The following is a 69,324-nucleotide window of genomic DNA, read 5'->3' as shown; positions in this document are numbered from 1 at the left end:
CACCCCAACCGGGGACTGAACCTGCAACCTGGGCATGTGCCCTGACTGGGAATCAAACTGGCAAGCTTTCGGTGCACAGGACTACGCTCAGCCATCTGAGTATTGATGGAGCCGTTTTGGCAGGTGCGAGGTGATATTTCATTGTAGTTTTAATTTGCATCTTTCTGATGATTAATGACCTTGAGCATTTTTTCATGTTTATTGGCCATCTGTATGTCCTCTTTGGAGAAGTGTATATTTAGGTCCTTTGCCCATTTTAAAAATTGGATTGTTTGTCTTCCTGGTGTTAAGTTGTATGAATTCTTTATATATTTTGGAAATTAACCCCTTATCAGATGTATCATTGTTGAATATGTTCTCCCATACAGTGGGTTCCCTTTTCATTTTGTTGATGGTTTCTTTTGCCGTACAGAAGGCCTTGAGTTTGATGTAGTCCCATTTATTTATTTTTTCCTTTGTTTCTTTTGCCCTAGGAGATGTATCAGTGAAAATACCGCTATATGAGGTGTCTGAGATTTTACTGCCTATGTTTTCTTCTAGGATTTTTATGGTTTTGTGACTTACATTTAAGTCTTTTATCCATTTTGAGTTTATTCTTGTGTATGGTGTGAGTTGGTGGTCTAGTTTCCTTTTTTTGCATGTACCTGTCCAATTTTCCCAGCACCATTTAAAAAAGTATATGTTTTGTTTGTTTGTTTTTAATATATTTTTATTGATTTCAGAGAGAGGAAGGGAGAGGGAGAGAGAGAGAGAAACATGGATGAATCGGCTGCCTCCTGCATGCCCCCTACTGGGGATCAAGCCTGAAACCTGGGCATGTGCCCTCACTGGGAATTGAACCATGACCTTTTGGTTCATGAGTCGATGCTCAACCACTGAGAAACACCAGCCAGGCTCCAACACCATTTTTTGAAAAGACTGTCTTTACTCCGTTGTGTGCTCTTGCCTCCTTTGTCAAATGTTAATTGAACATAATGGGTAGATTTCTGGGGGTTCTGTTCTGTTCCATCCTTCTATATGCCAGTTCTTGTGCCAGTACCAGGCTGTTTTGATTACAATGGCTTTGTAATACAGTTTGATAGCCAGTATTGTGATACCTCCAACTTTGTTCTTTTTTCTCAAGATTGCTGAAGCTATTTGGGGTCTTTTTGGTTCCATATAAATTTTTGGAACATTTCTTATAGATCTGTGAAATATGCTGTTGGTATTTTAATAGGGATTGCATTGAATCTGTAGATTGTTTTGGGTAGTATGAACATTTTAATGATGTTAATTCTTCCAATCCATGAACGTAGTATATGCTTGCACTTGTTTTGTGTCTTCCTCTATTTCTTTTTTCAATGTCTTATAGTTTTCTGAGTACAGGTCTTTTACCTCCTTGGTAAAGTTTATTCCTAGTTTTATACCATTGTGATCAAAGAAGATGCTTGATATGATTTCAGTCTTCTTGAATTTGTTAAGATTTATTTTGTATCCTAACATGTGGTCTATCTTTGAGAATGTTTCATGTGCACTTGAGAAGAATGTATATTCTGCTGCTTTGGGATAAAATGTTCTGAAAATATGAATTAAATCCATCTGATCTAGTATGTAGTTTAAGGTCGCTGTTTCCTTGTTGATTTTTGTCTGGAAGATCTATCCATGATAATAGTGGAATGTTAAAGTCCCTTTTTGCTGTCAATCTCCCCCTTAAAGTCCACCAAGAGTTTTTTCATATATTTAGGTGCTCCTATATTGGGTGCATATATGTTTACAATGGTTATATTTTCTTGTTGGATCAATCCCTTTAGTATTATGTGGTGACCTTATTTGTCTCTTTTATGGCCTTTGTTTTGAAGTCTATTTTGTCAGATATGAATATTGCTACTCCAACTTTTTTCCTTTCATTTGCATGGAATATTTTTTTCCATACCTTTACTTTTAGTCTCTGTAAATCTTTTGTTCTGAGGCGGGTCTCTTGTAGACAGCATATATGTGGGTCATGTTTTCTTATCCATTCAGCTACCCTATGTCTTTTGATTGAAGCACTTAATCCATTTACATTTAAGGTTATTATTGATAGGTACTTATTTATTGCCATTTTTTCTTTATATCTATGTTTCTCTCTATATATTTATTCTTCTTCTTAAAGCAGTCCCTTTGACATTTCTTGCAATGCTGGTTTGGTAGTAATGTACTCCTTTCCCATTCCCATTTTTATTGTGGAATGTTGCCCCCTATAAACTCCCTAGTCTGGTCTCCCTTAGCACACACATGTACTTACCCTGACATCACCACTGTGGGGACCGAGTGGGATTTTGGATGCCAGTTGGAGCTCAGATACAACCCTGAGGCTTTGGGAGGCAGGGGACAGCCTAGGGCTAGTGGGTCCAGAAGTTATCCCACTCTGCCCCTGAACCATGTCTCTGGCTGCTTTTCGCATATGGGTTCAAGGCACCAAGAGTCAAGAATCTGGCCCTGCACCTCCCCCCTTGCTCCCTACAACCCAACCACCTTGTTCTTTGAAACAAACCAATATTGTTCTTGCCTCAGGGCTTGTGCACAGGCCATTCCCTTCTCCCTTGACCAGCTAGGCAAAGAGCAGCACCCCCACCTGCTGCCCACTGTGATCTTGCATACCGTCCCCACCTGCTGACACACATTTGAAGAAATGAGGTGCTCCTTCTCCCAGGGGTGGGGGTCACAAGAGCTGGGAAAGTGGGCAGTGGGCTTGTCCCTGTTTTCCGGGTATGGAAACTTAGGCTCCTGGGATGAGATGTGAGTCAGGGCTCCAGTGAGTCCTGTCCTCAGCCACGTGAAGTGATGTTGGCCAGGCTCCTGATAACCAGACCCCACTGCCTGCCTGGCCTTCCTGCCCAGAGGCCCTTTCTGGTGGCTCAGAGGCTCTGCTGTTGCTTCTGGGCTGGCACAGAGTTGGCGAGGGTCATTGTCAGAGACCCTGAGACCTGCGGGAACACCACCAGCCTAATGAGGGTCCCCGGGGCCCCTGCCCAGCCTGAGCTGGGAATAAAAGCCACTTCTTCCATGAATGGTGGCATCTATGGAACATTGTCACAACAACAGAATTGTAGAAATGGCGACCAGATTCTGGTGCCCAGGTTTGAGGATGGCAGTCGGGTGGGTGAGGGTCACTGAATGGAGAGCTTTGTGGGGCTGGAAACCCCCTGTATCTAGATTGGGGTGGTGGGTACATGAATCAAGATCCGAGATACAGTGGCTCAGAAGTCTGTACACATATGTCAATATTGGGCTCCTGGTTTTGCTCTTATATTTTAGTTATGTAAGAGCCAACCATGGAGGGCCTCCCTATTCTGTCTTTGCCAGTTCCTGTGACTTTGTCATTATTTCCAAATGAAAAGTAAAAAAAAAAAAAAATGAAAGCAACATATAAAATATGATCCCATTCGGGGGGGTGTTCATAGGGTACCCACATTGGGGGATGCTGTCTTTCCCTTTCTCCTTTGTCCATTTTCTGAATTAAAATAATTTTTTTCTACAAAGATGTGTTTTTACAATACAAAAAAAGGAGGGTTTTTAAAAATTGATTTTTCTAGAGAGAGGAAGGAAAAGAAAGGGAGGGAGAGAGAAACATCGATTTGTTATTCCATTTATTTATGCATTTATTGGTTGATTCTTACATATGCCCTGACCAGGCATCGAAACTGAAACCCTGGCATATAGGGAAGATGCTTTAGCCAAATGAGCTACTCCGCCAGGGCAAAAAAAAGAAAGCAGTTTTTAATTTTGGGAAAATACATGCTTATATTTTGGAAGGCTGTGTGTGGTTTTTGTTTTGTTTAAGCATCCTAAAGGAATGAATGGTTGCCATTGTTATTTGTGGTCCCCCCAGACCCAACAGTGAGTGATATTACAGTTGTCACCGTTTCCCAGAGGAGAGTCACCAAAGACCAAGACCAAAGACCAGAGCTGGGCCTGGGCATGAAGCCACTGCTATTTGCCCTTTTGCCACCCTATGCCATCACCACCAGACCTCTGTACCTCTCTGCCCATGACAGATCACTCGTCTCTTCTTGCTGCTTATGAGAACAGGACACGGCATCATAGAAAATGTGAAAAACACAGAAAAGCACCCAAAGCAAATCCCCAAATCCTCACCCTGAATCCACTCTGGCACTGAGTGGGCACATCTCCAAGTCTCAATCACATGTGTGTGTCTTCTGGCACATGTGTGCGCTGATCCAGTGTTGCTTTGCATGTTGCTTTGTGACCTGTTATCATTTAACAGTGTATCATTACACAACCCTCTTCCTGCATAAATAAAATAACAATCATTTAGAAAAAAAAGAAGAGGGCGTGGGCAAAGACATACAGGTGGAGTTTGCATGACAATGGAGGCAGGGATGGGGCGATTCTTCTGCAAGCCAACGACTCCTTGTAACCAGAAGCCTCCCTAGTAAACGAATATTAGTATTTACTTTATTATTATTATTGTAGGAGTAAGATATGCTTGCTGGACACAAATGGACATCACGTGCCATTGAAAAGGCTGACACCCCTTGTAAGTGCCACGTGTTGCTTTGATGGGTTCCCCAAACCAAGAACTGCTCTGGGACCCCAGCCTGCCCTGGGGGTACTCAGGTCAAGCCCCCCGCTGTAGTCGCAGAGGTTGCCGAAGCAGCAGGACACACAGCAGCCTGCGCAGCCCCTAGTCCTCATGTTCATTTCCACTGGTCTCCCCTTTGGCTCCCTGTCCTCATGTCTCTAAGCTCATTTCTCAAAGCCAAATGCACTTCTCCTGTTGCTTTCTAACAAGTTTCTCATTTTAGAGTGGTTTTAGATTTATAGTAAAATTATGAAGATAGTACCAACAGTTCCCTTGCACCCTCCACTCAGCTTCCCTTGTTCCTGACATCTAGTGTTAGTACATTGTCACAGTTAATGAACCAATATTGATACATCATTTTTAACTAACATCCACGCTTTGTTCAGATTCAGTTTCCCCTACATCTTTCTCTGCCCCAGGATCCCACATGACAGTCAGGTGTCGCTTTTCCTTGGGCCCCTCAGGCTGTGACAGTTTCTGAGACATGCCTTGGGCAGTTGTGCAGAGGACAGATTAGGGTCAGGAGGATGCCCCTCAGCTGGGGTTTGTCTGGCGTGTTTGTCATGGTCAGACTGGGGTGGGGATTTGGGGGAGGAGTCCCTGGTCCACGCCATTTCCCGGGGTTCTTCCGTGAACTTGTGGGGTCACGCATCCTGCTTTTTTGAACTTAGGTCCTGGAGGAGATCTCTGCATACTTCCCATCACTGATAACTGGGCTGTTCCATTTTCTAAACTTATTTTGGAGTTTTGTGTGTTTTACTCATTTTATGACCTTTAAAAATTAAATGATACGACGTGTTCTGCAGTCCTACATTCAATATCTACTTTGTCTTGCTTTTAAACTTCAAGTAAAGGGAATCATACTCTGGAAAACAAGTAAAGAAAAACTCAGCTTTCAGAATCTAAAAACAAAAAGTAACAGTTTTGTGTTTTTTAAAAAAATACTCAACTTTTGGTTATTCATATTAAAAAATGTATGCCTTTTTCTGGATTTCAGGAGGAAATAATTCTTTTAATAGCTGGTGGCTTCTCTCTAGGACTATTTTTAAAAATTGTATGTTCTTGCCCTGGCCAGTGTGGCTCAGCTGGTTTGGCATCATCCAGTGAACTGAAAGGCTGCTGGTTCAGTTCCCAGTCAGAGCACAAGCCCAGGTTTCAGGTTTCAGGCTCGATCCCCGGTGGGGGGCGTGCAGGAGGCAGCTGATGTTTCTCTCACATCAATGTTTCTCTCTCTCTCCCTTTCTCTTCCTCTCTCTCTAAAAATGAATTTTTAAAAATTGTATGTTGTTTTATCTGAAAAAGGCAGCAGGTCAGCTGAGGCAACTTGAATAGAGATTTACACACAGCAGGGACTGGGGTGATTCTGCCCCCAGAGGACACTGGGCCATGCCTGGGGACTTCTGTGGTTGTTGATTGTCCTTGTCAGGACTGGGAGTGCTTCTGGCATCAAGTGGGTGGGCACCAAGGATGCTGCTTAACACCTTATGGTTCCCAGGATGGCCCCCACAGAGATGACTTTGCCCAATGACCCCAGTGTCCAGAAGGTCACCCTGAGCATTCCCTTGTGTTTGTGTCTATATTCAAATTTCCTTTTTTTTTTTTTTTTTTTTTAATAAGGACACTATAACATTGGATTAAGGGCCACCCTGCTCCAGTGTGACCTTATCTGAATAAACAGCATTCTGAGGTCCTGGGGGCTAGGACTCCAACATGTGAATTGGGGGGGGTCACAATTCAAGCCCTGAACCTACCTTCTCTTTGTGCACTGGAGTCCCTGCCACCAAGGTGGCATGTCGATAACTTGTCAAGATCATTTGGATTCTGGTCCTATCTTCCCATGTGTCTTTGTGTCAGGACCATTTGCCTCGGGATCCGTGGGTCTTTCATCTTTGGGGAATCAGCCTGGAGTGGCTGTCTGTCCCCCAGTTCTAAGGAGACAGTGTCATCAGATGGGACAGGCTCCTTTGGGGAACCACCGCAGTCCCCACTGTTTTGCAATTCCCAGGCCCGCCCAAAACGAGCAAGGTGTGTGGCAAGCCATGGGGCCAAATGGCTCCTGGGTTGCTGCAACTTGTCAGGGGACTTTATTTTAGGCAACTGCACTCCCTCAGGGGCACAGTGGTAACCTTCTTCCAATCTAGGGAGTCCTGTGGGTTCCACTGTACCCGTGTTTTCCTGATCCTTTGGAAACCTTTGCTTACACAGTGAAATATTAATACCCTCCATTTTAACAAAGACAGAGGAGGTCTATCTGTCACACAGGTGACAAGTTTGCAAAAACACAGTGTACTGTGGGGTTTTTAAATACAGTGCAAGGCTTCTGTCCCTGCTGAGCTGGGGCCCCATCAGTGAATACACACAGTTCTCATCCCCCTGCGCTCTCCACTCGTGTGCCTGGGAATGGTAAGGTCAGCAAGTCTCCTGGACAGATGGGAATTCATCCTGATCAAATGGAGTGTGTAGGGGGACACAGAATCCAGAAACAGGGCAGCTCTGATGTGGGGAGGACCTGCCCACATCCCCACAGCCTCACTCCACTCCCTGCCTCCTGAGGGGGCTCCGTGGTTGGTCTTCCACATGGTGTGAGGTCAGATAGGCACCACTTGTCTCTGTCCACAGTGCAGCCCCACCAGCTTGGGGAGAGAACATATTTCTAGAGCATTTCCTTTTTTTGTGTTTTTAAATGTACTTTTAAACTTTTTATTTTGAAATTAGAGTCACTGAAAGGTGCAACAAAATATGAAGGGAGGTCCAATGTACACTTCAGCCAGCCTCCTCCGGTGGTAACAGCTTGTAACTAGCGTGCCAAGATACCAGAATACTTGGATACTAGAGAACCTAGATACCAAAGTACCTGGATACCAGAGTACTTGGACACTAGAGTGCCTGGATTTAGAGTGTCTGAACACTTGAGTGCCTAGATTCTAGAGTACCTGTATTCTAAAGAGCCTAGAAACCAGAGTTTCTAGGCACCGGAATGCCCGGATTCTAGAACGCCTGGAGAGCAGAGCTCCTAGGTACTAGAGTGCGCAGCTAGCAGAGCGTCTGGATACCAGAGCGCCTAGGAACCGGGGTATCTAGGCACTGGAGTGTGCGAGCCCGAGCACTGGCATAATACCAGCCGCAGAGCCTGTTCGGATCACATCAGTCAGCGTTTCCATGCTGGTCGATCGCACAGGCAGATGCGGGTCACTGCTCCTGCAGTCACGTTAGAGAAGGGTGCTGCCCACCGCCAGGAAGGCTGTCCACCTGCAGAGACTCGGGAGCCATGAGGGTCCTGGGGACAAAGCGACTCGCTGAACTAGCAGACAGCATCAGCACAGCCGTGACTTGGGGAAATAGCAAACGTATGTTGTGTCACAAAAAAAGTTTCTTATTTTCTCTCCCATTTCCCTTGCTCCCATATATTCTGATGTATGATGCTGTTGAAAGCAGGTCTAGAATCCTCATACAACCAAGAGAAAAAAGGGTGTTTTCAGGTTCGTTTACAGCTGTATTGTACCCAAGAAACGATGACAAACACTGGTAAGCTGTGACACGCGGTGGCTCCAGCAGCCAGGCAGGTGTTTAATGTGCTGAAGTCCCTAACAAGGAGGAGGCGCCCTAATGATGGGACGATGTTCCACAGACGGACCCCACGCACCCCTGAGCGACCCCCACTGCACACGGGGCCCAACACGGGGAACAGCAGGCTTCTCTTCCTGACATCCTCCTCAGCCTCTTGGAAACCTTACTGTGTCTCCAGCTTTCTCTCGCTGACACAGACGTGTGGGTTTTAGACATTTCTTTAATTCATCAGTTTCACATGCAGAGAAAGCAATTCTGGAGGGTAGGGATGCCGACACTCCTGATGTCATGTTGTACCACGTCTTAGTGAGACGGTGAAGTGAATCCATCTGGTCCTCATGAAGAGAATTAAAAAGCCTAAGACACTATGGTTCATATCATGAGCTGATCTTGGAACTGCAGCACATATATAATACGAGTCTACTAAAAGGAACGCCTGCAGAGCCCTGGCCAGGTAGCTCAGGTGGTTAGAGCATCGTCCAGATACACCAAGGTTGCCGGTTCAACTCCCAGTCGGAGCACATACAAGAAGCAACCAATGAATGTATCAGTAAGTGGAGCAACAAATCAATGTTTCTCTCTCCCATCAATGTTTCTCTCTTTCTCTCCCTTCCTCTCTCTAACAAGTCAATAAAAACATATCCTCGGGTGATAATGAAAAGAAATGTTTAAAATGGTCAATTTTATAAGATGTGTATTTTACCACAATTTTTAAAAACTGCCCCTCTGTGAGAATGAGACATAGGAATAAACAAGTTTCCTTGGAATCCATTTCAAATCCAAACTACTGAGCTGAGGCACATCTTTCCCATGTGGGATGAAGGCGACAGTTAATATGATTAAGGTCCAGATGATTTGTCCTAGCCGGTGTCCAACCTGCAGGGAAAAGCTGGACTGTGTGCACATATCCTCAGTGCTCTGGTGTGGATGCCCAGGTTCTGCGGGACTGAACAAAGCAGAATCCTTACTTCCACTCAGCGTGTTTTAGGTGGAACTGGAACAGGGTTAGAGTGACCCTGAGAAATTTGAGTTCTGGATACCAGGTGGGGCTCTGGCTTGTATGCTGAGGGGGGGACTGGAAAGGGCGGTTGAGTGGGGGTTGCCAGCTGTGTCCGGGTGTAAGAGTTTCAAACCACCAAGAAAATTATTCCTGGTTACAATGTGAGGTGAGATGATAGAGGACCTTGAAAACAAATAAAAGATGGTGGTAGATTACCCACAGTGTGGGGGAAGAAAGGAAAGGAAAAAAGGAAGAAAAGAAATCCTTGTGAGGTGCTTTTTTGAAATGCAGATGACACTGTGCAGCTTTCCCTGCAAGGCCTAATAGTTCAAATGAAAGGCTTGCTTAAAAAAATCAAAGGCAAACAGGATGGAAATTCAGTGGGCCTAATCCTTGACCCTTTGTTGAAGAGACAGGGCAGCGCTCGCCTTTTCCCAGTGGGGAAGGACACAGAGCTAGGAGAACAATGCAGGTGAGGAGGACCGGGTGGGGTGGGGCTGTCCCTGGTGGGGTCAGTTCCTGGCAGGGTGTCTTTCACTCTGATCTGAACGGTGAACACCTCCGGGAACATCCCACGTGGTATGGGAAATGTTTGCTTGTAGGAATGGGGTATCAAACAATATTTAATGTGGCAGAAGAAGTACAACATGAAATTTTAACCACTTTAAACCAGCGTAACCATTTTTAAGTGTACAGTTCAGTGGTGTTAAGCACACTCACATTGTTATAAAACTGTCACTACCATCCATCTCCAGAATCCTCTCATCTTCCCAACTAAAACTCCATCCTCATTAAACACTAATCCCCTCGTCTTCTCCCTTAGACCCTGGCTCCTACCATCTACTTAATGTTTCTACGGATCTGACTCCTCTAGGGACCATGTAGAGTGGAATCGCACAGGATTTGTTCTTCTGTGTCTGGCTTATTTCACTCAGCATAATGTCCTCAAGGTTCATCCATGTTGCAGCAGGTGTTAGAAGGCCTTCCTTTTCATGGCTGAATAATATTCCATTATGTGGATGGGACCATGTTTCATTTGTCTTTTCATTTGTTGATGGACAATTGGGTTGTTTCCACCTTTTGGATGTTATAAATCATGCTGCTGTGAACATGGGTGTGCATGTATGTTAGAGTCCCTGCTTTCAATGCTCCTGTGTATGGACCTAGCGGTGAAATTGCTGGGTCATATGGTAATTCTGTGGTTACCTTTTTGGGGAACCACCACAGTTTTTCACAGTGGCTGTCTCATTTTACCTCTGTACCTGCAGCTCAGGCCCCTGCTGAGCCCGGCAGAGGGTGGCCTCCAGCACTGGTACATGTACACAGTGTCCCCTAGAGACCAGGGGCATGTTGTCTGGAGAGCTCACTGGGAATGGCCTGGGAATGAGGACTCTGGGCACAGAGAGGCCTGGTGGCAGCAGGGGCAAAAGAAAAAATCTGGTATTAGTTACCTAAGGCTCCTGTATTTGCCTGCTCTGGCTGCAGTAATGAAACACCACTGACAGGGCAACTTCAACAACAATTTCTGGTGCCCAGAGCTGGAGGCTAGAATTACAAGATCAAGTGTTGGTGGGGCTGGCTGCTCCTGAGGCCTCTCTCCTGGGTGTGTAGACAGCTGTTTTCTCCTGGTGTCCTCACATGGTTGTCCCTCTGTGTGTTTCTCTGTTGTGATCTTCTTTTAAGGGCACCAGTCTCCTTGAATTAGGGCCCACCCTAAAACCTCATTTTTACCTAATCTCCTCTTTAAAGACACTGTCCAAATAGTCAAATTTCCAAGTCCCGGGGGTTAGGACTCCAACATATGGATTTTAAAAATATATATATTTTTATTGATTTTTCGGAGAGAAGAAGGGAGGAGAGATAGAAACATCAATGATGAGAGTCATGATCAGCTGCCTCCTGCACGCCCCTACTGGGGATTGAGCCCCCAGCCTGGGCATGTGCCCTGACCAGGAATCGAACTGTGACCTCCTGGTTCATGGACAGATGCTCAACCACTGAGCCACACTGGCTGGGCAACATGGATTTTTTGAAGAGACTCAAGTCAGCCTTTAGCAGCTGCTGAAACAAATTACCACAAACTGGGTGGTTAAAACAACCTAATTTATTCTTTTTCAGTTCTGGGGCCAGATGTCTGAGATCAATGTGTTACAGGGCCCTGCTCCCACTGGAGGCTCCAGGAGAGGTCCTTCCTTTCTCTTCCAGCTTCATGGGGCTCCAGGTGTCCTTGGACTTGAGGCTGTATTACCCCAGTCTCTGCCTCTGTCTTCATGTCGCTTCTTCTCTTCTGTGCATGTCTTATCTTCCCGCCTCCCTCTTATAAGGACACTTGTGGCATTTAGGGCCCACCTAGACAATCCAGAGTCATCTTCCATCTCAAGATACTTAACTTAATCACATCTGTAATTCCCCTTTTTTTTTTTTTTTTTTTTTGCCAAATAAGAAAACACTCAAAGGTCCAGGGATTGGGATGTGGATATATGTTGGGGCCATTATTTAGCCTACCACCTCACATGGTGGAATATTACTCAGCCACGAAAAGGAGTGAAGCATTGACACTTTCTACAACATGGATGGACCTTGAATACATTATGCTCAGTGAGAGCAGCCAGACACAAAATGCCACATAGTGTGTGATTCCATTTATGTGAAATGTCCAGGACAGGCAAACCCACAGAGATAGGAAGTGTGTTAGTGGTTGTCAGGACTGGAGAGGGTGACTGCTGATGGGGATGAGGTTTTCTTTTCAGTGATGATAATGTCTTAAGTAAGGTTATAATGATAGTTGTAACTTTGTGAATATACTGGAAGCCAGTGAATTGCACACTTTAAATGGGTGAATTATATGGTATGTGAATTGTAACAGCAGAAGCCTACTTAGCATTTGTCCAAATTTCAATAAAATTAGTTTTAAGTGTTTGATAGAAAAAAAAGGGGGCAGCCAACATCTGTTTTTAAAAATATATCTTGTTACCATTTTTCCTCAGTTTCTGGAACACACACACATGCAAACACATACTCACGCACATATTGTTGAAAACTTCCCTATTTTTGACAAGACTCCAACTTTGGTGCCTGTCAAAGGTTCTTGCAGAAATAGAAGAATCAACGTTATGCCTCCAAGTTCCACTTGTACTTCCCCATACAAGGTCTCTTTGTAGAAAAAACTCTAGAAATTCAATTAATAAAACAGGGTTGTCAGTGACCATTATTTTTATTTTTTATTTTTTGTTAATACTCACCCGGGGATATTTTTTCCATTGATTTTTAGAAAGAGTGGAGGGGAGGGCGGACAGACAAAGAGAGAGGAGAGGGAGAAACATTGACTGGTTGCATGTGTGAGAGAGACACATCGATTGGTTGCCTCCCGCATACGCCCTGACAAGGGTTGGGGATTGAACCTGCAACCCAGCTACGTGCCCTTGACTGGGAATCAAACCCGTGACCCTTCAGTGTGTGGGCTGATGCTCTAACCACTGAGCAATGCCAGCAAAGGGCCAGTCACCTTTAAATTTCATGGACATAACACTAAATTATTAATTATGTACCTAATGTGTCAAATTTGTATACAATATATATCTAATAATTTATAGTGAATTTGTGTTCCTTATGTATCTAGTATGTATCTGATATTTTGTATATAATATGTAGCTAATAATTTAGTCCTGTATTTTATCTGGCAAAGCCTAATCTATGAGGCTGCTGCTAATGACGTTGGATTTGGGGTTGCTTGATGAGGAACTTCATAATTCATTGCGATATTGTTATAGGTTGAATGTGTTTCCCAAAAAGTTATGCTGACGTCCTAGCCCCAGGAATGTGTAAATGTGACCTTATTTGGATGTAAGATTTTTGTTGATGTAGTTAGTTAATATGAGGTCGCATCCTGGAGTGGGGTGGCCCTAATGCAATGACTGGTGTCCTCATAAGATATGGGAAATTTCCACACTGACACACAGGGAGAAGATAGCTATGCAAAGACAGAATCAGAGACTGGAGTGATGTGGCCACAAGCAAGGGACACCAAGGGACCTTGGATCCCCCAGAGACTGGAAGAGGCAGGAAGGACCCTCCCCTGGAGCCTGGGGATGGAGCAAGACCATGACACCTTGAGTTTGGACTTCTGACCCCAGAACTGGGGGCCAATAAATTTGTGGTGTTTTGTTACAGCAGCCCTAGGACAGTCACACAGTGGTTGTGTTCTGTGCAGAAACTTGGGCCAAGAACTCCAAGCTGTCACTCCAAGTTGTTAGCATCCCATCTGATATATGTTCACCCATGTCCGGACAGCCTCTGGTGACAGCACTAAGTTGTGAACTCCAGAGGAATTACCTCAGACACACCAAATACAAATGGCTGGTGACAGAAGTGTACGTCGGGTTCTCTAGAAGGAATGTTTTTGGTGAAAAGGAAACTAAGCTATGTTCGCCAAAATCAAATTGGGAATGCCAGGATCTGATGGAGGGAGAAAGGGCGGGCTGACAATGGGAACAGAAGTAGGTCCCCAAGGGGCTACCCAGTCCCTGGGCTGTCCGTTTCTCCCCCCGTGGCCCACCCCAGAGGGGAGTCTTAACAAACAGGTGGAGGTTCTGGAGGGAAATTCTTTCATTTGTTCATATCCCAGGTATATGGATGCTGGGCGCAGGACACCCCAGGAAGCAAGCTCACCCCATCACAGCCACATCCAGGAGTGAGGGCCTGAATGCAATTAGTCTATGGTTGTGGGCCTCACCCAGGGCAGTGCTGCCCCTCAGGAGACACTGCGCCATGTTTGGGGACACTAGGGGTGCTTCTGGCATCAAGTGGATGGGGGCCAGAGGTGCTGCTCAACACCCCAAAGTGCCCAGGAAGTCCCCCTACAGAGAGTGACCCAGACTCCGTGTCCTCCACTCTGAGGCATTAAAGTTGGTCAGTGACATGATGGGTCAGTGCAGAGAATGAGGTGCAGGGCCCTTTCAGAGCTGTCATCAGAGCCATTGGTGAGCCCTGAAGGCCAAACTAGGAGCCTGGGCTCCTGGGACAGCTGGTGGCAGGGTAGCTATGTGGACAGGGGTCATGTTGCATGGCAGTGGTCAGTTTAGTGGCGCTAGATGACTCCTCGAGGCCCAGAGGGAGGCAGTCCCAGATCAGAGAAGGGTTAGCATTACATAGATGGTTTTAAATTTAACTTTTTTGGTCTTTAAAAACAAAAAGAGAATACAGGTCCCAGGTAACCAAAGGAAGCTGAGGAACCTGAGAGAGTTCTGCCTAACCCCTCCTCCAAGAGAGCCCCATACCCACTGTCCAGCCAATGTCAACACAAAGTCGTTTGACTGGGCCAGGTCTACAGGCTTGGTTCCTTGGTGACCTGAGCACTTTAGGGTTTTGTTTTATTTAGCAGTTTGGTTCTCCTTGGGTTTCTTGTGAATTGCAGGTGTTTTCTGATAATCAAGTTAATTTTCATTCCTTTTGGCCAGCACTGTCCATCCACTGGGTGCTGGCTGGACACCTGGGTGCCTAGCTCCCCCTGGGTGGTAGGCTCAGGGTTGTGCAGGCTTGTTCTCTGCTTTGGCTGAGTGTATCCAGCTCAGAGAGGATCTGGAAGAGCCTGCTTCATGGCACAGAGGTACTGAATGGAATGTCGATAGTCTCTAACTCCCACCTGTCTGCCTTTGCCCCCCCATATTGTCTATCTCTTGATCTCCATGGCTCCCACCTCTCACAGCATCTCCCTCTTCTCTCAAACAGCAGCTACCTGTAATTAGGGCCTTTCTTACTGCCCCCTCAAAATGAGTTGTGGTACAAGCTGGTCAAATTACTTTTTCCTATCCTCTACGATATGATAATGAATGATACACCACCTCTCATCAGTAGGAGATCAGCATCTGGGGGAAGACAAGTGTGTAAACAAATAATTACATTACAGTGAAGTTAACCCCGCTTTCTGAGGCAAAGATGCAGTGACCAATGCCCTGCCCATCAGCATCACAACAGAAGGCAATGCATACTGGCCATGGCACTTTGGCCCAAGCAAGTGGAAGTAAATTCACCACATACCCCGCCCCCCAGGAGAGAGAACCAAACAAACAGGAACAGTGCCAGTGGCCACCATGATTTAGGTGCAGACTGGCTCAGAAGGAGGGGCTAAAACTTGAGCTTGGCCATGGAGTACTAAGGGGCAGGCAGAGCACAAAATGAAAACTGAGGAAGGCAGGGGAGGAAACTGGTAATCTCACCATGGTGGATAAAGGGGCTCCTGTGTATTTGTTTCCTACTGTTGGGCTGGGGTCTCTGCTCAGGGTCTCCAGGGTGGCAATCCATGTGTAGGTGGGATTGTGTCATCTCTGAGGCTAGGCTCGGGCCTCTCCTAAACTCACAGGTTGTTGGCATAATTCCCTGCCTGGCACCTGAATGACCCATGGCATCCTGCTTCTTTGTGGCCCACAGGAGAGCCTCCGTGACCTCAGTAGGACCTCATTCCCTCTTCTAAAGGGTCCCCCTGATTAGGCCAGGCCCACTTTTGATTAAAGGACAACTCATTAGGGACTTTAATTCCATCTGGAAAGTTCCTTTGCCTTTGCCATATAATATCATATAATCAGGGGTGCAGCCCCCATCACGTCACAGGTTCTATGCACACCCAAGGGGAGAAAAGTGAGCCGCTGGAGCCCTAACCTATTGTTGGATGTTCAGGTAGTTTCTGATTTTTACATGATATAAATCATGGTGCACAAAACTGTTGCACACACATTTTTGGGCATGGTTGTCTGTGCCCTTAATATAAATCACTGGAAGCGGAAAAGGCGGGGCTTGAGGGTCTGAAACATTTTCAAGGAATTTGATAGATAAGTTGCTTTTCAGAAAGGTACCAATTCACATTTCCCAGCTGCCCTTGTTACAAAGACCCACATAACCCCGCTATAGGGCCAGGAGTGATTTATTTCTTTCCTCTTTGCTAGTTTGATGACAGGTGAAAAATGTTTAAGCCTGTTATCGAACCATGAACTGAATCAAAGATTAAAACCTACTCATCCATACACACCTAGTAAGCCAGCCTGAATCAGAACTGAATCTATATTTTCTAAAGTGATTGAAATGTAACATCAAAATAGCCTCTGAACTGAAACTCACCCAGTGTTTCAGTCCATTCAAGTCCCTAATTAGGCCATAAGGGACCACACTGGAAACCTTGACCATGCCTTGACCTTGTTAACACCGACTACAATCCAATAGGCAGCCATGGCCCTACAGGAGCTTTACAGGTGTCAATGACAGTCCCCCTTAAACTAGCTTAACATAAGAAATTCAGAAAACAAAAGGCAGATGTGACACTGTAGGAGGTAGGTGGGCAGACAGAGGCCTCAGGGTTCATGCCCTGGGGTACTGCTCCTTCCCTCCTTCCCACCTCTCTCCCATCTGGAGCCCTGAGGCAACATTAGGACCTGAAAGGCCCTAAACCCTGAAAAGATGTAAACTGAACCCCCACTCACCAATTTTCATTTTCCACCTGACATGACACTTCCATGCTGGGCCCTTGTTAGCCCAGGATTAAAATATGTCAAGCAACAGAAAATATATACATACATCAAATTGCTACGTTGTACACCTTACACTAATTTATAGTAGACCCCCCCATGAGTGGTTTCAGTTATCCAAGACCAATTATGGTCTGAAAATATTAAATAGAAAATTCCAGAAATAAACAATTCATAAGTTTTAAATTGTGTGCCATTTGAGTATCAGGATGAATTTTCTCAATGCCTGCTCCATCCCCATCATTCCCTCCAGGTATATCATCACATTGTTCTGGACACACTCCTACCCTTAGTCATTTAGCAGCAATCTTGGTTGTCACAGGGACTCAAACTTTTTGTGTTCAAGTCACCCTTATTTTACTTAATAACAGCCCCAAAGTCTCTCACACAACTTTTGTTACAGCATATTGTTTATCATTGTTCCATTTTATTATTGCTGCTATTAGTCTCTTACTGTACCTAACTTATAATTTAAACTTCATGTACCATTGACCCTTGAACAACATCGGTTTGAACTGCACGGGTCCACTTATTTGTGGATTTTTTTCAATAAATACACTTGACCCTTCACAGGTTTCACATCAGAGAATTCAATCAACTGCAGATTGAAAACAGTATTTCCACATTCCTAACGATTTTTTATTTTCTTCTGGCCAGCTTGCCAAAACTGTGGGGACTAAAAAAAATAATACTTCTCCTCCCACCATGTAAGTTCTTCTAGCTGGTATAATAATCAAATTAACAGGGACAGGTTAACAGGAGAAAATAAAATTTTAATACATATGCATGGCGAATTCCCATAAGTATGAAAATTCTAAGGACAGTGAGGCAACATCGGGTATGTGACATTTTGGACAAAGGTGAAAAGGAGGAACAGGGTCTTACATTTTAGAAGTGAGAGCAATTTATAGTAATTGAGGAAGAGCAGAACCCAGGGCAGGTAAATTCTTATTAAACAACCTAGGAACAATGGGACAGGGGCTATCTAGCAAACAGGTCCCCCGTTTGACGCCCTCCCACCCACCATACTCAATGCAAATTAGGCTAAGGCAACATCCTAAGATTTCTCTCCTGGAGCAGATCTTTCCCTCTGAATTTCTCAGGCAGGAAGGGGTGAGGTGTTATAGAAATAGATTTGTGTGTGTATTAGAGTCAGGAGGATAAGTTTGATGTGTGTATTAGACTTGACATAAGTAACTCCATTTTGTGTGACTGAGTGTAACTGCGATGCCTGCGTGCCACGATAAGATTAACACTTTGTAGCCCCGGCCTCCAGCCAGGCCCCCGCGCTCTGTAGGACCCTGATAAGACACACTGAAGAAGCACCACACCCTTCAACTGAACTGTTAAAAGCAGGAGCTTTTCGGCCACATCCTTGGACGCTGGTCTGCCCTCCACAGACTTCGTCTCCAGCTCTGGGAAAGCTGACCCTGCCTTGCTCTGCCCTGCACCTCTCTGCGAGAACTTCCAGAGGGCTGCAGTGACGACGCCATCGCGGCCAAATCCCCGAACCTCGGGTGTGTCTTTCAGCGGATCCTCCGGGTGGCCCTGCTGGTGCTGAGAACCATCGGGAACTGGTAAATAAACCCTGTGTGATTTGTTTTATGTTCGTCTCTGTCTCCCTTTCTTGATCTTGAGTTATTGGCTTGGTCTCCTTGAACCAAAGTGTCTCTCGACCCTCACGGTGGTATATCCATGTATTGGGAGTTAGACCACCTGCGTATACATCTCCAGAGAAACTGGGACAATAGGTCAAAAGTTCCATCTGAGTCTTGTTTCTTACTAACCAGCTTCAAATCAATATTACAAAAGGCAGCTTCAGGATGGCAAAGTCTTGGTCCCCTTCAGTCCCAACCAACATTGGTTGAATCCACGGACGCAAAGGGCCAAAGGTGGAGTCAAAAGGTATGGAGTCAAAAGGAGCCCTGGCCCAGTGGTTCAGTGGTTAGAGCAGGGGAGGGTCCCAGGTTGGGTTCCCTATCAAGGGCACTACCTGTGTTGCAGGTCAGATCCCCCGCCCTGGGGTGTGTAGAAGGCCACCAATTGATATGTCTCTGTCACACTGATGTTTCTCTCTCCCTCTCTCTCCCCCTGCCCCCCTCCTACTCTCTCTAAAATCTATGGGGGGGAAAATATCCTCAATCCTCATAAAAACAAACAAAAAAGGTATAGGATTTTCGTTGGCACAGGGTCTGCACACCTCACCCCCACCTGGGTCAAGGACCAATGGAATGGGAAAAAAATGTGTGTGTAGAGAACTGGGCACTCCCCACGGTTTCAGACCTCAGTGGGGTCTATGGAAAGTCACGTATAAGGGGGGATGACTGTTCTAAGTCGATTTTACCGTAATTGAACATCACAGAGAGATTCCACTGCACAGCGCGCCGGGCTTCCAGGGTCCACGCAGGAGCCCTGCTTCCCCATGTAGCAGACTAAGTAGGTTATTTGCAACACGCACGGCTCCCTTTGGGGGTCGCTGCGCGGGCTCCCCGAACTTGAATGGTTTCAGCAGAGGCTCCTGAGGAACAAGAAGGCTCTGCAAGATTCTGGAAGGTTCCCTCAGGGTCCTCGCCAAATCGCGAGAGTCTTACTGCAGGCAGCGGGCTCCCCAGACGGGTTTACAAAGAGCCTTGGGCCAAAGCCCCTCACAAACTTGTGCGGGGAAGCGGCCGGGAAGATGGAGGCCGCTTGCCCGCCAGTCAGCCTACCGCGCGCCCTCACCTCACCCAACACCCATCACTGAGTTTGCGCCCGCCCCGCGCAGGTCTCTCAGCCTCACGCCCCAGTCAGTTTGTTCCTGCCCACCCGCGCCCGTCACTCAGCCTTGCGCCCGCCCACCTTGAGTCCACAGTCAGTCTGCGTTCTCCTCGCGCCCGTCAATCAGCCTTGCGTCCGCCCACCTCGCGCTCGTCACTCAGTCCGCGCCCGCCCGCCCCGCGCCCACCAGGCAGTCAGCCAGCCTCCCTTGACGCCCGGCGGAAGGGGCGGGGCAAAGGGGCGGTCGCACGCGCCCCATTGGTCGGCTGGTGAGAAACTCGGCGGCCCCGCAAGGCTAGCTCCGCCCCCGGCTCGGGGGAACGGCGGAGGCGGCTGTGGAGGTGGTGAGCGCAGGCGTGGGCGGCGGCGGCGGCGGCGGCTGCTGGGGTGGTGCGGGCGCTACCGCCGTTGGGCCGCCGCGGCCTCCTAGCTCTCCACGCCGCGCTTGGAGACGCCGCGCTGGGGAGGCCAGGCGTCCGGTGAGCCCGGCGCGCTGTACTCGGGTCGGCCGGGTCCGAGGCCTGAGGCGGTCGGGCCTGGGGGAAGGAGCGAGCCCCGAAAGAGACCTCTCAGGGCGTTCACCCGCGCTGCCGCGGGAAGCCCCTCCCCTGCTGCGTGAGCCGCTCCTCCGTTCTGACTAACCTCTACTGCCTGAGCCCCCCTGCTGCAACCCGAACCCCCTTGCTGCCTGAATCCCCCTTTGCTGCGTGAGTCCCTCTCTGCTGCCCGAACCCCCTCCTCTGCTGACTCAACCCCGCCTTTGCTGCCCAAACCCCTTCCTCTGTCGCCTGTATGGACCCTTCCTCTGCTGTTCCATTCCCTTGCTTTACTGCCTGAATCCCTTCTGCTGATTAAACTCCTCTGCTGCCTTAATCTCCATCTCTGCCTGAATCCCCACCTATGCTGACCCTCCTCCCTTCGCTGCTGTGGTGAACCCCTCCTTTACACAAACGACACCCCCCCCCCCTTTTCGTTTGTGCTGACAGCCCAACCAGCATTCCCATTGATGTAAGGACTGCCTGCAGCTGTCCCGTCCTTCAGGGACATGGCGGCCAAAAGAGCAGGCCTTTCCCTCCGATTTTATTTTTTTGCCCTGAGATCAACTGTTAGTTCCCCAAATGGGGGAGGATTGTGGATTTTGTCTGTTTAAAATGCTTCCGGTGCTGAAGTCCGGAGGTGGTCTACAACATAGAGGTGATTTAGTCAGGAGCCTTTAAAAAACAATCTAGACACAGCCTGTGGGGAGGGAATTTGGCTGTTTTATTTATTAAAAAAACCCAGGTGCCTCCTTGGGTACCAGGGTCAGTCATTCCCTATTTGATATCAAGCATCTGTGTGCAGGGATACAATGTGAGAATAAACCCCCATAACCGTGGACTTGAAGGGCTGTGTCTGCATTAAAATCGCCAGCAAACCACGTTAGAAAACACCCTGCAAATTTTGTTGCAGGGTCCTTCGCACCAGACCTTCAAGCACTTTGTGCCATATCTTTACCACTTGCCACATGAGTCCGAATCATGACGGATGCCAAGTATGTCCTCTGCAGATGGAAAGAGCGATTATGGCCAGCAAAGGTGACAGTGTTATTGTCTAATTTCAGGAATAGAAATGACTTTGGGTGACAAGTAAAATCTTTATCAAGAGAGATTTAGGAGTTGCTTCAGTGGAATAATTGAGCCTGAACAAGTTGGCTGCTGTTTTTGTTGGCATCAAATCTCATTCTGCGTTTAATGGGTTTTTGGTGGAGTGCTTACAAGGTTAAACTGCTGGGAATGTCTTTTTTTTTCACGCTAAAAAAAAAATTAACAGAGTCAGCTTTAAAAGGCATGTATGGCTGTAACTCAAGGAAGTTTTTGGCAGGGAGCCCCGTGATAGTAAATAATGAGAGGATCTGGGGAGACTTTCCAGCCAAGTGATAGGAAGAGAGTCAAACTGAAAGGCAGAGAAACCCATTCTTGTCAGGGTCTGCCAGTGACCTCTCGTGCCTCAGTTTCCCCACTTGCAAAATAAGGGAGATTAGATAGAATATCTCTGAAGTTCTGTGCTTTTATACTTTTAAGAATTATATGCTACATTTGTATCTGTTTGTTGTCACTACATCTTACTCTGTCAACTGTTGTGTCTTAATAACAAGGATTTTTTTTTTTGAAACATAGGTTTTGACCAGAACTGAGATGTCAACAACAACTAAGAGAAAAAAGAGATTTTTTCTAAATGTTCAAATACTCTCCGTAGACAAAAAGTTAAGTGTTATGGGTTTTTTAAGACTATTTATTTCCCTTTGAGATTTCTGATACCCTGCCCCCCACCAACAAGTGAAGTCCATCCCTAAATTAACTCTTCAGTTATTGTAACTGATTAGTGCTCATAATAACCTTAAGAGGAAAACAACTGATTTTAGTGTTATATCAGTTTGGAAATTGAAGATCTATAAAAGGCATTGTGTGTGATCTCCAGGGAGACCAGTACAAAAATGGAATAAATATAAAATTACAATAGGGTAAACTCTCATCATTGGTGTTCAAATAGGGGTATTTCCTTCCCACAGATTTATTTGTGTGTCTTTTTTTCAGAAACTTGTGTAATAGGCCCATCGGTTTTGAACTATTTGATGTTTGAGCCTGCCCCTCAAATAAACTATTATTTAGAATTCAGAAGGCAAACCCTTGACTCTGGCGGCTCATTGCTGTTTTGTTGATTATCTGGGATGGAAGGACATAAAATAATCTAGAATGATGAATAGATCATGTAAGACTGGCTTCGTGTGTCTGATGAAAGAATTCCTAATTCTAAACAGAGAATTAAAACCCAGTGGGCTCCTGGTGCAGATCTCTACCCCCCTTTTTCAGAGCCTCCTCCTAAACTTGCTTAGTCCCCAGCTCACACTTTTCCTGAGCCTGGAAAGGTAATTGAATACTCGAATTTGAAAGGAAAGCACATCCTTTTAAACTAAAACATACCTGCTGGGCTGTAAACACCTATTAGTGACATTATCTCTACTTAGACAATTTAACAAAGGGGTTATCCATGCAGTTGAAAGTAAGATTTGCCTTATAAAAGTCACAGTTTGAATTCATTTTTACTCTTAAATTCAGCCAACCTTTTCTGTCTTAAAAGGAGAAAAAAACCCACAAAACATTCACCAGGGTCCTTGCTGACTCTTAACTTTAGGCACACAGATTCCTAGTTGGCTGTAACTTGGCTTAAGTGGAAAGTTGAAAAGGAAGAAAAGAGGCCTAATTCCGTTGTCATCTGAAGAAAAACATGTTTGAAAATGTCTCCATGGCCTTGGCAGGTAGCGTATGACAGTCATTTCTGTCCCTGCAGAGTGAGAGTGAAAAGCACGGAAGCCAAGATTCTGAGGAAGTCCCACATCGAGGACATCGCTGCCTTATTGGGTAAGGAACTGTGAGGCCTTAACAAAGGAGAGTTTGGGACATGTAGGGACACAGCTCTCCAGGTCAAAATGACCTGACTCACCTGTTAGTCTTGTCACACAAGGAAATGTGAATTCTCTGAGCCTAAGGAGGGGAAGATAATAGGCGTACTTTCTAGAATTTGCCCCTAGAACTGATCTGTGCTTGACTCCCAGAGTGGCCGGCCACGAGTATCAGGATCTGCTGGTCACATCCCTGATCTCCTGGGTACACAGGATATGGAATGGGTTTACTTCCTTGAGAGGTAGAGAGAATTTTCTCCCCCCCCCATCCCAAAGTAAGACTGTAAAATGGTGATGTTGCTGGTCTGGTCTATGCCTGAGATTTCAGAAGCAGTAGGTTGTGTATTTAAATTCCGAAGCTGAGCCCGAGCGGCTGGCCTGCCATCAGCATTCCTGGCTACCTGTAGTCTGGGAAAGGGAACTTGGTGACCCCACCTCCTTTGCATATTGCATAGGTAGGAGACTTTGCCTGGGCGTGTAGCAGGTAGTAGGGTCCTGTTGGGCACTGCTGAGCCACCCCCACTCCCCAGGAAACTCCCACCGAAGGCAGCCCTGAGTTTTTTCTCCTCAAAGTGGGAGTGCTTGTCCCATGTGCAAGGGACTGTTTGTCTTGTAAAAAGGTCATCCAGAATTCCCTCCCATGGCGTTTATAAAATAGGGTCTATATTCCTGTCTTTGGAAAAGCAGCTGTTTATTTTTCAAAGCAGGTTTCACCCTTGCACACCCGTGGCATGTCAACCATCACCTCTCAGTCACCGCCATCTGTTTGCTCAGGTAGTGTTGGGGGCCAATTATTTGTGGGTGCCTTTATATGAAACACAGGAAGTCCTGTGTTGATGGAGGTTATACCTGCTGAGCTTTCAAGTTGCATCTGTCAGCTAGTTCCCATGAATAGCATCAGGTCTGTGTATTGGAATGAATAAATGACGCTGTTTCTGCAGAGAGGCCAGGCTGAACTCCACACCCAGGGTGCTCTTTCCTGCCTTTGAGATGCCCTTGCAGAGAAGTATGGAAAATTGACCGGCCCACAAGGAGTCCTTTCAGCCTGCTCTTTCCCACCCTACCCCCTATCCCAGAACACATTGCCTCCCAGTTCTTTATTTCCTTGGAGTGGGTTCTCATTGACTCTGATTGAACTGGAAGTTGTCAGGATACAAGAGGATTTGTGAAACATCTGAATGTGTTTCTCTGGCAGGATTGTTTTGTAATCCGGAGGAATTAATTTTTTTAACCCAATCAGGTTAGGGTCACTCAGTTTGTTTTTTAAAAAACCGAGCCCCACAGGCCTGAATGCAGACCCCAGCCAGCTACGGTTTTGTAGCCCTGTCCCCCTTGGAAGACAGGGGAGAAGTGTCAGTTCTCCCTTTAGTGGAAAACTAGCTACGGAGCCTGTAAAGTGATGCTTTTATGGCAGTGCCCGGGCATCTGGACGTCACTAGGCTTTGTTTATTTACCATCCTTCAGCCTCACAGAACAAGGTTTCGGCCAAACCCGTGGAAGAATTAACCTACAGACGGTCACTTCGAGTGGCTTTGGATGTTTTGAACGAGAGAACCAGTTTGCATCAAGAAAGCTCTACAAGGGAAGAAGGAACTGCCGTTTCTGCAGGAGAGAAGCACATGGAACTGGCGTCCTCACTCTGTGATCCCAACCCTTCATCTCTTTTCCATGAGGGGGTGTTGGGCAGGTCAGGACCTGAGAGGAGGGAACGTGTACACCAGAGGCTCTCAGGCTCGTCCACTAGTGAAAATGATCTCAAGTGCCAAGTGGACCACAAGAAGGGGATTGGGGAAAGTGAAAGCCCACTCACCCTGGTGGTCTCAGCTGAAGGTGGTTCTCAGGACTGGAGTAGATCAAAAATACACCTCAAAAATGGGACGACCCTGAGTAAAAGGGGGAGAAATTTGGCACAGGAGCCCAGCAGGTGTCAGAACGGCTCTTCACTTTCAGTGGGAGATCGGGAAAAAGAGATCAAGGAAGAGACAGGCAGCCCTGCAGCCCAGAGCTCACCTTCTGCAGTTAGGGAGCAGGGTCTGTGTGCCAAAGGTCATCACTCAGGTTTGTCATCAGGCAGCCCCACTATGCACCCAGCCTACCCGGATATTGGAAGCCCACCCACTGAGCAGCTGTGCGCTGGTGGCAGCCAGAGGTCTGGGCTAAGGGGATGCATGACTCTGCGAAGTGCCAGTAGGCTTGGCCCGCCCATCCTCCTCACTCCCTCCGAGGACACGAGTCTCCCTGTCTTGGAGGAAGGTAGGTCTGTCTCAGCCCTGGGACGGGGTGGGGCTCTCATCCTCCCTCAGCCAGATCCAGAGCCAGGCCCCTTGTATTTTTAACCAGATGTTAATGAGATCAGTACCAGAATAGATCCAGAACAGAGATCTCCCAGTTCCTTTTTGTCTGCCTGTTAATGACTCCACTTCTCCCCATATTCATGTTGTTATTTTTGTTTTGAAGGGGAGAAGATGGAGTGGGGCCTGGGACAGCTTGCCCACACAGCCCTGTGCAGCCCAGTTGTGGGAGGCACTGTGGCTGTGAAAATGCTCCCTTCCAGGATTAATTCAGTTCTTAAACTGTTGCAGAAATGAGAATACGGGAACCTCAAAGTAATGAACCCACTCCAGAGGCTCCTTCTGACTTCCCATGTAGATACATTTCTATGCGGCTTCAGTCAGACTGTGATTTTTTTTCCATTTTCACATTGTAGCATCCAACTTTTGAAACGTTAATTGAGAAGTCTTCATTTCTGCTTGCTTGGGGTATCTGGAGTTCTACTTGCTAGCCACCTACTTCCCAGGGTTCTGCCCTGAGTATAAACTTCCTCCATGAAGCCTACACCCTGGCATATTTGCAGGTTGCAGAGAACTGGTTCACACCTCCCTGTGTTCTGACTACAGCCCTGCCTTGTCCCCCAGTTGCATCCCTGTCCCTGCACATCCACTGAGTGATTCACACTAGAAAGGAATAAGCCCCACAAAAGGAATCTTGCCCAGAATCCAGTCAACCTCCCGTGACTTTTATTGCTTTTTGTGCTTTCCATCCTTGGCGTAAAAGGCGTCTGTGCCCTCTGTCTCACCCTTTGTCTTATTTGTCTTTTAAATGCCCTCTAATGGAAATGTACCCCACTTGAATCGGGCAGTGTGGAAGTCTGTAACATGGGATCTATTCTCCCTGATGGTCATGGATTACAGTGTTTTTCTTGGGATGAGTCACTGACCATGAAAGTCTAATCTGACATTATTGGCAGACCGTCAGTCTTCTGAAGAGTCAGTGGAGTTTGATCCCATTAATTCCATCCTGGAGGAGGAGGAGGAAGATGAGGAGCCCCCAAGAATCCTTTTATATCACGGTAAGGCTTGAGAATGATTCTGGGGTGGGGGTAGAGTAGGGGGAATATTCTCCGGTGTCTCGATCCTCTGGAAGGAAGTATGCATTCGTGGACCACTGTGACACCTTTGCCTGAAGGTCTGTTGCTCTTTCGTTTTTCTCCTGCTGAGCCAAGAGCTTGGAAAGTGTCATGTTTTTGGTTCCCTGCCTTAAGCTTAACCACACAAAGGAAGGAGGAACTCTTTGTCAGCACATGACTTTCTTCCCTTGTCCTGGTTTCCCGTCATGGGAACAGGACAACCAAATGGACAGGTGGGCTCTCTGGTCACCATTAGGGTGTGGCCTGGCACTTCTCACAGGCGTTTGGAAACAGCGCCTGTGTGTCTTTTAGAGGCAGGAGTTCTTGCCCTCCTACACACGCTGGTGCTCTGAGCAGACTGCCCTGAACATATCAGAGCTAGGGACCCATTTGCTTCATGAAATAAATGATCAAGAACTGGTTCCCTAGTTAGACTTGCCCATTAACCTCTCAGGTTAAGTCTAGTCTTTTTTTTTTTAACCTTTTGATACTGAAAGAATTACAGATTCACAGGATGTTGCATGCTGTCCCCCATCCTCCCAATGGCAACAGCTTGCAAGACCAGAAAGCCACATGAGTATAGCCCCATGGTGTCACCATGTCTCCCATGCTGCCTGCGTACCCTTGTCACACTGTTTTTCCCCCAAACCACCAAGTGCTTTTCTCTCACTCTGTCACTGTACTTAGAGGTTTGCATTTCCTTTTTTTAAAATTAATGATAATTCAGACATTTTTTACATTTCCACATGGTGGTCTGATTATTCTCAGTGGAAACTAGTTACTATTTGCTAGGAGTGACGCAATCACATACGGAGCTGTCCTCACCGTTGGGTGTCTGGATTGTCCCACAACTGTGGGGCCACAGTGCCTGTGATGCATGCTTCTAGGAAATAACTCTGTAGCATCAGCTCCTGGAGCAGGGCTTCCTGGACCAGAGACGGGAAACTGCCTTTTTCCAAAGGGGTATTTCTGTCCCCACTGCCACCAGCTGGACGTCAGGTTGCCTCAATCCCCAAACTTGGATGTTTGTTTTTTCTCCTGGTTTCTGCTTCCATTTGGTGTGGGTTTTCCCCTTCACCCTGACAGTTTGTGTTGGTCCTTGAATTGGCTGGCTGTCCCTGACCCATTGTCTTCTGAGAAAGGGAGGCTTCTCACGAGGTAACAGCCCCTCACAGACCTGTGGAAGGCAGTTTCCCAGTTTGCTTCTGTCCTCCCTAAGTCTCACTTCTCACTCTGTAAACTTTTAACTGTTAGGTAGTTTGACAGCATGGCTTCCCTTCTCCCACAGTAGTGTCAGATGGAGGATCCTGGCTCTGTGTCAAACACCAGCCTTTCTTCTCCAAGGTTTTGTAACCCAATTTATTTGCTCATTTGGGAGTTTTTGGTGGAAAAGAATTTAATTTTGTTCAGAAATAATTTTGTAGATCTCTGATCATTATTTAAATAATTCTTCTTTCCCCTTAAAAGCCTCCAGTTCCTCAGACAGATGAGCTTCTCAGAAACTGAGTTCTCACATTGGGTCTTCATTGTGTGCTATTGTCTCCTTTCTGTTTTCTACCAACACTTAAAAATATAAAGTTTATTGCCCTGGCTGGTTTGGCTCAGTGGTTAGAGCGTTGGCCCTCGGACTGAAGGGTTCTGGGTTTGATTCCGGCCAAGGGCACCTACCTCAGTTGCAGGCTTGATCTCTGGCCTTCGTTGAGGCAAGTGAAGGAGGCAACCAATCGATGTGTTTCTCTCACACTGATGTTTCTCTCACACTGTCTCCCTTCCTCTCCCTTCCACTCTCTGAAAAGCAATGTAAAAAAGATCCTCAGGTGAGGATTAAAAAATAATAATAATAAATAAAGCTTATTTTGGAGTAATTTGAGATTTATAGAGATGTTGCTAATGTGGTACAGAGTCCCTGCTACCAGCTTCCCTGTTTTACCACTTAAGTGACCGTGGTATTTTGTCATCTTTTGGAAACCAGCATGGTGCCTTGCTCTTAGCCGTTCAGCATGCTCCTAATCAGCCCGGAGATTCTAGTTCTAGGACAGAAGTTAGAGACCTTTCTAGTCCTTGTGATTTTTTTTTTTTTAATATGTCTTTATTGATTTCAGAGAGAGGAAGGGAAAATGAGTGAGAGATAGAAACATCAATGATGAGAGTCATTGATCAGCTGCCTTCTGCACACCCCCCACTGAGGATCAAGCCAGCAACCCAGGCATGTGCCCTGACCTGGTATTGAACCAGGACCTTTTGGATCATAGGTCAATGCTCAACTGCTGAGCCACGCCAGTCGGGCCTTGTGATCTTTTAAGTGAACTGTATTAACATCACATTTAAACATTGTCACAGTAACTGTTTTCTCAAGCTGATGCATTTGCTGCTTGACATGGATCTGACTTGTCTGTTCTGTAGTTTTATTTTTCTTTATTTTTAATTCTAGAACCACGTTCGTTTGAAGTAGGAATGCTGGTCTGGCTTAAATACCAAAAATACCCCTTCTGGCCTGCAGTGGTAAGAACAACACTTTTATATATATATATATATATATATATCTTTATTGATTTCAGAGAGAGGAAAGGAGAGGGGGAGAGAGAGATAGAAACATCAATGATGAGAGAGTCATTGATCAGCTGCCTAGCCCGCATGCCGGGCATGTGCCCTGACCGGGAATCGAACCCTGCTCGCCTGGATCCTCGGTCGATGCTCAACCATTGAGCCACGCCTGGCCGAGCAAGAACAACTCTTATCTCCTAAGTGCAGTTACTCAGCCCCCTTGACAGTTGGACGTGGACAAATGTTTTCTCCATTTCATTATTACTGGGAAAAGGGATGGGCTTATAAGCAGGATTTCTGGAAGCACATGTACCTAAACAAAGGGAATTTAGTCATCATGGCACCATTGGTAAGGTTTACAGGTCAAATTTTTACAATCCAGGCTTAGAAAAACCTGCTTGAGAAAAATATCCCGATTTGCTCATTTTAAATGTTGTGCATTTCAGTTTCTTCCCTGTAGGAGCTTTTTAATCTTTTAGATATTTGGGTAGGGACCCATCGTACATAAAAAACAGGTGTTTGAAGCCCTCGCTGGGTAGCTCATTTGGTTAGTGCATCAACCTCATACACCAAAGTTGCAGGTTTAATCCCCGGTCAGGGCACGTACAATTATCAACCAATGAATACATAAATAAGTGGAACAACAAATCAATGTTTGTTTGATTTCTCTCTCTCCCTTCTTCTCTCTGTCTAAAATCAATAAATAAAAAATAAAATAAAAACAGGCATTTGAGATCCTGCCCAGTGCCCCAGTGTGGTGAATAAGCTTAAATGTAGCGACGTTCTAGGCACAAGATGGCGTGACTTCAGGAAGGGCAGCACCAGACCCTGCAGTGTTTATGGGTAGAATTTGTAGCTTGAACACATGTCTGGTCAGCTGGGTGTTTCAATACAGCCCCTGGCACAGTTGTGGTGGCCTTTTCGGGGCCCCCCTCCTTCCTCCAGCATCCACTTCCCAACAGATGCCACAGCCTGCTTGCAGTAGACACCCTTTTCTCGGCCCTTGCAACCCTTTCGGCTCTGAAGGCACCACACCACTCCTCATTTCCACCAGTTCCCTGGGGGCCCTGCTGGTTAATGGGTCACCAACATGACAGATTCTTGGGGCATTGGTGTCCACACCCACCCTTGCCAGTGAACCCTGTGTGCAGCCTGTGAGGCACTGCAGAAAAGGGTTTCTTGGCCTTCACAGTCCAAGGATGCAGGTTTGAGTCAGGTCCTGCCTCTATCTCATGTGCCCTCAGGTAGTCCTGCTTAGCCACAGGACAATCAGCCATGATGATTATGTAGAGATGGCTGTCAGCAGCAGTAATGCTTTTATTTAAAAATTTAAGAAAACCCTGCCTGATTCTGCTCAGTTGTGAAATCTCTCCGAGCCATGCATGCAGCAAAACTCAGGCAGTTCCTAACCATGTTACCCTGTGGGCTTTACCTCAGTCCCCCAGCCGGCGGCATTCCTGTCACACGTGTCAGTTGGTCACCTCTCTCTCTCAGTGAGGTAGTGTCAGAAAAGTATTTAACACCCATAGCTTCTCCTGGGTTCTCAATGCTTTGTTTTCTTGGCTTTACTCATAGGTCAAGAGTGTGAAACGGAGAGACAAGAAAGCCAGTGTGCTTTTCATTGAAGGAGACATGGACCCAAAAGGGCGAGGGTGAGCCCATCATCCCTGCCTCTTTATGGACACTTCCCAGGACAGGAGCTGGGGAGCAGGCATCTCGGGCCTGCCTGGTCACACAGCTCAGTTTTCTAACCTTTATTTGCTGGCTTTGAAACGCCTCCTAGCCAGACATATATCAGACCCCCATTTCCCAGAAACTAGCAAAGGTGGCTCCCTCCATGTAGGGCATGAGCGGTGATCCTGACTCAGTCTGAGTTTTGTCTTTCTCTACTCACCCTTTGTCCTGGGGTAAGAATACATACAACATGTCACTCGCTCCCAACAGGCTCTGAAGGCACCACACCACTCATCACTCACGTGACTGTGTAGAGCTGGTCCTCTCTGACCCTCTGGCACTTTGGTGCTGCCACCTCTCCCTTGGTCACCAGCATTGTGGAGATTGTGCCCTGGCGTTTATCCTGTACAGCGGCCCCAGCTGTGTCCCCTTTAGGGACCCACTCAAGGGTACCCATCACTCCAGGACCTGGCTCCAAGGGGCTTCCTTGGGCAGCTGGGGACAACAGTCACTTTGGGTGACCTGGTCTGGCAGAGGTCCCAGTTTGGCCCCTACTTACTCTGTCAGAGAAAGAGAATGTTTTTTTACGGAGTGCCTTACATATGTGTAACCTTACCTCTGCTTTCTGCAGGATCACAGTGCCTCTGAAGAGGCTGAAGCACTTCGACTGTAAAGAAAAACAGGCGCTTCTGGTAGGTGGCTTGTTACCTGCTTTGCTAAATAGCTCCCTTATGACTGGTGACAGTGTCCTTCACGTAGCCTTTGAAACCACTATCGTGGGGTAGTACTAGGCACCTTCTGTGTCAGCTCTGCCCACTACTCTCAGGGGTTTCTGCATGGGACTCTCAACCACCCAGGAGTTTGCCACCTGTCTGCCCTGCTGTGCAGGGGTGGAAACTGAGGCTGTGGCATGGGGAACCGTTTGTTCTGGGCTGGGGGGTAAGGTGGAAGAGAGCCTGGACAGGAGGCCTGCTCCCTCCAGTTCCTTCTGAGGCTGCCCCTTGGGATGGGGCATCCAAGCCTCTTGGGGTAGGGACCCTGCCCACTTGGTGCCTGAGCACAACATAGATTGGGGTGAGGACACTCCCCAGTGTACCTGCTGTGCTTCCAGTGGCTGTGTCCCCACAGTTCTGTGATCAGTTTTTTTATATATGGGTCCATTAGCCATGAGGTGCTGCTCCATTCAACATGCTGTCTGTTTAGCTTTGAGACACCACTCTTTGTTATTCTAGCTTTTAAAAAAACAAACCAAAACTGGGCAGGGCAGGGCAGGGCAGGGCAGGGAGGCTCCTCCCTATACCCCACTGTAGGGGTTCCCATGGCAGTTGCCAGGGTTTCCAGGTTGGGAAGCAGCCTGTATCTGAGTTGTGTCCTCCGAGTGCTGGGATCTGGAAAGCTCACTGCCCACAAGTGTGCTGTTTTCTTGAGGACAGCAGGCCTTGGGCTGCAGGGACGGGTGGGTGTTTGGAAGATTGGCATCCACACTAGGCCCCATCCCTTCCTTTTTCCCCTGATTTGCCCATCTCCACAACATGAGCCTTGCTCCTTTTGTCTGAGTTTGTTCACTGCTACATCTAACTTACAACCAGTGCTGGGCACCCAGTCCCCATTAGAGTGCCTGTCGGTGGGGCCTGGTTCTGGAAGGGGCCTGGTTCTAGTCTTGCAAGGTTCCAGTCTTCCTGAATGCCAGTCCGTAAGTACAGGGAGCTGTTAACCTAGCCTTCCAGGCCAGGGTTAACTGCTCTAAGTGCTGAGTGCATTCTTAGGATCCTGGTAGCTTTCCCATGGTGGGGGTATGGTTCAGAAAGGAGAGCAGGAATCTTGCTTTAAGATCTGTTGTGAGAAGATGGCATGTGGGCCTCATGTGGCCTATATTCCTGGAGGGCATCTATGGCCAGCTTCCTGTTCCCCAAGTTCACTTGTGAGATTATGTAGGGGAGCACAAGGGGTTGGTTCCTTTGAGTAGCAGTGAGCAGCACATCCAAGGGTTAGATGTGTTGCCTGTTCTGGGTCGTTGACAGATTGGCTCTCATGGCCTCCACTGGCTTTTATGTGATTGTCACTGCTTTGCAGCATCTCTAGGGCCCTGTGTGTCTCCTTCCCTGAGGAGCCAGACCACCTGCCATCCCAGGTGCCAGTCAGTTTGGCCTTCTGGAGCTGCTTGCTGTGCTTGCATCCCTCACCTGCCTCATGTGACCATGAGAGGGTGGCCAGGCCAAGGCAGCAGTAACACAGGATGTGGGTTTCAGGTTCATCTTGAGCCTGTGAATGTTTCCTGGGAGCTCATTCCAGGTTAGGAAGCCTTGCCTGTTATATTGTTCTTGGCTTGGTGGTGGCCGAGTGTCACTTCCTCTAGGCTTATGCTGCCCCTGTCTTAAGTGCTGGGCACAGAGACATCTCTTAGAAAGATTTATTTCACACTTTTAAAGTCCTCTCCTTATGATGGTCATGGCAGCTGTAATTTGGGGTGTTTATTCACCTTCCTCCTTAGAGTCTTCAGGTCTCTGGTCCAGAGCCAGGCTCACAAGGGACCATGTTCTGAGCAGCCTGGCCCCACACCTGGGCCTTGCCAGGCATTCCCTCCCAGCCTTGGGAGCATGGCCTGGGGACATCTTCCAGGTGCCCTTCCTGGACAAGGGCGCTGAGATAGTAGGCAATAGGGAGGAGCCCAGCAGACTCCTGTTAACACCTGCTATCTCTCTCATTGCAGAATGAGGCCAAGGAGGACTTTGACCAGGCCATTGGCTGGTGCGTCTCCCTGATCACCGACTACAGGGTCCGGCTTGGTATGTGGGACCTCTACAGCCTCAGACAAAGGGAGCAGGCCGGGCAGCAGCATGGGGCCTCCTTTACAGACACTCTGGTGGTGAAGGCTGAGCACGGCCCATTCCCCATGATAGTCTAGCCCAGCCCCTGACGGTTGTGTCCCCAGCACAGGTGTATGAGCAGGTGACTAGGAAGAGGTGGTGATGTTGGGCATGGACAAAAGACGGGGCCTTGAACCAGAGCTGGTTTCTGTTCACCCCAAGTTGGGGGCTGTTGGGAATCTGAATCAGGTTTGTTAGTAGAAATGCCTGGCCTTTTTGTGGCCTCAGGCTCCATGCTGCACCAGCCCTCCCACTGGAAGGGGTTTGCTTGGGGCTGACGTTGGAGCAGCCTCACCCTGCAACCTAGAAGGAGTTTCCAGAGTGTATCTCATGTGTGCCTTTTCCCCTCCTCTCTCCTCTGCAGGGTGTGGTTCCTTCTCTGGCTCTTTTCTGGAATATTATGCAGCCAATATAAGTAAGTCCACCAGCTCCTCTTGAAATGCGTTGCCCACTTTTTAATCCAAAAGCAACAGGTCCCCAAGCCTTCTCCTGGATTGTGGGACCGTGCAGCCTGGCCTGGTGTCTGTGGGGTGTCCCCAGGTCTCCTCTCCCTGCCGTTGGGGCCTGGACAGCAGGTTCATATCCAAAACTGCCCTGTCAGTGATAAGCCCAAACATTAACACATTGCAGGTAGTTTTTATCGCGCGCTCTACTACCAGTTAATGTAAAACGTATAAATACGTTTCCCGCATACAATGTGTTAAAATACATGCACAGCACTTTCTGTCTGCCTTTTGTCTCTCTGCTTAGTGACAGCCACATACTGTCCCATTCCTTAAAGAGAGAAGTAGATGAATTAATGCTTCATTTGGGGGGCTGGAGGGCCTCTGCTGTTTGAGGTTAAACTTAGCTGAAGGGCCGAGTTGGGAGAGAGATGAGGGCTTCTGTCAGAGGAAGAACCCTTTAGGAATGGGGCTGCCCCAGGGTTGGGGTCTCCTCCACACCCCCAGGTCATAGTAAGGGGACCCCACCTGGTCTGCAGTTCCACAGACACATGCCTTCTCTGTAGGCTATCCTGTCCGCAAGTCCATCCAGCAGGATGTCTTGGGGACCCGGTTCCCTCAGCTCTGCCATGAGGACCCTAAGATGCCTGTGACCAGGAGTCCCTGGGGTAGAAGGAAGCCCCGCAGAAAAGTCCTGCCTGACAGGTCGCGAGCTGCCCGGGACCGGGCCAACCAGAAGCTGGTGGAGTACATTGTGAAGGCAAAGGGCGCTGAGAACCACCTGCGGGCCATCTTGAAGAACAGGAAGCCATCCAGGTGGCTGAAGACATTTCTGAACTCGGGGCAGTATGTGACATGTGTAGAGACGTATCTGGAGGATGAGGAACAGCTGGACCTGGTGGTGAAGTACTTGCAAGGGGTCTACCAGGAGACAGGCAGTAGGATGCTGACGCAGATCAACTGCGACAGAATCCGCTTCATCCTAGACGTTCTTCTGCCTGAAGTGAGTGGCCTATGTGTGAGGGTGGTCTGTACAGGGCATGGGGTGGTTTGGTGCTGAGTGTCACCCTCCCAAAATCTGCCTGGAGGCGCCTGCATCGTGGAGCCCCAGAACTCTCCAGGCCATTCCATGGGCAGTGGCATAGAGCCAGGATGTTCAGATCTCATTGCCGGCCCTGGGAGGGGAATAAGATGCAGGCTTCATCTGTGTGCACATGTAGTGACTGTTCCAGAATTTACTTGGGAAAAGGGAGTTTTAACTTTCCTCAGTGCTGGGGCCAGGCTGGGCAAAGAGCAGACATGGCTCCTTGGTTACTGTGAAGTTCAGAAAGGGCGCTGCTGGGCGTGTATGCACTGTGTGGACAAGACACTGTCAGGTGCAAATGTGTTGAACTTTATAATTGTAGAAAGTTTCAAATATATACAAAAACAAAAGAACATCATGAATGTATGTGCTCATCACCTGGCTGGAATGGTGACCTCAGTCCGTATGTGCCTCCAGTCCTCCCTTCAGATTAGGTTTTTTTTGTAGGGGGAGGATCCCAAACACTTTTAAAATTTTTTGATACATTATTTATTTTTATTTATTTATTTTAGAGAAAGGAAGGGGGAGAGAGAGAAACATCTACTTGCTGTTCCAACTATTTATACATTCATTGTTTGATTTATTTTTTTTTCCTCTCTCAAAACTTTTTGTTGTTGACATTTGAAAAACAAGTTACTTAACATACTACTAATGAACAGTATGTTGTTTGCCTATTTTTTCTTATGGGTAGACTACAAACTAATATTTCAGCTGTCCAAAAACTCAAATAAATATGTAAGATATAAAATCAGATACATCTTTTTAATGTATCAAGTTATTCTGCAAGATAATCCTCTTTCATACCAACTCATCAGGATTACAGGTTTTGTAAAAATAAGATGTTTGGTAGGAATGGAGTTTTTATTTGCAGTATTATTACAAACCAGTTTCCTCTCTCAAAGAATAGCTGCTATCTAAGACCATGACTCAAACTTTCGAATAAAAATAGAAAGAGAATACTGAGTTTTGAATCCAAATAGTAAAGGCTCCTAAGAGTGGTTTTTATAGGCCACGGCTTGCTTTCAGTAAAGGAAAAAACCCCTCATACTTTGCAGTCTAATTTTTACTAGCTTGTATTTCTTAGTTCTTGGCAAAGCTTTTTTTCTTCTTAAACATTTGCTGAAGTGTTAAAGTAGCTTAGTCATTGGTTGATTCTTGTATGTGCCCTCACAGGGGATTGAACTTGCAACCTTGACACATTGGGACAATGTTCTAACCAACTGAGCTACTCGGCCAGGACCCAAACTTTTTATTTTTTATTTTTTATCTTTATTGTTGAAAATATTACAGATATCCTTTCTCCCCCATTGATCCTCTCCACCCCACATCCACCCCCCCCCCAGGCCTTCACCACACTATTGTCTGTGTCCATGGGTTATGCATTATATGCATATAAGTTCTTTGATTAATCTTTCCCCACTTACTCCCCCACCCCCACCTTCCTGTTGAGATTCATAAGCCTGTTCCATGCTTCTATGTCTCTGGATCTGTTTTGTCCCTCAGTTTGTTTTGTTTATTGGGTTCCACATATGAGTGAGATCAATGTAAAACTGAATCGGGAAGAATCAGAAAACCTGAATAGGCTAATAACAGCTGATGAAATCAAAGCAGTAATAAAAAAAAACTCCCGGCAAACAAAAGCCCTGGTCTTGATGGCTTCACAGGGGAGCTTTCTAATACTTTAAGTTGTAGGGTTAGATAGTTTTCTAAAAATTTTTCTTTTTGAGGTATGCCTGTAGTGCTATGAACTTCCCTCTTAGGACTGCTTTCGCTGTGCCCATAGATTTTGGGTTGTTGTGTGTTCATTCCATTTGTTTCCAGGAAGCTTTTGATTTGTTTTTAAAAATATATATCTTTATTGATTTCAGAGAGAGGGAGAGGGAGAGAGAGAGAGAGATAGAAACATCAATGATGAGAGAGTCATTGATCGGCTGCCTCCTGCACACCCCGACTGGGGATCGAGCCCACAACCTGGGCATGTGCCCTGACCGGGAATTGAACCTCGATTTCCTGGATCCTAGGTCGATGCTCAACTGCTGAACCATGGCTGGCCGGGCTTGATTTCTTTCTTGATCTTATTGGTAACCTATTCATTATTTAATAACATGCTATTTAGCCTCAGTGTGTTTGAATGTTTTTGAGTGTTTTTACGGTAGTTGATTTCTAATTTCATGCCATTGTGATCTGAGATGCTTGATATGATTTCAGTCGTCTTGAACTTGTAGAGATTTGTTTTGTGTCCTAACATGTGGTCTATCTTTGAGCATGACCCATGTGCACTTGAGAGGAATGTATATTCTGCAGCTTTGGGGTGAAATGTCCTGTAAATATCAATTAAATGCATCTGATCTAGTGTGCCATTTAGAGTCACTGTTTCTGTGTTGACGTTTTGTCTGGAAGATCTATCCAGTGAAGTCAGTGGGGTGTTAAAGTCCACAACTATGACTGTATTGCTGTTGATCTCTCCCTTAAAGTCCTTAAGGTTAGTATTGATAGGTTCTTATTTATTACCATTTTAATTCTTTATGCCTGTGTTTCTCTATTTTTTATTATTATTACAGCAGTCCCTTTAACATTTCCTGCAGTGCTGGTTTGGTGGTGATAAACTCCTTTAGCCTTTTTTTGTCTGGGAAGCTCTTTATTTCACCATCTATTTTTAATGCTAGCTTTGCTGGATAGAGTAGTCGTGGTTTCAGATCCTTATTTTGCATTACTGTGAATACTTCATGACATTCCTTTCTCGCCTGTAGAGTTTCTGATGAGAAGTCAGGTGACAACCTTATGGGAACTCCTTTGTAGGTAACAGATTGCTTTTCTCTTGCTACCTTTAATAATTCTCTCTTTGTCTTGAATTTTTGGCATTTTAATTATTATGCGTCTGGGTGTGGGCTTCTTTGTATTCTTCTTGTTTGGGACTTTCTGTGCCTCCTGAACTTGTGTGACTTTTTCCTTCACCAAGTTAGGGAAGTTTTCTGCCATTATTTCTTCAAACAGGTTCTCTAGCCCTTGCTTACTTTCTGCCTCTTCTGGCACTCCTATTATGCGGATATTGTTATGTTTGATGTTGTCCCACAGCTCCCTTAGACTGTCCTGTTTTTTAATTGTTTTTTTCTTTTTGGATCTCTAATTGAGTGATTTTTTTCTACCCTGTTTTCTAATTCGCAGATCCAATCCTCAGCTTCCTCTAATCTGCTGTATTCCTTCTAATGCATTCTTTATTTCTGCTATGTCATTCTTCATTTTTGACTGGGCATTTTTCATAGTTTTCATACCATTTTTCATGCTGTTGAGCATCCTTACAATCAGTATTATGAACTCTATATTTGATAGATTGCTTATCTCCATTTAATTTAGCTCTTTTTCTGGGGACTTCTCATATTCTTTCATTTGGGGCTTTTTTTGTCTCCCCATTTTGGCTGCCCATTTGGGTTTGTTTCTGTGTATTAGGTAGGCCTGCTAGGACTCTCAGTCCTTTTGGAAGGTCTCTGGTGCAGGCCAGTGTCAGATGCTGTTTGTGACTAGCCTTGAGTACCCTGTTTGGAGCTATCAACAACCCACAGCTTGAGGTTTCCTCTTTGGGGCTGGGTGCATTTGGACAGGACCAAGATGCACAACAAAATCTGCTTTTCCAAGGCCCGGCTCCAGAAGCAGATCAGGCAAAGAAAGCACTCTGAAGTCTGCCTCTGCCTGCATGCTGATCAGCCTGATTCTCCTAATGAGCCCCAGGCTGTAGAAACCCCACAGGATGGGGTGGCTGATTGTTATCAGTCTCTTATTGAGCCTCGGGCTATAGAAACTCCAGTAGGGCGAGAGGTTTTCCATCAGGATGGGGCAGTTGCTTCTCCCTCAGGCAAAAGCTGCTTGGAAGATAAATGTCTGCCTCTGAAAGATGTCCTCTGCAGTATGGGGGAGTGACTTGGCACAGGAATCCAGAAGGATGCTCTCTGAGCTCTGTCTCTAGAGCCCACAACCCTAGATTCTCCCCACGCAGCTCCAGTCCACTCTGCCCTCCCTTTGCTGGAGCCCAAGGTGAGTGGCTGCACCCAAAACTTTGTGTATTGGCTCTTTAAGAGAGGGCCTGCATTTCCAGCCATCTCTCCCTGGCAAACAGAAACCCTGCTGCTTTTCACAGCCAGATGTTACATGGGCATCTTTCTCAGTTCTGGTGTTCTTGGCTGGGAAGCCCAGCCTGGGGGTTAGGCCCCAGAGTCCTCAGTGGGAACCCCCCACAGCTGAGATCTCCCTCTGGACCTTCAGCTGCTGGCTGTGGGAGCCCCGCCAGCCCTTTCGCAACTCCATACTTCCTACCAGTCTCTATGTGGTCTCCATTTTTCCTCCTTGGTTATGAGGGTGCTCTCCAGCTCATCTTCAGTTATAGTTGATTATTCAGGATGGTTTTTCTGTATTTTAGTTGTAATTCCAGTTTTGTCCCAGGAGAATGTCAGTGTAGCTTCCACTCAGTCCGCCACCATCTTTAATCTTTGGCCCAAGCTTCTTTTTAAAAAAAAACAAAAAATCTTTATTGATTTCAGAGAGAGGAAAGGAGAGGGAGGGAGAGAGAGAGAAACATCAATGAGAAACATCATTGTACCTAGTTGAGAGATCATTGATCGGCTGCCTCTTGCCGCCCCTGACTGGGGATTGAGCCTGCAACCCGGGCATGTGCCCTGACCGGGAATTGAACCCTCATCACCTGGATCCTAGGTCGATGCTCAACCGCTGAGCCACACCTGGCTGGGCCCAAACATTTTTTATTCATAAATACTTCCTTGTATATTTGTAAACTGGGGTGATCCTGCTTCCTGGGGACATCTGGGGTTGTCACACTAGGGTTGCTCTTGCCATAGATGGTGTGGGGTTCGGCATGCTTCTCAATCACCCAGTGCCCAGGATAGCCCCACAGAGAGTGCCTTGTCCCTAATGTGTTTTGATATAACCACAGTGCTATTATTTCACCTAAAAAAATTGACAGTGATTCCTTGATATCAGGCATCTATTATGTATTTAAATCATCAGTATTGTACCTAGTTGTTTTTTTAACGGTAAACTCAAAAAATTTCAAAAATGCACTTGTTGGTTTGGGTGCTGCCTTTTGTTATATGCTTTTAGTGATGGGAACTCTCATCTTTAGTTCAGAAGGTAATGTTACTGATTTAATTCATAAACTATTACAAGTGGAGATTTCACAGTTTCTGTATGTATTTTTTAAGCCATAAACCAGAATGTGTCTGGAAGCCAGCATGTGGCCCCTTGCTAATTCTTCAAAGCTCAGCACCACAAATGGGTTGGCCCAAGGTTGACCTGTCCCCCTCTTGCAGGCCATCATCTGTGCAATCTCTGCAGTCGACGAGGTAGATTACAAGACAGCCGAGGAGAAGTACATCAGAGGACCTTTGCTGAGCTACCGGTAGGCTGCTCAGAGCCCTGCCCCAACCATTTTACCACTTACCTCCCAAGGCTTGTATTTGCACACTTGCTCATAGCTGGGACTGAGGCCCCTCTTGACATGTTAGACCAGATGCCCACTTGGTAAATGAGTTACATAAACTTGAAAATACACATTAGCACTTGGCTGATGGAGTGCCAGACGAACCTGGTGAAGCCTGCAGTGGACATTCCTGTCCTCTGGCGAGTTTGGGCCGTGGGCCCTGGTCCCTGCACGGGACACAAACCGAGTGCCCACATAGTGCCCTACAGGGGTGGCCAGGGTAACTGTTGGATGTGCGTTCTGGCCTCTCTGCCTAAACTCCTGTTGCTGAGGGCTGATGTTTGTATTGTCAACTCTCTTCCCCTGTTGCTGCAATGCCGTGGCTGTTTGAGAACAGGCAGTACTTGGCCTGATGGGTCCTCACCAGTCAGAGAAGGCTCTGATCAAGACGTTTCTCTCACATTGGTGTGATTAGCTGCCCTTGGATTTCTGACCCTGGAGCCCCTAATCCCATCTGGGCATGCTGCCAGGCCTTGCTGGAAACAGGCGTGGCTGCATGCCAGTGAAAGGCTGAAGACTCAACTAGAGTCACAGGCCAGGGGCTCCATCCAGGGCTGACTGGGCACTGTCACAGGACACTCAGGGGTGAAGACACTTGGTATCCTTCCCAGGCAGGGCCCCAGCATGTGTGGGGGGAGCGTGGGGGGTTGCCTGTCAGCCTTAGTGGATGACAGGCCTCCTGTGCGTTGCCCACAGAAGAGTCACTTGGCTCTGTGTGCAGCTCACTTGACAGGAAGGGCCTTTGGAAACAAATTTGGTGTCTCTGTCCCCAGATTTCAGGGGTCTGGCCTGATGTGATTCATACACAAATCAAGATAGTGGTCTTGGGAGGAGGGTGGAGCAATGATATCTGGGAGCTCAGCTTTCTGCTCCTGTGATCATATTTCCATCTCCACACTCTCTCCTCTGCTGGGTTGCCAGTATTAAGAGTATTAGGAGTTCTTTGCAGCCTCTGCCTGCCATGAACGTGTCAAATGCCCCCTGGAAGTGAGGTTCATTGGCTGACGTGACTGAATTAGGGTGAAAACACTGGCCCCATTTTATTCCCTTGGGGACTAAGGAACACAATTAGTGACTGGCCTCTGTTTTTGTCCTTTGACCCCAGTTTTCAGCCACATGGTCTGTCTATCATGGGATCCATCCACCCTTGTGTCCCTCTCATCTTAGAAGTTAAGAGGTTGTGCACACATCTAACTTACTCTGTATTGCAAAGATGTGTGTGCTGTTTCCACTGTGCTCATTTTCAGGCTCCCTGTGTTTCTTGTTTTGAACTAATGCATGCACATTTACCTCACCAATGTTCCTGTGTTTAGCTGGGCCACCTCAGAATTGATGTTCCTTATTTCTATCCGGAATGCAGTGGCTGTCCAAGTGATTATTAACACAGCTTTTCTGAATTGGGAGTCACTTAATAAAGACAATTTGATATTTCATACTTTTAAAAATAATTTTTATTTATTTGTGGTAAAATATATATAACATGACTTTACAATCTTAACCATTAAAGAAAACCTTTTTATTATTGATTGTAGGGTGAGGGGAGAGAAAGAGAAAAAACAACATCGATTTGTTGTTCCCACTTATTTATGTGTTCATTAGTTGATTCTTGTATATGCCCCGACCGGGCATTGAACCCACAACCTTGGCATATCAGGACAGTGCTCTAACCAACTGTTAACCATTTTTGTTTTTTTTTTTAATCCTCACCTGAGGGTATTTTTTCCATTGCTCTTCAGAGAGAGTGGAAGGGAAAGAGAGGGGGGGAGCAAGCGAGCTAGAAACATCAATGTGAGAGAGACACATTGATTGGTTGCCTTCCGCTTGCATACCAACCAAGGCCAGGAATCGAACCTGTAACCAAGGTACATGCCCTTGACCAGGATCGAACCTGGGACCCTTCAGTCTGCAGGTAGATGTTTTAACCACTAAGCCAAACCGGCTAGGGCTATCTTAACCATTTTTAAGTGGACAGTTCAGCAGCATTAAACACATTCACATTGTTGTACAACCACCACCACCATCATCTCCAGAACTTTCCATCTTCCCAAACTGAAACTGCCCCCATCATACACCAGCTCCTCTGTTTCATGCTCTTTAAGACATGATTAATTACTAAAATGAAGTTGTCACTTTTTGTCTTCTGAAGGGAAAAAGAAATATTTGACAACCAGCTCCTAGAAGAAAGGAACCAGCGATCCCGATGTGGGAAGGCACCGTCATTCCATCATTTGTAGTGACAGTTGCCAGAGGTCCCTGGTCTGTTGCACACGCTTTCTGAAGATGGGACTGGGGAGATGTGTACATCAGATCTGTCTGTGGGTTCTATTTTCCTGGCTTTTTGGGGAAGGTACAGTTCCTGAAAGGTTTTTGAAAGGACAAAACTGACTTATTTTGCTTTGTTTCATTACTTGTGACTGTACAGAATAGTTTAATATAAGGTACACATTTGTCTTTTTATGTTAAAAAGCATTGTATCCGATATTAAACGGGAGGTTTTTTTAAAAGAGTCCGATATGAATGTATAGCTCCAGAGTTATAGTGTATTTCCCCCCCCTCCTTTGTGTGGTTTCCTCTTAAGATGGTTCCTGAGTTTGCTGTGCCTCATTATACATTTTTTTAGGAAAACCAGTGTTTGTAAAAGGCAGAACCTCTTATGCTTTAGCATTTGCTATGTTGCTCGTGCAGGACAAGAGAAGGACATAAATCTTCCCATGGCCTCTTTCCATTCGATCTCATGGTGGGGGGTGAGTCTCCCCTCCAGATGGATGTGGAGGTCCCCTGTGGATTTCCATGCCTGACAGCATGTCCCAGTGCTGAGCATTGTCACAGCCCAGCCAGTGCTGTGGTAGTCTTGGTAGTCTACATGGGTGTCTGTGATGATTCTGTGTGTTTGTTGTTCCCACATGGACAGCTAAGGTCATCGTGTACATGCCCTGGCCCTGGCTCTTGGTCTGAAAGCCACAGGATTGGGCTCTTGTTCCTACTCGAAGCATGACCTGGCTTGGGACCCCAGCTGTATGCAAACCCATGCCTCATTTTTACTTGGCCAGGCCTTGATCACGGGTACCAGTCAGAGCCACACACCAATGAGTTATTTATTCTAAGCTGATGAGACACTGTATGTGGCAGTAAACATTGTTGGTGATAACTTCGAAGCCCTGCCCAATTGTCACCACCCTGGCTTCATTGTTACCCATGGGCTGAGGTCAGTGCCCCCACCATGATGACAGCACCCTCTCCCCCAATGTCCCCCTTACCTGACAGGAATTACCACAGAGGGCCGTCAGAAGGAGATTCTCATGCTTGAGAATGCGTGAGGGCAGGTGCCCCGATGCCAAGAGGTTGTCTGAGCAGGAAGAAGCTGCAGAAATCACCTCTGGTTGATTAGAGAATGTGCTGGGGAAATGGTGTGTCACTTTGGGGCCCCAGAATCCTGCCAGCAATCTTGTCTCAGTTGATTTTGCTCAAATCTAAGAGCAGGAAATTGTTACATGCAGCTCTAGCAGCCCTGCCGTCATCCCTCCCAAGATGGCCGGAGGGGTGACAGTTTGGGGCCATGCTTGGCAAAGAGGGACTGGTGGCCCAAAGCCAAGACCATGGTGGGTGGGGGTCTGCATCTGATGGGGAAGGTCCCTGATGCCTAAAAGCCTGGCCCTGCACCAGTCACTCTTCTTGGACAGAGAGCCCTCTACCCCACACCGGAGGGCACCAGCAGCACTGCCACAATGGCCCTACCTCCATTCCAGAAAAGTTTGACAGCACTGTCTACTGACAGCAAGTCTCCGATGTGCAAATACACTGGCTGCTCTCTTGGGTCACAGATGTCCATGAGGCCCCATGGAAACTGGCCCACATGGGGCTATTTCATCATTGTGAAGTATTTTTTAAATTCCTATTTCTTTGATCTTCACTGTGTTTCAAGGCTGTGCTTGTAGACTTGAACCATTCAGACTGGAAGTAAATGCTATTTTGGAGCTCTGACTGCTTTCCTGGGCTCTGCATGTGGTCTCCCTCAGGTGGGCTTGGAGTTTGTAGGGTCCAAACCTGGCCCCATCTGGGGAGGCTTCTAACCCACATCCTGGTCCCACGTCCCAACAGGTGTTTTCAATGCTTGCTATGTTTTTGTGGATTCTAAGGGTGTTTGTATTCAAACTTTGTCCTGAGGCAAGGTGGCTGTTAGGGTGGTGGGGGTGGGGGTCTATTCTTCCTCTGAATGGATGGTGGCAGTAGTTCAGGAAGTCCCAGCCAGTTTACTTGCTAAGTGAGAAATGCCCTAGAAGGCCTGAGAGGTGGCCACTGCCCCTGGGGGAGCCAGTGCTGCTCAGGTGCTTCTCAAGCATGGAGAAGATAAGACAGACTTCACCCAACACAAGGTGGGGCTGTAGCTGGGGCACCCCACCCACCTGTACCCTCCTGCACCCACCATTCTCAATGGTGATGGCTTCCCTCCGGTGTTCTGGCAGCTGAGCCTGTGTCCCTTACAACAGGCTCTCCCCTCTGCATTGCTGACACAGGGTGGGGGGTGGGGAGTGGGAGGCATCCTGGGCACTGGAGGGGGGTGTTGAGCAGCATCCCTGGCCCTAACCACTTGCCAGGAGCACCCCCATAAACCAATGGGGATCTTGCCACCTTTCCCTGTCACCTTTGGTGTGTAGGCGGTGACTCCGTGCCTCCTTCATCCCTTCCCAATGGGCTTTCTCTAGCTAGTTGCTCAAAGCTGCCAGCATCTCCGCTGTGTTCTCTCTGCTGCCCCCTTGTCCTCCCCCCAGAACCTCCTGGACACTTTCCCTGCCTTTCCCAGCCCGGCCATCCACTGAACCTCATCCAGACCCTGCCGCCCTGCCACCCTGCGACCACACAGATGCCTTCCCTATGGTCAATTGACTCCCAACACCAGCCTCCACAGCAGAGCAGTGAAACCCACCCTCAGGGAAGTAGCCAGTTTCTACAGTTTCTACTTTCTGGAAAGGGGATTTCATTGCATAGCATTGGCACCTCTGCAAGTCTGTTACCTTTAAAAAATGATTTTTAAAAAGTAGCATATTGACAGTAAGAATCTCAAGCCACAGAGACGCATAAGCCTGTCTGCACAATAAACGTGAGTCACCCTTGCACCAGGTTCACAGCCTCTACTGTCCCATGTTTCCTGTGCTCCCTCTCCTCCTCATGCCTCTTGTATCTCCTCTCTCCCTTCTCCCCACCCCACTCTCTCCAAAGATCAGGGTTCCTGAGGCAGGCTCTTCCCCTATTTATTGCTATGTAACAAATTGCACCAGATACCCAAAAGTTAGAAACATTCTAATTTCTGTGGGTTAGAAATTCAGGAGCAGCTTGGCGGGGAGACTCTGGGGTCCCCTGAGGTCTCTCTCAGTCAGATATGTGCCTGGGCTGGGGCCTCAGCTCCCAGGATGCTGTGCTCACAGGGCAGGAACTTTGGGGAAAACAGGAAACCCAATAAGACAGGTGTCCTTAACAGTGTATCCACATTGGTTCAGGAGTTGTGATAGTGAATCTCATCAATGTAACATGTTAACCACAGGTGTGTGGTACACTGGAACTATAATACCTTTGTAACTTTTCTGTAAATCAAACTAAGATATAAAGTTAATTTAAATATAAAAATCCAATTGCACAGCATGGCCAGTTGTGGGAACTACAGGGAAAGGTTATTTGTGCATCTGTCAGAATTTCAGTTGTGTCAGAGTGGCCACCCTTTTTTTATTATTATTTATTTAAAAATTTTTATTGGAGAGAAAGAAATTGACTTGTTCCATTTATTTATGCATTCATTGGTTGAGTTTTTAAAAAAAATATATTTATTGATTTCAGAGAGAGACAGAAAAACATCAATGATGAGAGTCCTTGATCTGCTGCCTCCTGTACGCCCCCCTGCTGGGGTTCAAGCATGCAGTTGGGGAATGTACCCTGACAGGGAATCAAACCTCAATCTCCTGGATCATAGGTCGATGTTCAACTGCTGAGCCATGCTGGCTGGGCGAATCTCTTTTTTAAAAATATGTTTTATTGATTTTGGAGAGAGAGATAGAAAACATACATTGGCGATGAGAGTCATTTGATCGGCTGCCTCCTGCACGCCCCTTGTTGGGATGGAGCCTGAAACCTGGGCATGTGCCCTGATCGGGAATAGAACCACAATCTCCTGGTTTATGGGTCCACGTTCAACCACTGAGCCATGCCGGCCAGTCTGTTGGTTGAGTTTTATATGTGCCCTGACCAGGGATTAAACCTGGCAACCTTGATGTGGCCGGACAGTGCTCTAACCAACCAGGCTACTGGGTCAGGGTTGGGCCACCCTCTTCATCCACTCTTTCCCTCCTGTGTGTCACCCCATTAGCAGCAGGGTTTTGGCCTGGTGCCAGCCCCACACCTCTCATTCCCAAGGGACCTTGAGCTTCTTAAGAACTGGGACCAGGCCTTGCTCAGCACAGCACAGAGTAGGGAGTGGTCCTGCTAGAAGGCCAACTCTATCACCTGCCTTTGCCTGATTGGGCCTCAGTTTCCCCATACATAAAATGGGCAGAACAGCTACCCAGCAAGATTGTCAAAATGAAACGACATACAAGCGGAAAGTGTGCTTGCAAACTAGTTTTGGTGTTCAGTAGTGTTTGATTTTGCAATTAGCACTGGTTCTAATGCTACCACTTTAAAAAAACCTGGTTGCCCTGGCTGGTGTAGCCAATTGGTTGAGTATGGGCTTCTGCACCGAGGTTTCGGGCTTGATTCCCAGTCAGGGCACATGCCGGGGTTTTGGACTCGATCCCCGTTAGGGGGCGTGCAGGAGACCGCCAATTGATGTTTTCATTATCTCACATCCATATTTCTCTCCCTCGCTCTAAAAATCAATGAAAGTATTTAAGAAAAACACACTAATCGTTGCTTTAAAAAAATCGGGTTGATGAAACGGGACGTTTAGGCTGGAATCCTAGTCTTGGAGGTGGGGACGGGGTTTTGAGTGCGGCGTTTGAATTCCTTGCTCTGTCCGTCCTACGTTGGCATGAGTGGCAGCCCAGCTCTTCATCTGCGGAGTGAAGACATTCTGGTGAAGGGAGAAACTGTACCAGGCGAGAGAGAGGATGGCGATGCTCGCCGGGGGCTCTGAAACGCTTTCCGAAATCCGGATCGAACTAGAGACCTTTCAATCTGCAGTTCAGCTCTTCTAATTGAGCTTTTTGGGATGAGTTGCAGGTGTCACTGTCGTCTCCGTTTTATCCCATTTAGCGGGGCGCGCAGGCGTATTTCGCCCCGCGCTTACTGGCCGCGCATGCCTCGTAGGGCCGCGTCTGAAGCCGGTAGGCAGCTTGGTCTCTGTGGCGCAATCGGTTAGCGCGTTCGGCTGTTAACCGAAAGGTTGGTGGTTCGAGCCCACCCAGGGACGCAGCTTTACTTTTGATTCTCAGATAAGGGAAAAGTGGGCGGAGCGCCCGCTTTTGTGGAGGCGTACTCCCCTTCCTTTTATCCCTCGTGGGGCATCGGGGGCGCACAACATGGGGGACGTCCACGGCGGCGGAACGTTCCGAGCCTGGGTTCCGTTTTTCCACAGCACCCGAACCGCTTTGGGCGACGGCCCCGGGGACTCGGAGCACTAAAACGGACGGACCGCAGAGGTTGTCTGAAGGCCGAGGCCAAGATGGCGGCGCTGGCGGGTGAGCGGGTAGGGGCGCCCAGGTCAGGGTCCCCTTGGGAAAACTGAGGCCCTGGTAGCGACGCAGGGCCCCCAGCCTCGGGAGAGCCTTGGGGCAGGGCCTGAAGGGGGCCAAGGCTCGGCCCGCGGTGTAGCCTTGGAAGTTCCCGGGAGAGAGGGGGCCTGTAGATTGCAGCCTCGACTGGCAGGGAAACATGAGGCCCGGAGGAGTGCAGGGATTCCCAAGGAAAGTGACATCACTGGTACAGCAGGGGTCCCCACCTGGCCTGCTCCCTAGACCTTCGTTCTGAGAATAGTGAGTAAATGCATAGGATGAAATCCACAGGCTTGCAAAGAAAAGCAGTTACCCCGAACAGTTGTCAGGATTTTGTTTAGAAACCGGGTTGACGAGTTTCTCATTCAGGTTATTAACGCCAAAATCCAGACGCAGGTCCGATTGCTGTGGTGTTGAAGGATGGGGTGATGTCTACAGCCCTTGTGACATTGTTGGTAAACATCTGAGATTTCCGTTGGTGAAAACCATGGGTCCTGCTAATACGGGTCCTGTGGTTTGTTGGTGACACTCGGAATTGAAAGGCCAATTTTCAGTAATTGGCAAAGAGGGTATTTTTCTTTCCCATGCAAGTTCACAGGTCTGCTGATCTGTGAAGGGCAGTTACTGGGCTGTGAGCTTATGCAAAGCCCTAAATTTTCCGGTGGAGAAACTGAGGCTCAGAGAAGGGCAGCTTGAAGAGGAGTCTGGGGCGGGTCAGTTAGCCTGTCTTGTGAGGTGGTGTCTCTGGGTTTTTTTTACTCAACACACACTCATCACCTACAGCTCAGTCTGTGGGGACACTGGGGAACCCCTGGAGGCCCTAGCATTGCTAAGGAGGCAGGCACCACACAAGTGCGCATAGGTGGTGATTGAACAGGGTGACAGGATTGAGGACCTTCTGTAAACCCAGTGAGAAGTGAAACCTGCCTCATGAGAAGGGCTGGCTGTGTGCACATGTGGGGCAGAGTGCTCCAGGCAGATGGAATAGCACGTTGGAAGGCATTGAGGAAGGAGCAACCCTGACATGTGAGGAAAGGAAGGTAGCCCTGGTGTGGAGAGCCTGGCTTTTCTTCCAGGGGCTGTGGGGTTTTAAGCAGAGGATTAGCACTATCTGGTTCATATTTTGAAAGACCCCTCTTTACCAAATGTTTGTTAAAGTAAAATTTAGATAGACTGAGGGTAAGACTGAAGGCAGAGGGAAGGTGCACCAAGCAGGAGGCCTGATGGGCAAAGGCCTGGCTGACCCAGGCTCCTGAGTTTGTGGTCTCTGATGCTGTCCAAAACTCACTGTCTGCACCCTGTGGTTCTTTCTGCAGCTCCCAGCCTGCTCCGCCCGATCCTCACTCTGTGGTGAGTGCCTGTGTCTCTGGCCCTGGCCCCCATCTAGAGGCCCCTGAAAGGAGGGCTCAGACTGGGAGGGGGGGATGGGATCAGAGTACCTCAGAGCTGGGAGGGGCTTGAGCAACTACAGACAGGGTCCTGCCTGCTGAAGGTCACACAGCAAGTCGGGCAGCACTGGGACTGTCAGTCTACTTTCCAGCAGGTGGTATGCAGGCCCCTCGGTGGTGACAGTTTATGTTATGTCAGAGCCTGGGTTCAGACCCTTGTTCTCCTGTCCTAGTGCCCTCAGGACTCACTCATAATCGAAAGCAATCTGTGCTTTTGCTCAGATGGCAGCCCCATGCAGGCCTTCTCGGGACAGGAAGGCTGGTGGCCACCGGGGCCTCTTCAGGGACAGAGCCTGGAAATCAAACCCCTGGGGTCCCAAGGACATGGCACATCTAAGGAGAGGGTTGTCCTAATGGAGAGAAGTCGGGCTTTGAGGTGGGCGTAGATTTGGGCTGAGTGTGGTTTTAATAAAGTCTCTTTCCTAGGGATAAAATACATATACACTATAAAACAAATGGAAAATGGGGAAAATGAAAGAAGTGTAAAATGAAAACCAGGCACCTTAGAGCCCAGGGGTCAGCAGACTTTTTCCTGAAGGGCCTAATGATAAATCTTATTGGCTGTGTAGGCCAGATGATCTCTGTCAAGACTACTCAGCTGTACCTTTGTGAAAACAGCTGCAGACAGCAGAGACAGATTGATGTGGCTGTGTGTCAATAAAGCTTTATTTACAAAAATAGGTAGAGGGCTGAATATGGCCCCTGGCTGCAGTTTCCCCATCCCTGCTCCAGGGTAGCCCCTGTAACAGCATCTCAGGATGTCCCAGGCTCCTCTTCACATATGCTCTGTCTCTGCAGCTCCGGCATGGGTGCAGCTGCTCAGGTACGATGTGTCCATGGGAGTTTGGCTGCTGACAGCCCAAGCAGGTGAGGCCAGCCTTCCCAGTGGCCCAAAAACCCTGAAGCATCCCCCTCCCCCAGCACAGTAGCACCCGTGGTGACTCCAGGGCCCTCTCACACCCAACAGAGCTATGTGGTCCCTGCCCTTGGAGCCCTGTCCATCCCTCTCCAGGCTAGTGGCTGCACGTCTCCAAACCAGAAGGACCTTTGCTGAAGAATATCAGTTGGCCCCTATTCTCCAGATGGGGAAACTGAGTTCCCAGGAAGACAGGGGCCTTTTGGGGCCACAGTAAGGCAGGCTAAGGCACATCTATGCCGTCTTTCATTCCTTTGTTCAGCAGACCCAGACCTGGATGCTGGGATGCTACAGCCCCAGGGTAATCCCCAGCCCCATGGCTCCTCCCAGCACTACCTTCAGGACCAGCTGTGACCACAGCTTTGTCCTGTGCTCTGAGAAACTGCTCTGTGTTAGGTTCCAGGGTGGAGGCTGTGGGGGTGGCCAGTGCTCATCTCCTGGGATTCCTGCCTGGCTAACACTCCCTGTGCCATGTCTCATGCCCAGCACACAGCCCGCCATGTCCAAGGCTGGAGCCATGGTCCCCAAACCCAGCTCACTTCCCAGCAGCCGCGGCGAGTATGTGGTGGCCAAGCTGGACGACCTCATCAACTGGGCCCGCCGGGTGAGCCCCCAACCCTCCTCCATCCCTCCAGCCTCTGCTGCATGCTTGCATACCGTGCACATGGGCAGCACACACACTCACCTGCTCCTGTGGTTCAGGGAGCCTGCTGGGTTCCCCCACAGGCTCGTGATTATGTCAGGATTCATCCTCTGACCCCCACCCCATCAGCTCCTGGCCATGACATCCCCTCAGTGTCTCTGTCCTACCCTCTTGTCCCTCCCTCAGCCCTTAGTGAAGACAGCCTGCCTCCCTTCTGTAGTTGTTTTCTGTTCATACCTTTTTTCTCTTAACATAAAAGTAACCTTTTTAACTAGAAAAGTAATGTGTGCTGAAAACAGTAACTCCTCCCTGGCAAAAATTTTAGAAGCCTGTCCTCCTCCCAGCATCAGCCACGAAACAGTTTTTGTCTTGTATCCACTCCTGTAAGTCGTGTGCATGGCATGTCTCCCACTGGGCACATGTCCTTTCTCTCAAGACAGAGGCTCCTTTCAGTACCCAAGGGGTGCTGGGCCAGGACAGGCCATGTTAACAGTCCCTCATTGATGGCCATGCTCTAACTCAGTCTTTTGTGTGTCTGTGTCACACACAGCACCACAGCAAACACCTTATCAGGGCTTCCAGCTCCAGGACAGAGATGTCCATTGCAGCCTTGTTTATGACTGAACACCCAAAGACGAGGTCAGGGTCAGCCAGCTCAGGAGCCGGTCAGTCAGGTGTCCTAGCCCTGTTGGGCAATCCTTGCACTGGCATTCACACTAGCATATCAGTGGGGCATTGGGGGCCACTTCCTAGCCCCAGATTAGATGCAGAGGAGTAGAGAAAAGTCTGGCCAAGGTGCACATCTGTGGGGAAATCAGGCACCAGACAGAACAAAGGAGTCAGAGGGCGGCCAAGGCCATCCAGGAGAGCTTCCTGGACGAAAAGGCATTTGGAATTCTTGAACACCAGGAGGTGTCCAAAAGAAGATCCTCAGGGTTAGGCCTATGCTACATGTGGCTGCCAGGCACTCAGAGCACCAAGTGCCCATGTTGGAAGGATGGGGTTTAGGATGTACTAGGTTACATCAATGGTATTATTAAAACTAATTTTACCGTTTTTTTAATTAGAAAGAGGAAGGGAGAGGGAGGGAGAAAGAGAAACATCAGTGAGAGAGAAACATTGGCTGCCTCCTGCATGCCCCCTACGGGGGATCAAACCTGCAGCTTAGGCATGTGCCCTGACCTGGAATTGAATCAGCAACCTTTTGGTGCACAGGATGATGCCCAGCCAACTGTCCACAGTAGCCAGGGCACCTTTCTTTTTTTAAAGCTTTTTTTTTTTTTTTTGTAACATGGCTACTGGCAAGTGTTCACCCACAGACCTAGCTCATTTTACCTTCCCATTGGGCAGCCCTGGGCTGGGGCAGCAACCTTAGGCTGGGTCCGAGGGCCCTGGAGGTCACGTGGTTGCTGTGTAAGGTGTGTTGGGGGGGGTAACTGATGTGTCATTCTTCAAAAAAGGCTAGAAATCAGGTTTTTCTATGTGAAATCGCCCAGTTTCTTTAAACACAATGGGCCAATTGTCCACTCATGGGTTGACCAACCTGGCCCCCTCAGAGCTCCCTGTGGCCCATGACCTTTGGCCTGGCCTGCTGTGCCGTGGAGATGATGCATATGGCAGCACCCCGCTATGACATGGACCGATTTGGTGTGGTCTTCCGAGCCAGCCCTCGCCAGTCAGATGTCATGATTGTGGCCGGGACGCTCACCAACAAGATGGCCCCTGCTCTCCGCAAGGTAGGCCCGGCCCTGACCCTACCCATCTGCCACCCAGGCTTGAGCTGCACATAAACCCTGTCGTGTCTTCCAGGTCTATGACCAGATGCCAGAGCCTCGCTATGTTGTATCCATGGGGAGGTGAGTTCCAGGTGGGGCTGGGGCCAGAGACAAGACATACCTTTGACACCCTGGCATGTTTTCCCCCAGTGCTTTATCTGGGCTTCTGTCTGATCAAGGTCATAGAGGTGTAATTTACACAGTAAAACCCCTCACCTGCAAGGGAGCAGGACAGTTACCCTGATACTTTTGCTGTGTACACTGCCCCCTCCCCAGAATGTCCCCTCCTGTGCGTTATTATTGCTCCTCTACCTCAACAGCTCTTCTGATTTGTCTGTTTCTCTGCTTTATGAACACATAAATGATGTTCCCCTCTGTAGACAGTTTACATCCTCCTTGCTTTTTAACTTAGTCATTTCCCCACATTGTTAAAACCTGTTAAATCACTTAATTATTATTTTTTTTTTTTGGAGATAGAATTCACATAGCAGAAAGTTCGCCCTTTAAAGTGTGCAATTCAGTGGGCTTTAATGCATTCACAATGTGTAAAACCATCCCATCTGTCTAGTTCCAGATCATTCCATTATACCAACAATAAGTCCCATCCCCCCATCAGCAATCACTCCCTACCTTCTTTCCGAGCCCCTGGCAACCATGAACTCAGTCCTGTCCTGTGCCTGTTCTGGACGTTTCACATAAATAGAATCACACACTGTGACCTTTTCTGCCAGGCTTCTCACTGACCATTATGTTTTCAGTGTCTATCCCTTAGCTTCTGCTCTACCTGGTCTCAAGTGACTATTATCTTTCCTGTGACTTCATATCCCATTCTTGCCCTTTTTGGCAGTCTAGTCACTTGCTGTAGTTGAAGGTGGGTGTGGGTTAGGGGCAGGGCACTGAGGAAAGAGCAAGGCCAGGGTGGCCAGTGAGGCCCTCAAAGCACTCCTTTCACTCCAGCTGCGCCAATGGAGGAGGTTACTACCACTACTCATACTCCGTCGTGAGGGGCTGTGACCGCATCGTGCCTGTGGACATCTATGTCCCAGGTAAGTCCACTGCCACATCTCTGGGCAACCAGGCCTTCAGGTCCCCACAGAGGAGTCCCCATACTCCTACAGACAGAGTGGGCTCTCCCTGTTTTAAGAATGAGAAGATTTGGGTCTAAGAAGGGTGACACTCAAGTCTTTCCTTTTTGTTGTCCCTGCATGGGCTCCCGATTTCATCTAAATGTTGGACCAGGCCAACATTAAAAGGGTTAGGTTGAGCTGTATGGAATTGCTTATATTTGGCCATTTTTAAGCTACAGTTTTATATGATTCTACCTAATATAGAAACAAAACCAAATAAATGCAATTTAAAAAAACAGGAAAAAAGTTCCTGGAGGACATGAACGGTGTCCTCGGGGTCTTATACTCATGATGGGTGGTGAGACACCCCCTTCCCCTTGGACCCAGGATCACCAGGGTGTCTAGATTCAGCAAATAAAAATGCAGGGCACCCAGTTAAATTTGAATGTCAGAGAAACAATGAATAATATCTTTTTCATTATAAATATATCCCGTGACATTTGGGATATAATTATACTAAAAAAGGTATCAGTAGTTTGTCTGAAGTTTACATGTAACTGGGTAATCTTTATTTTATCTCACTGTCCTACGGGTCTCTCACACCTCCTTACCTGGCCAATCAGAAAGGGGTGGCCTCCCAGGCATGTGCTGGCACCTCCCAAAGGCAGAGAAACAGGTTTCTACTTTGGATTAGGGTTCATTGGAAAATGGAATTGATTTGTTTAGCATTCTGCAAATATTTATTGAGTGCATTTTCCAAGCCTGGGCCTGGCTTGGGCAGTACTGGGCCCCAGAGAGGCCTTGGCACCAGACCAAGCCCTGCGGAGCCCCCAGGTTGGGAAGATGGAACCTGACACAGACGTGCCTAGCCCCACCTATTGGGTGGCAGAGGGTACAATGGGTAGGACTTGGAAAGATGTATAGGAGTCTACACTGCAGGCTTGTTAACCTTGATCAGAAGCCAGACCCTTGGTCAGTTACTGCTTGTTTGACTCATGACCTCAGGCAAGTCTCTCCAAGCCTGTTTTCCCATCTATCAAATGGGCCTTTGTGATCAGACCGACAGGCACCGAGCACCCCAGAGTCAGGTGGAAGTAAATAAATGACTGCGACAGTTCTTTATCCAGCCACCCATGGTGGCTGGCCTGTCAGGTCCTGGCAAATCCTCCAGGTGGCAATGTGCCCCTCTGCTTCTTCCACCTGAGACTATGGAGATGGGGACTGTGAGGACTGTTTCTCTGGGGGTTCCCTTCTCAGTCTGTGAGCCTCCCTGCCCACCTTGCTGGCTACTTCCAGTGATGGGCCAAACTACCTGGCCCCTCCCGTGCATTCTTTGAATACTGGGGTGGGGGCCTCTCTCAGTCCTCCCCACCTTGGGAAGGGGCCAACCAGCCCTTAGCCCACCTGCAACTCCCAGATCACTTTTCCTAAGGCCCTGAGTGGCCCAGGCCTTTCCTGCTAGTTGCTGCCCCCAGCCAGGCCCTTTCACCTTCCTTCTAGTTCATGTGCCCTTTGCCTGGCCATAAGGGGGAGGGGTGGTGCCCCTCCCCATGGGCAGACACTGAGGCAAGGTCCCGCTTCCCAGGCTGCCCACCTACAGCCGAGGCCCTGCTCTATGGCATCCTGCAGCTGCAGAAGAAGATCAAGCGGGAGAAGAGACTCAAGATCTGGTACCGAAGGTAGTGCCGCCCGACTGCCACCCTGTGTCCCCTTTGTCATCCTGAGAGATGGTCAATAAATTTGAGAAACCTACCTGGACAAAAACCTGCCCTCAATGTATGGACAGGGGGCCCTGGGAGATAGGGAGGTGCCTACGGGGCAGAGTACCCCCTGTGCTTGGTGTGGGTGGGCGAGTGCTCCCTTGGGCTAGGTCAGTCCTTAGAGATGCTGAGGCCCTGGAGGCAGATGGCTCAGTCCACACCAGCCCCTCTTAGGGGCCCTGCACTTGGTCTCCATGCCCCACCATGAAGGAGAGCCAGAGCATTTATGGAGCCAGGTGAGGACTGGGCTGCCCCTGCACTGAGACTGAAGGGGGCACTGACAGAGGAAAGAAGACAGTTGGAGAGTCAGACCTCAGCAAGTGACACTGCACTTCTCAGGTAGCTGAGGGTCCTGTGAGAGTCCCGGTGTAAAGATTTTGCTTTATTTTGAGGTTCAGCCTGACTTGGTGGGACCAGAAACCCTCTTCAGTAGCCTAAGGACTGGGCCTTGAGCTGCTACCCTCCTTGCTGTCCTGACCTAGTTCTGCACCCCCTGGACCCCAACTGCCAGCCACAGGGAAGGGAGATGCAGTTGCCCTGGCTAGCTGGGGGAAAGGGCCATAGATGATTGATTGGCAGTATCTCCCTTGGGCAAGATAGGGTTCACAGGCTTGTACACAATGGAGCATATAGCTTGCCCACTGGCTCCCTGAAGGTCCATTAACAGATTTCTTTCTTTTTTTAAAATATGTTTTTATTGGTTTTAGAGAGAGGAAGGGAGAAGGAGAGATAGAAACATCAATGAGAGAGAAACATCAATCGGTTGCCTCCTGCATGCCCCATACTGGGGTTCAAGCCCACAACCCCAGGTACATGTCCTGACCAGGAATCAAATGGAATTGGTGACCTCTTGGTGTATGGGACAACACTCAACCAAATGAGCCATACCAGCCAGGCAACAAATCTCTTCTTTCTTTTTGGAGGATTGGGAGGGATAAGTGAAAGTATACTTTTACGTTGTGCTGGTGATTACCTAGCCCAGTGTTAGCATTCATTTTCATCCCTATGACCCCAGAAGGAGGCTGGTACTGGTCCCCTGGCAAGGTTAGGGAAGGTGGCCATGGTCACACAGCTGGTGCTGCCTCAACTAGAACTTGGGCTATGAGGCCAGAGTCTGAGCTCCCCGCCCCAAAGGCACTGGGAGTGGGGGTGTGGCATAGGTGGTTGAGTTTGTGGCTGCCAAACTTAGTGCTTGGTGACCAGGGGTGTGATCATCTGTGGGAAGGCATAGTAGCGGCAGTCAGCAGGCGGGACCAGCTCCATCACTTGCGTGTGGATGTTCTCCCGCCGGAAGCCTGACTCCAGCAGTGCTGGTACCTGCGTCTCCTGTGACAGGGAGGTACCAGGTTATGGGGCCTCACTCATACACACGGTGCCTACCCTTCCTTGCACAGCATTGCTAGTGCCAAGGCCCCCAAAGGCTGCAATAGCCCCCACCCAGGCCCAACTGCTGTGACATGGAAGCCCAGGTCTGAGTGGAGATCTCCAGGAGTCTAAACTTGGGCAGCAACTTCCTGGCTGTCACAGGTCATCACCAGGCTGCCCAACTGTGCCCCAGAGGCAGAGGGAAGAACTTGGTCAAAGGCCCTGTTACAAGTGTGGTGGAACCAGCAGTTGCACCGTGGATGGAGGAGGGCTTAATGAGGGGTACGGGACCTTTCAGCCAGGTGGGGAGCTTGGGCTGAGTCCCTGTGTCTCAAGACACGAAGGAGGGACCTTGCCTGATTTCCACGCAGAGCACAGAATCCACCTAAGAGAGCATCCTAGAGACAAGGGACCCTCCCAGGTCCAAGGTGACTGCAGCTCCCTCAGCCTGCCTGGGGTGGGTGGGTGGGTAGGTAGGGGCCCTTGGGGAGCTAGGCTGCTGCACCTCAAACATGGTACTGATGTTGGAGTACTTGGATTTCATCAACTCCCCCCAGGAGGTGAGGTTGCAGTAGGTGAGGATGCCTCCTGGCTTCAGCAGGCGAAAAGCGTGGCCCTAGAAGGGGGTTAGAGGTCGGGAGGGAGATCAGAGAACCAAGTGGAAGGAGGGGTACCCTGTATGTGGATGGCATATACCCCCACCCAGCTGAACTCCCATGCTGAGGGCTGAAGACCCCATCCCTCTGTGTGGTCCTACCCTGATGAAGTTGAACTGGTGCGTATGCCAGGTTTCCTCAGACAGTGGATATGTGTCGTACAGGATTCCTGCATGGGAGGACAGAAGCCACATGGTCAGGGGCAGCCGCACCAGGACAGTGGCTACACGTGAAAGTGGAACTCAAAGATGGCCCAAGAACCCCAGCAGCTGTACCCTAAGTTCACTATGCTGCCACCTCCTCTAGGTATCATGTGCAATTCAGTAGTTCCTTTAGGTATCACCACACTCCTGCTGAGTCCCAGGTCTTGTGTATGTCTGTGCCCCCTGCCCAGACTCTCTTGCCCCAGTGACATGTTAGCACATGTGTTCTTTAGAAGATACCTCAGCAACTGAGGAGGAGAGTCAGGCAGAGGCTCCCCCTCACCCAGTGCCCAAAGCCCCCTCACCATCAAAGTGACCATCTGGTAAGGTGGGTGCCACCTCTTCCCACAGGCCTTTCAAGGGAACCACCTTGGGGTAAGGAAGAAAAAGAGAAGGCTGAGGGTCAGAGGGGTCCCCAGGACTTCTCCACTGTAAGGAGGGGGTACTCCCAAGGGAGGATACTCCCCCCCATCCCGTGCCTGAGACCACCCCAGGAGTGGGGTGGGGAGCCTGCCTGCAGGCAGAGGTGGCACCTTGTGTGGCTGACGCTGGGCCCAGTCCTGGAGCCGCTGGAAGACACCATCATTGCACTCAATGATCCAGTGCTCATCAATGGCGGCTTCCTGCACCTTGGTTGCTGCGATCGCCATGCCGAAGCCCACCTCCAGGACCCGGCCCCCTGGACACAAAAGGCAGGGAAGGGCTGGGGAGGCTACCAGGAGGAGGAGGATTGGGCGGCACCTTGGCACAGAGAAACTAGAGCAGGAGAACACAGAGGACCTAGGGACACAGTGGCCCTGAGAGGGAACAGCGTGGGCTCTGGTCAGTGGCCAAAAAGGGATGGCCTGCCAGGGAGGGAGCAGAGCGGCTTTTGGGTCCGTTCTTGGTGTGTGGGGGGTGGTCAGGCCCTGGACTTTGAGCTTGGTTCTGGCTGTGTACCGCCAGTGCAGCTTATCTCTTGGTTACTTTTCTCTCCCTCTCCCACTGTTCCCACGATGACGTTCACACGAGAAGGGCGCGGGGAGGGGGGGGGAGCAGGATTCCAGACCACAGCCTGGAACAAGCGGGGTGGGGGTGGGGGTGGGGGTTGGCACCCACTGCACCACAGACGGAGGCCTACAGGCCACGGGCCCAGCCCTTGGGGGACCTGAGCACTCCTAGGACCCTAACACCGGAGCGTAGGTTCACCCCTCCACAGCTGTCTCCCAGCCTCAGCTGTCCCAGCTTTCCCGGAGCTATTCTTAGCTGGGGTGGGTGGAGTGTTCCGCGCTCCTCACGTGGGCCTGGGCAGCGCCCTCCGCCCGCCGCCACCCTCTGTACCCGACCTCAGGCGGGCACGCGGAGCCTCATTTCTCCTGAAGAGGAAGTTTCCGGTACTTAGGAGGCGCCTACTGGGTGTATGCCCCGTGCCTGCAGCACCCCTTGTATTTTCCCGTCGTCTTCTCCCATTAGCAGCCCCATTCCCCAGGCTAGGAAAGAGGCACAGAGAGGCTCCGATGCGCATCAGCCGGAGAGCAGGCTGGCACCGGCTCTGGTCACCCACAGCGACTACCCTGGGGCCGGGCGCGGAGCTACCTCTGGATGCGGCGGCGACCGCCAGCGCGTGCATGTAGGGGGTCTCCCAGCGCTCCATCACTGGCTTGCCCAGGATCTGCAAGTACGAGTCCGACGCATCGTAGGACGCGGGTGCCGCCAGCCACGCGGGCCTGCAGTTCTCTCCAGGCGCGAAGATGGGGGTCGCGGCAGGGACGCTCATTCTGCAGGTGGACTGACGCCCCAGACTCGGTCCAGACGCGGGGAGTTGGTCTCTGCAGCGCCTTCTGGGCCGGAGCGTGCGACGCGGCTGGCGGGGGCGTGGCCGCGGCGTTACGTAATGAGACCCGGCCGGAACCCGTGAACGGGGATTCGAGTGGCCTCTAGCGGCTGCGGAGCAGAAGACAGCCCCACGTGGGTCCGGACCTCGGCCGACTCCACCTCCTCGCGGAACCTCCAGCGCCTAGTCTGCGAAACGGGCACAGCATCAGGGAAACCTCAGGGTCCCTACCTTCGCCTTTTCATTCTCCTGCCTGTTTACTCATTTGTCACCACCGCCGAAAGCCCCTCTTCCCTTGCTGGAGTGAGAGGATCTAACGATTTTCCTGGCGCTGTTAGAAGTGCCTCAGGTATTTAAAAAAATCGTTCAATCTTCAGAGATGCTGCAGTGGGTTCTTTATTGTCCTCATGCCACAGATGGGTAAACTGAGGCTCCAATAGGTATAGCCAGCAGTCTCATGGCCACGGATGTGGGAGGGTGAGGAATCAGGATTAGAATCCTGATAGCCCCCACTTCGACCACATGCCAAGCTGCCTCTCCTTTTTCAGGAGCTCACTTCATATCCCAGGATCCCAATGGGGGCGCTCATCCAGCAGAGAGAGGCTTGCAGTTCTGGGGACCTAAATGTGATCCCAGCAGTTGGCTGTCTCTTATACCCAGGAAGTTGGGTAGTGCAGCCCTGCAGGGACATGGAATTGAGGCCTTGCCCCATCCCAGGCCAGCCCCTTGGAGTCAGCTGCATCCTTTCTGCCTGCCTGGGACCTACCCACAAGCAATGGCCTCCAGTCTCTGTAATGTGACTTCCCTTTTCCAACTCTCTGCACACCGGGCCACCAATTATGAGCCTGAACACTCCATTCCTGCTTTCCCATTGAACACAGGGAAAAACAGGCCCAGAGACACTGAGGTCGCAGGGTTTGAACCCAGGCAGCCTCTTTTTTTTTTTTTTTAAATAAATAAACATACCTTTATTGATGTGAGAGACAGAGGAAGAGGGGAGAGAGAGAAAAACATTGATTTGTTGTTTCATTTATTTATCCATTCATTGGTTGATTCTTGTATGTGCCCTGACTGGGGATCAAACCTGAAACCTCGGTGTATCCAGACAACACTCTAACCAACTTAGCTACCAGACCAGGGCCCAGGCAGGCTCTTAAACAGTTCTCAAGTTTGGTCACTTCCCTGCACCTCTATGTCCATCTCTCACAGCCCTGACTGACTGAGCTCCAGATTACTCCCCACAACCCCTGCCTACCATCTGCAGAGCACTCCTGTGTCCCTCCTACTTCTGGGCCTTTGCACATGCCCTTCCCTTGTCCTGGACAGCTTCTCCTTTCTCCTGACCTGGTGTGGGCTCCATGCTTGAGCCCACACCTCCTCTGGGAGGCTTCCCAAGTCCCCCCAGGTGGTTTTATCTCTGAGCACTTCTCCTTGGCATTTCACTAACTGAAGGTATTTATTTCTTCATGGCTCTATTGTCGGTCTGATGGGCTTGGTGCATAGAAAGTGCCTGCTTGATAAATCCTGAGGGCACATTGGGATCTAATGCAGTCTGAATGTGATGGCTCTGATTTCACAAGAATCTCAGGAGGAGGTAAGATGAGTAGGTGCCATCAGACACCTGGGTTGGTCTCATGCTGCTTTTTGCCTCACATGAGTCCATTTGGTCTGGTTTCCCCACCACCAGCCACTGTCATGGGCACCATGATGGATACTTTGTGGGCCGGTATCCCAGCATCCTTGGGCTGCCCAAAGGAAATGGCCCAGGATGCTCCCTTGTGCATCCTGTGTAAACAGGTGGCACTCACTAAACAGGTGGCACCCAACTCAAGGGATGCCCTAGAATATCTGCCTGAGACAGGAGAAGGAGGCTGTGTTCATTAGCACTTGCTATGTAACAAATCACCTCAAATGTAGCCACTAAAACAAGGCATTTATAATCTTAGTTTTATGGGCCAGGAATCCAGGTGCAGCCCAGCTGGGTCCTCTCCTTCACCCAATGTGCCCTCAGGATTTATCAAACAGGCACTTTCAAGGTCTCACCGGCTGCAGTCAAGGTGCCTCTGGTGCTGAGGCCTCATCTGAAGCCTTAGCCAGGGAAGGGGCCTTTCCAAGTTCATTCATTGGTTGTTGGCAGCATTCAGTTCCTTTCGGGCTGTGGGTCTCCAGGCCCCAGTTCCTGGCAATGTGGGCCTCCCTAGTGTGGCAGCGCGCTTCATCAAAACTGGCAAAAGAAAGCCTGCTAGCAACAAGAACTGACATCCTTTATGAATTCGTATGCAACAAACTCCAGCAGATGTTAGGTGAAAAGGCAGGGTGGCGGGGAAATGTAGGATGTGCCACAGACTGTGTGACAGGTGTGGGTGTGTGGGTAGGCTGGACCATTGTTCACAGAGATTGCCCTGGAAGGACATCAGGGAGATAGATGGTCATCATGGCCAAGGCACTGTGGGGGGAGATTTTAATTAGTACACTTTTTATTGTAAAACACACATAACATAAAATTTACCATCTTGCCCTAACTGGTGTGGCTCAGTTGGTTGAGCATCGTCCCATGTACCAAGTGGTTGCCGGTTAGAACCCTGGTCAGGACACATGCCCAGGTTTCCCAGGGGCAGGCATGCAGGAGGCAGCCAATTGATGTTTCTCTCTCTCTCCCTCTAAAATCAATAAACACATACATTTTTTTAAATTACCATCTTAACCATTGTTTAGTGCATGGCTCAGTGGTATTAAGCACACATTGTTGTGCACCCGTTGTGACCATCCATTGGGCACTTACTCCCTATCCCCCACCCCCAGCCCCTGGCTCCTACTATCTATTTTCTGTCTCTATGAACTTGACTCCTCTAGGGACCTCCTATGAGTGGAACCACAAAGTATTTGTCCTTTTGTGTCTGGCTTATGTCACTTAGCATTATGTTCATTCACACTGTAGCAGGTGTCAGAATATTCCTCCTTTTTTTTTTTTTTTAAATTGATTTCAGAGAGAAGAAGAAACAGGGAGAGAAAGACAGAAACATCAATGATGAGAGAGAATCATCAATCGACTCCCTCCTGCACACCCCCTACTGGGGATTGAGCCCGAAACCCGGGCATGTGCCCTGACCAGAAATTGAACCATGACCTCCACGAATCAACCACTGAGCAACACTGGCCAGGCAGAATGTCCTCCTTATTTTTTTTATTTTTATTTTTTAAAAGGTCTCACATTTATTACTAAACCAACCTACTACTGCAGGGGGGAAAAATCAAAAGAGAAAGCACGCTTCCAAAATTTTCACAATTAAGTCGTTCAACTGTCCGGACAGTAGTGATCTTCTCAGTCATTTAAAGTTGCAGGCAACCTGGATACAGCATAAATGTGAGCCATCTCTCCTGTGTGATTCCTTACAGACCCAGTATGGTTCTTCTTCAATGTCTCCTCTTGGAGTTGTACCAGACTTTATTACCAGTTTTCATCTGAATCCATTGTGGATTGGGCCGATTCTGCTTTTGTTTCTTGACTAGGAACCTCTTGATCCTGAAAGTCTTGTGAGAAGACATGGCACAGGAGAGCCAACCGTGCACACCACGATGGTGGAGAAAGAACAAATGTCCTTCCTTTTAAAGGCTAAATAGCCCTGGCCGTTTTGGCTTAGTGGTTAGAGCGTTGACCCACCGACTGAAGGGTCGTGGGTTTGATTCCAGCCAAGGGCACATACCTGGGTTGCAGGCTCCATCCCCAGCCCAGTTGGGGCCCATGCAGGAGGCAACCAATTGATGTGTCTCTCTTACATCGATGTTTCTCTCTCTCCCTCTCTCTGTGAAAAGCAATGGAAAAAATATCCTTGCGTGAGGATAAAAAATAAATAAAGGCTAAGTAATACTCCAGTGTGTGGATGGACCATGTTTTGTTTGCCCGCCCATCTGTCCATGAACACAGCAGCTGTTTCCATCTTTGGCCGTTGTGAATCAGGCTGCTGTGAGCAGTCGTGTACAGGTAAGTATCTGTTTGAGTCCCTGCTTTCAATTCTCTGGATTTGAAAGGAGTGGACCTGCTGGATCACATGGTGATTCTATATTTAACATTTTGAGCAACCCAGACTTTTTGCTCAGGGTTACTCCCCATTCTTCCAACCCAGTCCAGAGGATTCTTACCCCATTGGCTAACTGCATATACCTCGCTGGCTCACCTCATAGGGTACTCACTACGTTGGCTAACTCCATATAACCATGTGGCCCACCTTAGCCAATTAGGGCTTTCTATTGCCTGGTCACAACAATTGATTGAACATGTGATCAAGATTGGGCCAATCAGAACCTTCCCTTGAACTTTAATGGGCTTTTTCGGGGAAGAAGTGCTGACCTGCTGGGGCTGTTGAGCTGCTGGAGCTGCTGGAACCCTCTTTGTCCCCACAAATGAGACTGTTGAGGTAAAAAGTCAAGAGAGAGAATGACAGAGCCAAGAGACGAAGAGATGGATGAATCTTTGTGGCACTGCTTGGAGGTCCTGGATCCAGTGGAGCCTGAAACCAGCTGGACAAGTGTGTCTCAACCAGGGGTGATTGTACCCCCCAGGGAACACTGGGTGATGTCTGGGAACATTTGTCATTGTCACGATGGGGTGTTCTCCTGGCATTGAGTGGGTGGGAGCCAGGGATGCTGCTCAACACAAAGAAACATCTGATCCCAAATGTCAGCCATGCTGAGGGGAAAAAAACCCTGATTTACATCTATCCCTGGACCTTTCAGTTCCATGAGCAAAAAGTTCCCATTAAAAGAAAAATAAAAGTTTCAGTTTCTGTGAGTTGCAACAAAAGATTCTAACCAATTTGGGAGGTAAGACCCATGCAGGGGGTTTGGGAGATAGGAGCTGCAGATGGCTGGCCTGTGGGGCTTCACCGCCATGAAGTAGAGTGCCCAGATGGAATAAATAATCAGGTGGAAGGATATGGGTCAGGCCCTATACTTTGATTATTTTTTTTCAAATTTTATTTTTGTTTAAAATATTACAGATGTCCCTTTTTCTCCCCAAGACCCCTTCCACCCCGTCCCTTCCCCCTCCCCAGTCCCTCTCCCCACCATTGTCCATGTCCTTGGGTTTTGCATATCTGCATATAAATTCTTTGGTTACTTTCCCCCTCCACCCACCCGCCCTCCTCCATCCCTCTGACATTCGTCAGTCTCATCTATGCTTCCATGTCATTGAATCTATTCTGTTCATCAGTTTATTAAGTTCTTTAGATTCCACGTATAAGTAAGACCATGTGATATTTGTTTTTTGCTGCCTGGCTTATTTCACTTAGCATAATATTCTCCAGGTTACTTTGATTGTTTTTTAAAAATAGGATTAGTTTTAGATTTATAGAAAAGTTCCAAAAAAAATATGGCAAAATACCTGGCACCCACTTTCCCTTGCTAACATCTCATATTAGTGTGTGACATCTATCATCGATGCCTTATTATTACCTAAAGTCCTGTTTTTTCAAATTTCTTTAATTTTCCCTTAATGTCCCATTTCTGCATCAGGACCCCACCTGACATTTAGTCGTCATGTCACCTTAAGTGCCTCTGGGCTGTGATGGTTTCTCAGACTTTCCTTGTTTTGATGATCTGGTCAGACTTGAGGACTGATTGGGTAGTTTATAGAATGTCCCTCGATTGGGTTTTGTCTGTTGTTTGTCTCAGCGTTAGTTAGACCAGGTGATGGGTTTGAGGGCAAGACCCCTTTCTCATTCCATCAGATCAAGGGTCCCTGCTGTCCACAAGCCTGATCACAGTCAATAGCCATGGAACCTCTCTGTGGGGCATGCTGATCAGAACCAGAACTCTGACCTGAACATTATCGGGTCTGCAGCCTTAGTATTAGATGTGAGGAGGCCCCAGCTGTGACATCTATCACTTCTTTAATGGCCAGGGTTGATTATCTTTCTTTTTTTGATGAAATTCATATACAATTGACCATAATAAAGTGTACAGTTCAGTGACATTTACTACATTCACAATGTTGTGCAGCCACCACCACCCTCTAGTTCCATAACATCCCACCACCCCGAAAAAGAAACCCCATTCCATCAGCAGTCATCCTCATTCTCTTCCCCAGTCCCTAATAACCACTAACCCACTCTCTGTCTCTGCGGGCTCCCTGTTCTGGACATTTCATATAAATGGAATCACACATTGTGTGGCCTTTTGTGTCTGGCTTCTCTCACTGAGCATTGTGTGTTCAAGGTCCATCCAGGTTGTAGCAAGTGTCAGTACTTTGCTCCTTTTCATGGCCGAGTAATATTCCACCGTGTGGGTGGACACATTGTGTTTTTCTGTTCATCTGCTGAGGTACATTTGGGTTGTTTGCACTTCTTGGCTGTTATGAATCATGTTGCTATGAATTTGCCTCTTTAAACATTTTACCATTAAGACCTCACCACATCCCAACTCCTGCTCCAAACACTTAACACATACTGGTCCTCACCAAACTTTCACAAAAACCCTCCAAGGGAGTTACTATGGTTGTATTCATTTTGTAGATGGGAAAATGGAGGCACAGAGAGGTTAAGTAACTTGCCTGGAGTCACACAGCTCCTGGATGGCCGAGCTGGGATTTGGATCCTGCAAGTCTTAATCCCAGTGCTCTGCTGTGGAAGCTCCACTCTGCCTGCCATACTTGCAGCCCTGGGGACACAAAGATGACCAAGAGGGGAGGAAAAACATTGTAGACCAACTCCAATACTCTCCCCCAATTTCTCACCTGTTAGAACCCAGATTCTGGCCTTTGCTCCGCAGATTGTGATGGGGACACCCTAACTGAGGCTGGGAAGTCTGGCTTCTTCCACAGCCATAGGGACCTGACGTGAGTCACCCAGCCTGGCTGCCCTGGAATTTCCCTATGGGGTTGGGCAGATCCAAGGTGAAGGTTCAGGAAGTCCCAGTGCAGGTGACGTCAGTGCTGGGGTGGTGGTGTAGGGGTACAGCCTGGGGGAGGGGGGAGGCTCCATTCACTTTCTCAGACCCTCACCTGGTACTCGTGTTACAGGGACTGGCCAACATATCGATGGAAGGACCAACATATCAATGTCTTGTCCTGCAGGGATGTCCCACTCCCTAGGGGCCCAAGAACATCATGGAGTAGGTTCTGTTCTCCGTTGTGTTCCTAGGGCCTGGCCCCAAAAGGCACCCAGTGAATGCTTCTCAGATGATGTGTGGCCTCCCTCACCTTCTGGACCACCTCCTCCTGTGATCACCTGCACACACACCTACACACACACCCTAGCTGCCTCTCCCCTGGTGCTCTAAATCCCCCCATAACTCCCCATTGCTCAGGCACAAAGCCAAACCAGCTGAGTCCCTCTCTGGCATGGGGTTGGAGTAAGGGGACATTCTAAGGGTCCTCCCTCTTCTTCCCCTCAACTCTTCAGCTCCAGTCTGGCTCACAATGGGCCCTTGATAGAAAGAAATTCAAAGTCTGACTGCTTCCCTTGGCTTCAAGCAGCAGGTCAGCTTCCATGGCCTCCATCTTGCCACTAGATGAGCTTCAGAGATGTGGCCCCTCAGTCTCACCCTGTCCAGCCCATGTGGGCAGATCCAGTGATCTCCAACCCCATCCTGACCATAGCACTCCATTGCTCCATAACCTTCCATGGCTCCCTACTGCCCAAAGGATGAAGGCTTCACCCTAGTCATCTGGGGCCCCATGATCCTACCACCTCCTCCCCAGTCTTATTGCCCTGCTCCAGGATGCTTTCACCCCCTCAGAGCCTTTAACCATATTATGCTCTGTTCCTAACAGTCCTTCTCCTCTGGGCTTGACTGGTGGACAGCTGATCTTTCTTCTTTCCTGCCTGCTCCCCACCCTCAGGGCCCAGTCCTGACCCAGCCTGGGGGGTGCTCTGTCAGGTGTCACATTTAACCTCCTGCAGTCTGAGTGCCCCAGCCTCAGGCAGAGGCAGTAAGGCCTGTCTGGGGTGGATCTCAAACTTGTCAGATGGGTTTGGGTTCGCTGTTCTCTGAAGTTGTTCTGGCTCAGAGGCAGCCTTGGCCAGGCCTGGCAAGATCCTGCTAGGGGCTCGGGCCAGGCCACGACGGTGCCAAGAGAGCTGCAACCTGCCAGCCAGAGCCATCTGAGGACACCTGGGGCATGTGGCAGGTGGGCCAGGATACAGGGAGGGTGTGGTGGCTGAACCAGGTGGGGCAGGCTTGGTTAGAGGAGGGGAGGGTGGCTAGCCAAAGACAGAGATAGAGGTTTGAACAAACTGACAGACAGAGATGGAGAGAGAGAGACAGAGATGGGGAGGGAAAGAAGGAAAGTGACTGGGAGAGTGAGGCCAGGGGGCACAGAATGGCTTGTGTGACCTAGGCAAGCCCTGCTGCTCTTGCCTGTCTCCTCTTCTGCACCATGGGAAGGGTGTGATTGAGACTAGAGAGGGAGAGAAAAGAGGGGCATGGAAGAAGAGACAGGAAAGAAGGGGAGGAGGGGGACTGGGAAGAGGGGGACAGGAATGAGCCACTGGCCATGGTGGGGGGCAGCAAGGGGAAGTGGGTGTGGAAAGGAGAAGTGGTGAGGGACCCAGGCCTGGGAGCAACTGGGAGGGAGGTGCTCCTGCTGATCAGGAAGGCCTGGGGCTTTCCAGAATGTGGAGAAACAGGAAGTGGCTTCATCTGTCCCCTCCCCCACTTGGGCCAGGCCCACCTGCCATGTCTCACCTGCCCAGGTCTGAGAGTCCCGCCTCCCTGGACATGCCCTCTGTTTGCCTCTGTCTCCTTGACTGCGAGATGACCATAACCCTAGAGTCCTCCCCAGGAGGTAAACTGAGGCTGGGAGTGGGGGGAGCTCTAGGGTGGCACTTCTCAGAAGGAAAACTGAGGCTGGGGGTCTAACCAGTGGCACCTCCCAGATGGAGAAACTGAGGGTAGCCCAAGAATCTCGTAGGTTCACAAAAAGCCCCCAGGGAACCTGATCTTTGGGTCTGTCTGAAGTTTTCTGCTGTTTAAAGTAGTTAAAACAGCTGACCCACACTGCAAGCTCACTGCACATCTTCTCCTTTCTGTGTGTTGGGCCTTCTGACTATGTCCCTTTAGCAGGAGGGACACTGAGGCTCAGAGAGAGGCAGCTGCTCCCCCAAGCCTCCTCTGGTCTGGCTCTGGGACCCCATTTCTGTCTGTGGTCTCCCCACATTGGGTATCCCAATTTCACCCGTAAAAACACAGCACTCTGCCCTGGCTGGTTTGGCTCAATGGTTAGAGCATTGGCCCTCAGACTGAAGGGTCCCAGGTTTGATTCTCGCCAAGGGCATGTATATCAGTTGCAGCCTTGATCCCTGGCTCTGGGAAGATGTGAATTTAAGATACACAAAGGCTACTTCCTTAATGTCAGTATGTCCCAAACATTGCTTGGGACATACACTAAAAAATTATTTTTCATATACCTGCAATTCAAATGTAACTGGACATCTTGTGTTTTATCTGGCAACCCTACTTCCATGAGCCTGGTAACGGTGTCTGGGGGGACCTCTGGCCTTGTGTGAGCACTGTTCCCCCTGTAGATAGTGATTGGTGAATGTTCACTTAGGTGACCCTGTAGTCCAGAAGCATCACCTGCAGACATGTTAATAGCTAAATACTAGGCACTGCTCACTTAGCTGTTTGAACAACTTAA

At 48.7% G+C, this 69,324-nt stretch overlaps 4 protein-coding genes and 1 non-coding gene across 7 annotated transcripts; 3 read left to right on the top strand and 2 right to left on the bottom strand.

Moving 5' to 3' along the window:
- The first annotated feature begins 19,775 nt into the window (after positions 1-19,775).
- Positions 19,776-44,328, top strand: PWWP3A (PWWP domain containing 3A, DNA repair factor). The gene is made up of 14 exons (XM_016209705.2): positions 19,776-19,881; positions 20,852-20,976; positions 21,559-21,644; positions 22,730-22,800; positions 24,306-25,094; positions 26,089-26,190; positions 28,679-28,749; positions 30,367-30,443; positions 31,097-31,157; positions 33,176-33,251; positions 33,697-33,747; positions 34,342-34,778; positions 40,178-40,266; positions 42,494-44,328. Exons 2-14 carry the CDS (start codon positions 20,920-20,922, stop codon positions 42,579-42,581), a joined length of 2,055 nt encoding a protein of 684 aa, XP_016065191.2. The 5' UTR covers positions 19,776-19,881; positions 20,852-20,919; the 3' UTR covers positions 42,582-44,328.
- A 3,341-nt stretch (positions 44,329-47,669) lies between these two features.
- On the top strand, positions 47,670-47,743 carry TRNAN-GUU (transfer RNA asparagine (anticodon GUU)). Its single transcript has one exon. It is a non-coding gene; the product is annotated as a tRNA-Asn (tRNA).
- A 171-nt stretch (positions 47,744-47,914) lies between these two features.
- On the top strand, positions 47,915-55,746 carry NDUFS7 (NADH:ubiquinone oxidoreductase core subunit S7). 3 transcript variants are annotated; one of them, XM_016209703.2, is made up of 8 exons: positions 47,915-48,011; positions 49,361-49,394; positions 50,291-50,359; positions 50,895-51,012; positions 52,608-52,787; positions 52,861-52,907; positions 53,784-53,872; positions 55,479-55,745. In XM_016209703.2, the coding sequence occupies exons 1-8, from the start codon at positions 47,996-47,998 to the stop codon at positions 55,574-55,576; spliced, it is 651 nt and encodes a 216-aa protein (XP_016065189.1). In that variant the 5' UTR covers positions 47,915-47,995; the 3' UTR covers positions 55,577-55,745. The 3 variants fall into 3 exon arrangements, with proteins under 3 accessions (XP_016065189.1, XP_087672714.1, XP_016065190.1); XM_016209704.2 differs by having other exon boundaries at positions 47,991-48,019; positions 55,479-55,744; XM_087816588.1 differs by lacking the exon at positions 50,291-50,359 and having other exon boundaries at positions 55,479-55,746.
- Positions 55,747-56,327: 581 nt separating this feature from the next.
- GAMT (guanidinoacetate N-methyltransferase) lies at positions 56,328-59,696 on the bottom strand. The gene is made up of 6 exons (XM_016209689.2): positions 59,453-59,696; positions 58,411-58,556; positions 58,183-58,246; positions 57,776-57,843; positions 57,524-57,634; positions 56,328-56,979 (listed from the first exon to the last, which is right to left on the bottom strand). The coding sequence occupies exons 1-6, from the start codon at positions 59,631-59,633 to the stop codon at positions 56,839-56,841; spliced, it is 711 nt and encodes a 236-aa protein (XP_016065175.1). The 5' UTR covers positions 59,634-59,696; the 3' UTR covers positions 56,328-56,838.
- Positions 59,697-63,104: 3,408 nt separating this feature from the next.
- On the bottom strand, positions 63,105-63,236 carry LOC107534561 (large ribosomal subunit protein eL39-like). Its single transcript, XM_087815988.1, has one exon. It carries the CDS (start codon positions 63,234-63,236, stop codon positions 63,105-63,107), a length of 132 nt encoding a protein of 43 aa, XP_087672114.1.
- Positions 63,237-69,324: the final 6,088 nt, after the last annotated feature.

This window comes from Miniopterus natalensis, chromosome 4, assembly GCF_054644295.1.
Source record: "Miniopterus natalensis isolate mMinNat1 chromosome 4, mMinNat1.hap1, whole genome shotgun sequence".
Lineage (NCBI taxonomy): Eukaryota > Metazoa > Chordata > Mammalia > Chiroptera > Miniopteridae > Miniopterus > Miniopterus natalensis.
This window is presented reverse-complemented; position numbering and strand designations above follow the sequence as displayed.

Bases quoted from the DNA above. Each gene is read 5' to 3' on its own strand.
- GAMT (XM_016209689.2), bottom strand. From the start codon at position 59,633: ATGAGCGTCCCTGCCGCGACCCCCATCTTCGCGCCTGGAGAGAACTGC. The intron at 58,247-58,410 runs GTGCCACCTCTG...CCTTACCCCAAG, and splicing joins CCCAGCGTCAGCCACACAAG to GTGGTTCCCTTGAAAGGCCT. The intron at 57,844-58,182 runs GTGAGGGGGCTT...CCTCCCATGCAG, and splicing joins ACCAGATGGTCACTTTGATG to GAATCCTGTACGACACATAT.
- PWWP3A (XM_016209705.2), top strand. From the start codon at position 20,920: ATGACGGATGCCAAGTATGTCCTCTGCAGATGGAAAGAGCGATTATGG. The intron at 22,801-24,305 runs GTAAGGAACTGT...ACCATCCTTCAG, and splicing joins GGACATCGCTGCCTTATTGG to CCTCACAGAACAAGGTTTCG. The intron at 40,267-42,493 runs GTAGGCTGCTCA...TGTCTTCTGAAG, and splicing joins GGACCTTTGCTGAGCTACCG to GGAAAAAGAAATATTTGACA.
- NDUFS7 (XM_016209703.2), top strand. The intron at 50,360-50,894 runs GTGAGGCCAGCC...TCTCATGCCCAG, and splicing joins GCTGCTGACAGCCCAAGCAG to CACACAGCCCGCCATGTCCA. The intron at 52,908-53,783 runs GTGAGTTCCAGG...CTTTCACTCCAG, and splicing joins TATGTTGTATCCATGGGGAG to CTGCGCCAATGGAGGAGGTT.
- LOC107534561 (XM_087815988.1), bottom strand. From the start codon at position 63,236: ATGTCTTCTCACAAGACTTTCAGGATCAAGAGGTTCCTAGTCAAGAAA.